The 72,089-nt window shown below is 39.0% G+C and overlaps 2 protein-coding genes across 7 annotated transcripts; one reads left to right on the top strand and one right to left on the bottom strand.

Annotated features, from left to right (window-relative positions):
* The first annotated feature begins 14,530 nt into the window (after window positions 1-14,530).
* On the top strand, window positions 14,531-45,277 carry c1ql4a (complement component 1, q subcomponent-like 4). Of its 2 annotated transcripts, none has more exons than XM_061971926.2 (3): window positions 14,531-14,719; window positions 14,935-16,090; window positions 44,119-45,277. In XM_061971926.2, the coding sequence occupies exons 2-3, from the start codon at window positions 15,545-15,547 to the stop codon at window positions 44,296-44,298; spliced, it is 726 nt and encodes a 241-aa protein (XP_061827910.1). In that variant the 5' UTR covers window positions 14,531-14,719; window positions 14,935-15,544; the 3' UTR covers window positions 44,299-45,277. The 2 variants fall into 2 exon arrangements, with proteins under 2 accessions (XP_061827910.1, XP_061827915.1); XM_061971931.2 differs by lacking the exon at window positions 14,531-14,719 and having other exon boundaries at window positions 15,065-15,104; window positions 15,298-16,090.
* Window positions 45,278-50,248: 4,971 nt separating this feature from the next.
* LOC133623306 (myosin light polypeptide 6) lies at window positions 50,249-69,565 on the bottom strand. Of its 5 annotated transcripts, none has more exons than XM_061986504.2 (7): window positions 69,374-69,565; window positions 64,506-64,533; window positions 56,749-56,892; window positions 56,492-56,665; window positions 56,080-56,157; window positions 51,614-51,673; window positions 50,249-50,741 (listed from the first exon to the last, which is right to left on the bottom strand). In XM_061986504.2, the coding sequence occupies exons 1-6, from the start codon at window positions 69,548-69,550 to the stop codon at window positions 51,645-51,647; spliced, it is 630 nt and encodes a 209-aa protein (XP_061842488.1). In that variant the 5' UTR covers window positions 69,551-69,565; the 3' UTR covers window positions 50,249-50,741; window positions 51,614-51,644. The 5 variants fall into 5 exon arrangements, with proteins under 5 accessions (XP_061842488.1, XP_061842479.1, XP_061842507.1 ...); XM_061986495.2 differs by having other exon boundaries at window positions 51,639-51,673; XM_061986523.2 differs by lacking the exons at window positions 64,506-64,533; window positions 69,374-69,565 and adding exons at window positions 64,730-64,757; window positions 65,136-65,259 and having other exon boundaries at window positions 51,639-51,673.
* Window positions 69,566-72,089: the final 2,524 nt, after the last annotated feature.

Below are 72,089 nucleotides of genomic sequence, written 5' to 3'. Positions count from 1 at the left end.
TTTTATTTATTTTTTTATAAATGTCTAATGATAATGTCGAGGAGGGATTTAATCACTGCTATGTTGAAATTGTTACTAATATTGATACTGTTGTTGATAATATTCATTTTTGTTTCACTACTTTTGGATTGTTCTGTGTCGTGTTTGTGTCTCCCCTCAATTGCTCTGTTTATTGCAGTTCTGAGTGTTGCTGGGTCGGGTTTGGTTTTGGAATTGGATTGCATTGTTATGGTATTGCTGTGTATTGTTTTGTTGGATTGATTAATTGAAAAAAAAATACAATTAAAAATAAAATTTAAAAATTTAAAAAAATCGATTTTTGAAAAATGACAATCGATGCTGAATCGTACAACGTGAGAATCTGAGAATTTGAATTCGAATTGATTTTTCCCCACACCCTTACTAACAATGTAGTTAATGGGAGCTAGCCATTCTGTCTCTAAATCCATTGAAAAAATGCATCCAAAAAAACGCCAAAAATACTTTATTTACGTTCCTTAACCTGTATGATAACCAAGCTGTAGCGATATTGTTATTGTAAGAGAACTCAGTGGCCTAGTGGTTAGAGTGTCCGCCCTGAGATCGGTAGGTTGTGAGTTCAAACCCCGGCCGAGTCATACCAAAGACTATACAAATGGGACCCATTACCTCCCTGCTTGGCACTCAGCATGAAGGGTTGGAATTGGGGGTTAAATCACCAAAATGATTCCCGGGCGCGGCCACCCCTGGGTGAGGGGAGCAAGGGTGATGGGTGAAATGCAGAGAATAATTTCGCCACATCTAGTGTGTGTGTGACAATCATTGGCACTTTAACTTTAACTTTAAACACTGAGGAACTCTTTTCCGAGCGTAGCAACACATTTTATTGTGACAAAATTAGCCATAAACTAACTTCTGCGTCAGCAGCTGAAACGCGTTTGAGTTTGTAATGCACAACACAATGCGATAGGACACCAATCTGTACTGATTGAAAAACATGCACAATCATATATACAGTATCTGTAAAGTATGAGCCCACATTTCATGTTTTATTTGTACATAGCTAGCTCGACAGCATATGTACTGTGATTGTAATAACAAGCACTATATGTTGCATGTACAATATCATGATCAATATTAAAGTGGCTCACCCGATGGACAGTTGTTCTCTTAGTCAAGCTGGCCAGGGAAGTTTTTTCCAGTTGATTTGGGGTAAGCACTCCATTAATGTCAGTATAGCTTGGCTCCAAGCTCCACATTTACACCATCAAAGTTACGCCAACCTGACTCTCTCGGCTTCCAACTGCTCCAACGTCTCACCCTTTCATTGTGCTTGCTTCTGTAAGTAGCAGTTCATCCTCCGTATATTCAGCTTAAAAAAGATAAGGTTGTGAATCATCATTTGTCTAAAAATAGTCGTCTTCGTAGTCTGTTACCAAATCTGTCTTGATTAGAACACACTCACGTTCGTTTCCGGAAGTAGAAACACATATTTGTTGCCGTAGGTCTGATGTGCGTTGCTATGGGAACGGAAATACACTATATTGCATACTCACGGTAACACTCAGCAGTTAATTCCAACACATAGTCACACAACATACATATTTGGATTAGTTCACACTCCATTCCCCTTGTTGATTTATATTATTATTTGTTATGTATACTGTATATAGTATATATATACACAATATTACCAAAATTATTTGGCCACCTGCCTTGACTCACATATGAACTTGAAGTGCCATCCCATTACAAACCCATAGGTTTCATTCAGGTTAAAGCTTCAACTGTTATGGGAAAGCTGTCCACAAGGTTGCGGAGTGTGTTTATAGGAATTTTCGACCATACTTCCAAAAGCGCATAGGTCGAGAAGGCCTGGCTTTCAGTCTGTTAGAATAATTATGTATATATTATCATCATAACTTTATGCTTAAGGGCCATACTATAAAGTATTGTCAATTTGTGCAGAGCTAGCAATCCGAAAGATTGCTAGCCTCTTTATCAGTGTTGTGTGCAGACTCGGCCTGCTAGCAGCCAAGGCCGAATATTTGGTTCCAAGACCAGACAAAGCAGAGACTGGGCGATATCACCAAGTGTCAACATATTTGCATTTTTGTATAACCATATATTGTGTCTTACTGGAGTTGTCGAGATTACCCCCTTCCCTCAGTCACCGTGATGTAATAGGGCCATTTCCTAATAAATGGAGGAGGCGCACAGGCTTTTCTTTAGAACGTAGTTTGGATATGTAACTAGAGTACAGCCCAAAACACGTGTCTCCTCATGAGCTAAATTGAACTCTGTCTCTGATTCATTCCTTGCTTCTTGTCTGATTAGTAGATGTCAACAGTGTTTGCACCTGACATCTCCTTGGTCCTTCGAGCCGGATCCCAATACGTCTGACGATTCCAGCCTGGTGAGTAAAACCAGAAGACCATGGCACCCACATCGCCCATTGAGGAGCTGATTTTTCTGCACCCGGGCTGGATCTGACGACTGACGGGGAACCGAGAACAAGAGGAAGGAACGCAGATTTCAGTGAGTACGTTTTGAATTACAAAGGAAAAATTGCTTGTGACTGAGGGTTACGACGCATAGAAGAAGAAAAAAGCGTGTAACTAAGGGTTACGACGCATCGAAAAAGCGCGTGACTAAGGGTTACGACGCAAAAACAAACCCTGTAAATCCTAGGCTCTAACAGGTAAAAAGGCCTAAGAATCAGAAGGACGTCGGAGTCCGCAAAGAATGAAACTTCCGTAAGATTCAACATTGAAAATAAGCTAAATTAAGGACATCGGAGTCCACGTAAAAACCGACAATTCTAAAACAGAAGAGGCCACAGAAGGACGTCGGAGTCCACAAGTACTGAAACTTCCGTAAAACAAGTGTGAAAGGTATGAACGTGAGAGTGTGTGGGAGTTATCGCCACTAGGCGATCACTCCATACTAAAGTTGTGAGAAGTAATAATGGGTTATTGTGGAGGCATCAGGCAAGACATCTCCACTGGGGGAAAAACCTCCAGTAGAAGTGACGTGTACCACAATAATAAATTAAACCACTATCTTACAACAAAGAAAAAGTAATCCTTATAAGTTCAGCTCTGTAGGGGACGACGGATTACTCCAAATTCTCAAAATGGGAAAAGGGACAAGTAAACCAAAGGTTAGTCCAAAAGACAAGTTAAAATGTAAAGACTGGAAAGCAGTAGAAAAAACAAATCCAGACTTACTAAAATTTCTCGATCTCAAAACATGAATTTACCAGGCGCCTCGAAGTAGGTGATATATTTAAACTGCGTGAATCAATAATACAAAAATGTGGAAATAACAAAAAGAAACTGGCCAGAATGGGGTGGGAACACTTGGAGTGCTGGATGAGGATGGCTCAAAGTGCTAAGGAACAGCAAGAAAGGAAAAAAAAAAAGGAAAAGAGGACAAAGAAAGGGCTAAGAGCGACAGGCCCAGTTAGGAGAAGAAATAGGCAAATTGTAAGGGAAGATAGTGAGGAAAAGTACAGACAGAAGCCGCCACAGCCAGCGCTCTAACAATAACAAAACGTAGATCAGCGTTAAACAATTTTTTTTTTTTAAATCCACCGCCATACAATGAAAGTGTATCGAAACAACCAACAGTAAGATCAAAAAGGGACCCAAAAAAAACGCAGACATGAAATGGAAAAAGATAACGACAACAAAAGCAGTTACACCCTGCTGCATGTTGGTGTTGTGGGAAAGAAGGACATTTCGTCCTGAAAAAAAAGAAAAAACAACGATCAAGGTTACTCAGCATTACTAGGTCAGGAGACATCCAAATCTCCAAAGACCACACCAAAAGACAAAGAAAATGATCAGTGAACATAAGACATACTAAGTTATGAGAACTTAAGTGAAAAAACAGCGAGTAAACCAGAAATAATAATTGAAATAAATGGCTAAGAAATCACATTTCTATGAGACACCGGAGCATGTAGAATTACATGTATAGAATAAAACTAAGTGAAATACAAAATATTGGACACTGGCAGGTGAAAGATTCCAAAAAGACGATAGAGGTGAAAGAAATGTTTAAAAATAGATGAAGAGGAGAAAAATCTCAAAGTGCTAACATGAGATAAAAGTAAAAATAAGATGAACAAATGGGAAGAAATCAAGAAGAATTAAAGCAAAATGGAATAAACTAATGCGAACGAGAGATAATGGGGGATATTGAAATAAGATATGAAGAAAATGTAGATTGAAGATATGCATGTATGTTTGGATGTATAAATAGCGCTTTTATATATGCAAATATATATGTATTTATACATATATAATTAAAATAATGGAACAAATAAAAACCTAGATTAATAACTATAATAAGAGTCGATATGTATAGCATGATAAAATGATATAAAATAAGTTACATGTTTAGAGGCTGAGGAAGAAAAAAAAAAAAAAAAAACGCTCTTCGAGTGTGTTCGCCTTATCTCTTAGAACGTGCACTCACGCACACACACAAACTTGTGTGTGTGTGTGTGTGTGTGTGCGTATGGCGCATCAGGAGTGCAAGTTTGAAAATAAATGTATTTAGTGTAAGTTTTAAGTTGTTTAACTTTAAAGTGTTGTCCAACATTCTTAGGTTAGAATATTTTTTAGACATTTGCAGTACACCATACATCTAGGGTGGTGAGCTACAATAAGATAATGGCATAACATGAAATAAATAAAGAGGCATGGCAATCTCAACAGTTTTCAGTTAGCTATATACTTTTGATAGTATAATGCGAGTAACTATAACCATTACAACTGCTTGTTTTGAATATTGTTGAATAATAATTACAGATAAAACATTAAGAATTGGAAGAATGTCTCTTCTGAGTTGTAAAATTATAGTTAATTCACTTAGACAGTTTTTAGTGGGTTTAAAATGTTATTTAAAATTACATGAAGTAATAGGTATAACATTTGAATTAGGAGTATTGATTTAGTGTTTATTAGGACAATAAATGCTGTAATTTTAAACATCATATGCAGGATTGGACACATTTCACAGTGATTGATATCAGTAATGCATTCTTCTCGATACCAATACATAAAGAAAGTCAATTTTGGTTTGCATTTACTTATAAAGGGAAAAGATACACCTATACAAGACTACCTCAAGGGTATGTGGAAAGTCCGACAATCTATTCACAAGCAATGCATGCAAGCATGTCCAAATTCCAACCTCCAGGAGGAAAACAAAAGTCCTGATTTACGTAGATGGCACATTAGCATCACTGGATAAGGAAACCTGTAGAAAAGATACATTAGTGTTATTAAATCATCTACATTGAGAAGGACACAAAGTAAGCAAAACAAAAGTCCAATTATGCAAAACAAAAGTAAAATATCTAGGACATTCTCTAAACAAAGATGGACACACTATTGTGGGAAGCAGAAAAACAGCAGTACTAAAAGCACCAAAACTACAAACAAAGAAGCAAATGATTTCATTTCTAGGATTAACTAATTACTGTAGAAGTTGGATACCAAATTACGCTGAAATAGTAGCTCCTTTAAGTAAATTAATGTATAAAAAAGATCTAAAATGTCATCACTTGTAGAGTGGGATTTAGAAGCTGAAGCAGCATTCTGTGAAATAAAAATAGAATAGGATATGTGCGATTGTTACAGCAACTGAAGTTTTGAAAGCTATCAAATGACCATCAAATGACTCAATGCAAGCGGCACAACTAGTAACACTAAAGCATGTAAATTAATAAGATCAAAATGTTACAATACACAAAGATAGTCAATATGCATTCTCAACAGTGCACACATTTGCACAACACTGGCAAAATAGAGGTATGATAACGTCAACGAGAAACCTTGTAACACATGGAGAACTATTAAAAGTAATATTAAAAGCGGTACAGTTAGCAGCTAAAATAGCAATGTGCAAATGTGTGGCACACACCAACGGAACGGACGCAATATCTGTCACACGTGGGTTATGCAGCTTGCTGCGGTTCGTTCTTTCAATGCAAAAAGACGGCTCCGTACGAAGGTGTAAAGGTAGGATGGGATTTATTAACATAAATCACTTAACTACCAAAAACACAAACAACATAACAAAAAGAAAGGCGTGCCTAAAACACGTCAAGCTAAGACTAAACAGAAGCTATGGCATGGAACAAGAAACTTACTTGGTACAGGCGTGACACAAACAGTGTGACATAATCAATGAAGCCAGGCCGACTGACTGGCAGAGGTAACTTAAATAATGCCTCTGATTAGTGCTCGGGAAGCAGGTGAGCGGGCGAGCACTAATCAGAGACAGGTGAACAAAATAAGTCGCCATGGTGACAAAAACAAACAAGGAAGCCTATACAGGAACTAAAGAAGTCCAAAATTAACAGAACATAACTAAACAAAACATGATCCGGACCACGGATCATGACAATATCACGTTTGCGGACAAAACAGCAAAACAAACAGCAGAAGAAGAAATACAAGGTTTTAAACTACAAACTAGTGAAATGAATAATGATATACTAAAAGACATGCAACAACAAAGTACTCCAAAAGAAAAAGATAAATGGAAAAATAAACAAAACAAACAAACCAAAAAAAAAAACGGAGCCATGTTGAACAAAGAAGACATCTATGTATGTCCAGACAATAAACTAATTTTACCAAAAATCTGTATAAGTGGGCAGCAGTATTGAGCCATGGTTGTACTCATGTCTCAACAGGAGGGATGGTGACCCTTATACAGAAGTACTATACTCCCTACAGCTTTTATTCTTATTCAAAAAATAAATAAAAATAAACATTTGTAGGTCATGCATGACCTGTGCGAGGCCAATTCCCCAAACCAAAACACCCGTTCCAGCATCTATGCATGGATTTTATTGAACAAAATAGGAGTGAAGGAAAACTGTATTGTTTGGTGATAGTAGATGCATTTTCAAAGTAGGTAGAAATATTTCCTCAAGGAAAAGCAGATGCGCTAACAGTAGCAAAAGCATTATGCAAAGATATAATACCAAGATAGGGTATAACTAAATCTATACAGTGACAATGGACCTCAATTTGTAAATCAATTAATCAAGAATAAGAAGCTATTTAACCAACAGGAAGCAATATGTGAAGATGGGTGAAAATATGTCAACACGGCTAGATATATCCTGTGGTGTACCCCAGGGATCAATACTGGGACCAAGATTGTTTCATATTTATATAAACGACATTTGTAAAGTTACAAAGGACTTAAAGTTAGTTTTATTTGCAGACGACACAACTGCTTTCTGTTCAGGAGAGAACACACAGAAGATAATACAAATAATAACAGAATAAATGAACAAATAAAAAAAAAATGGTTTGATAAAAACAGACTCTTTGAATCTCAGTAAAACTAAAATAATGCTATTTGGTAACGTAGAAAAGAGCATCAAACACGAATACAAATAGACGGAGTAGATATTGAAAGGGTAAAAGAAACAAGATTTTGGGGAGTATTAATAGATAATCAACTGAACTGGAAATCTTATATACAAAACATACAGCATAAGGTGGCAAAAAACATTTCAATAATGAATAAAGCAAAATACGTCATGGGCCAAAAATCACTTCATATTCTCTACTGCTCGCTCGTGTTCCCATATCTGAGTTATTGTGTAGAAATATGGGGAAATAACTACAAATGTGCGCTACATTCGTTAACTGTGTTACAAAAAAAATCAGTTAGAATAATACATAATGTTGGATATAGAGAACATACAAACCCTTTATTTATTGAGTCAAAAATATTAAAGTTTGGTGACATTGCAAACAGCGAAAATGACCTACAAAGCAAATTATAACCTGCTACTAAAGAATGTACAACAATTCTTCTCAACTAAAGAGGAGAAATATAATCTTAGAGGAAAGTCTAATTTAAAACATTTGTATGCACGTACAACACTTAAAACCTTTAGCATATCAGTATGTGGAATTAAATGATGGAATGCATTAAGTAAAGAAGTTAAACATTGTACTAATATGATCCAGTTTAAGAGGTTGTTCAAAATAATAATGCTTACAAAGTGCAAAGAAGAATAATTATGAGAAATACTTTCAACCTTATTGAAAATAAGATATTTCTGCATCTCAGTATGTTAATAATGACTGAATTAATTGATCAGATATTACAAAACTGTTGTGTATACTAATTCACAGATGTTATTTTATTATAAAAAGGTCAGTAAATGATTCTATATATTTGTAAACACTCTGAAGTGGGAAAGGGGTAGGATTAAATAAGCTTTACTTCTTCCTACTCCTTTTCGGACATGATGTAAAGTGAAATGATATGAAACTGTGTGATGTACTATACTGTAAGTGTGTTCATGTTTGAAATAGACTGAAGAAAGAAAGAAAGAATATAGGATCATTATTCCACATTGATCTCAAAAACTACTGTGCTTATCATCCACAAGTACAAGTACAGCCGCATTAAACGACAAACAGGAAAAGCTAAGACAAGAACAACGGACTATGCTGTCTGTTCGATAGATCTGATCCTAAAACACAGGTACAAATATAACAACCTGTGTCCCATAGATAGTCTTGTGGGCCTACAATGACTCATTGATGTTTACGGTAACTCCCAATACCACCTCTACAACACTACTTCCTGTAAGAAACTTAAAAGGATTCCCACCACGTGAACAGGCTGGCCAAATTACTGGTGGTACCTCACAGGACATCCAATACAGGGAAGTGGACACTCTGGTCACTATATATATTATACTGTAGTATAGATTACATTTATTATTCTACTTATTTTGTGTCTGGTTTTGTATTTGTTTTGTATCATCCCGTGAGGTGTATATTATTTTTTGTTATATTTTGATGTATTTGTTTAGTTTGTAAGCTTGTGAATCTGGGCTATCCATTAAGTAAGACTACTTATTATGTTGAAGGGGGCAGGAAATATAAGATTTTCTTCATCCTGTTCCTTCTCAAGCATAGGTGTGTAAATATGTGATTAGTTGCTAAAGTTGAATTGTCTATTGATAATGAATGAATGAATTACTGGCCCCGGGAGATAGTGAAGAAGCTACATTCTTTAAAAGTCAAATAACTCTGAAACATTAAGGCCCAAATCTAGTGTTAACCATATCACTCCCTGATGGACAAAATAGACCACCCAATGTCACACTGTTCAACACATCCAGATGGGGTTTCCAATTATGGGCATGGTCAAGTGGACTAGACCCATATTTCCTGGTGATTGTTTGCATAAATCAAACCATGCGCAACACCGAACAACCCAGAGTGTTCTAAACGCACTGGAAGTCACAGTTGTAAGCGTATCATTTGATGATGTGGATAAATGTTCAAAGTAACAATTGGTGTGTAATAATTGGTTCCTCCTTTGGCTTTTAATTGGTTACTCATGGCAAAAAGGTTTAATTGAAGTAATCAGCGAAACAACTCCTGAATGGAATTGCACTACATGGGACAAAATCTAGCCTGTAACCAAAGAAACAAAGCAGAAACCAATATTTGATAAACATAAGACAAAAGCTAATTACACCTGCATTAACATGCTAGGCTCTGGACAACAGTTAGGAAACTTATCGTCAGACAACTGCTTACACATAGTAAATGTATCAATATTTGTACAAAAATTGTTAACACGTCTGAACAGTTTGATACCTGAACATTGGAAAAGAACTACACGTGATGTAAACTGGCAAAGTGTTGGAGATCCAACTTATATCGATACAATAGGTGTCCCAGAGGTGTACCTGACGAGTACAAATTGGTAAATCAAGTTGCAGCTGGATTCGAATCATCCGTCTGCTGGTGGTGTACGATTAACAAGAATGTTGACAGAATAAACTACGTCCACTACAACGTACAGAGATTAGGAAATTGGACAAAGGCCGGACTTGAAGTCGTCACTGATCAACTCGCCGCAACCTCCCTTAAGGCCTTTCAAAACCGTATGGCGCCAGACATGTTAGCGGAAAAAGGAGATGTGTGCGCAATATTGGGTGAACAGTGTTGTACTTCATACCAAAATACAGTGATGCAGAAGATAGCCTGACCAGAGCACTGGAAGGCCTTTGCACCCTCAACGGTAAAATGGAAGAGCACTCACCTATGTGGGATGGATGGTTGAATGTGTTCGGCAAATACAAGTCCTTGGTATCATCAATTCTAGTATCTATGGCTGTGTTTGCAGCAAAACTGACGTTGTGTGGATGTTGTTGTATTCCCTGTCTGGGTTCTCTGCTTAACCGTCTGATTACCACAGCGATTAGCCCAGCAGATGATAGAACTGTTCAGATGCACCTTCTGGCGGACGACAAGAAAGATGAACCTGATGACGAGGATACCTACCTGGACGGTGTTCCTGATCTGTTTCCAGACCCTGGTGACTATATATATAAAAATATGATGATGTTGAACTCTGAGTGTAAACATAACTTGGCCCTAAAGAAATGAACTATTAACTGAAAATCGCAAGAAGAAGTTATTGGGGATAAGAAGATTCTGGGGAAGTTATGTGATAAACAGGAGGGAAATGTTAGAATAATTATGTATATATTATCATCATAACTTTATGCTTAAGGGCCATACTATAAAGTATTGTCAATTTGTGCAGAGCTAGCAATCCGAAAGATTGCTAGCCTCTTTATCAGTGTTGTGTGCAGACTCGGCCTGCTGGCAGCCAAGGCCGAATATTTGGTTCCAAGACCAGACAAAGCAGAGACTGGGCGATATCACCAAGTGTCAACATATTTGCATTTTTGTATAACCATATATTGTGTCTTACTGGAGTTGTCGAGATTACCCCTTCCCTCAGTCACCGTGATGTAATAGGGCCATTTCCTAATAAATGGAGGAGGCGCACGGGCTTTTCTTTAGAACGTAGTTTGGATCTGTAACTAGAGTACAGCCCAAAACACGTGTCTCCTCATGAGCTAAATTGAACTCTGTCTCTGATTCATTCCTTGCTTCTTGTCTGATTAGTAGATGTCAACAGTGTTTGCACCTGACACAGTCTCCGTTGTAATTTATCCCCAAGGTGTTCTATTGGGTTCAGGTCAGGACTCTGTAAAGGCCAGTCAAGTTCATCCACACCAGACTCTGTCATCCATGTCTTTATGGACCTTGCTTTGTGCACTGGTGCACAGCATGTTGGAAGAGGAAGGGGCCCGCTGCAAACTGTTCCCACAAGGTTGGGAGCATGGACTTGTCCAAAATGCTTTGGTATCCTGGAGCATTTAAAGTTATTTTCACTGGAACTAAGGGGCCAAGCCCAACTCCTAAAAAACAACTCCACATCATAATTCCTCCTCCACCAAATTTCACACTCGGCACAGTGCAATCCGAAATGTACCCTTCTCCTGGCAACCTCCAAACCCAGACTCGTCCATCACATTGCCAGATGGAAAAGCGTGATTCATCACTCCAGAAAACGTGTCGCCACTGCTCTTGAGTCCAGTGGCGACGTGCTTTACATCACTGGATCCCACGCTTTGCATTGGACTTGGTGATGTATGGCTGAGATGCAGCTGCTTGGCCATGGAAACCCATTCCATGAAGCTCTCTGCCTACTGTACATGGGCTAATTGGAATGTCACATGAAGTTTGGAGCTCTGTAGCAACTGTGCAGAAAGTCGGCGACCTCTTTGCACTATGCGCTTCAGCATCCGCTGACGCCTCTCTGTCAGTTTACGTGGCCTACCACTTGGAGGCTGAGGTGCTGTTGTTCCCAAACTCTTCCATCCATCCATCCATCCATTTTCTACCGCTTATTCCCTTTTGGGGTCGCGGGGGGCGCTGGAGCCTATCTCAGCTACAATCGGGCGGAAGGCGGGGTACACCCTGGACAAGTCGCCACCTCATCGCAGGGCCAACACAGATAGACAGACAACATTCACACTCACATTCACACACTAGGGCCAATTTAGTGTTGCCAATCAACCTATCCCCAGGTGCATGTCTTTGGAGGTGGGAGGAAGCCGGAGTACCCGGAGGGAACCCACGCAGTCACGGGGAGAACATGCAAACTCCACACAGAAAGATCCCGAGCCTGGGATTGAACCCAAGACTACTCAGGACCTTCGTATTGTGAGGCAGATGCACTAACCCCTCTGCCACCGTGCTGCCCCGCAAACTCTTCCATTTTCTTACAATAAAGCCGACAGTTGACTTTGGAATATTTAGGAGCGAGGAAATTTCACGACCGGATTTGTTGCACAGGTGGCATCCTATGACAGTTCCACGTCACAAATGTTTGTAGAAACAGTCTCCATGCCTACATGCTTGATTTTATACACCTGTGGCTGGGCCAAGTGATTAGGATACCTGATTCTCAACCAAAACCACACAGGTCTACAGGAACCAGGTTCCAGGAACTTTAAAGTTCCTGAACTTTTGGAGGAAAAAGTGAAGTGAAGTGAATTATATTTATATAGCACTTTTCTCTAGTGACTCAAAGCGCTTTACAAACCCCGTTTCCATATGAGTTGGGAATCTGTGTTAGATGTAAATATAAACAGAATACAATGATTTGCAAATCATTTTCAACCCATTTTCAGTTGAATATGCTACAGAGACAACATATTTGATGTTCAAACTCATAAACATTTTTTTGCAAATGATCATTAACTTTAGAATTTGATGCCAGCAACACGTGACAAAGAAGTTGGGAAAGGTGGCAATAAATACTGATAAAGTTGAGGAATGCTCATCAAACACTTATTTGGAACATCCCACAGGTGAACAGGCAAATTGGGAACAGGTGGGTGCCATGATTGGGTATAAAAGTAGATTCCATGAAATGCTCAGTCATTCACAAACAAGGATGGGGCGAGGGTCACCACTTTGTCAACAAATGCATGAGCAAATTGTTGAACAGTTTAAGATAAACCTTTCTCAACCAGCTATTGCAAGGAATTTAGGGATTTCACCACCTACAGTCCGTAATATCATCAAAGGGTTCAGAGAATCTGGAGAAATCACTGCACGTAAGCAGCTAAGCCCGTGACCTTCAATCCCTCAGGCTGTACTGCATCAACAAATGACATCAGTGTGTAAAGGATATCACCACATGGGCTCAGGAACACTTCAGAAACCCATTGACAGTAACTACAGTTGGTCGCTACATCTGTAAGTGCAAGTTAAAACTCTCCTATGCAAGGCAAAAATCGTTTATCAACAACACCCAGAAACGCTGTCGGCTTCGCTGGGCCTGAGCTCATCTAAGATGGACTGATACAAAGTGGAAAAGTGTTCTGTGGTCTGACGAGTCCATATTTCAAATTGTTTTTGGAAACTGTGGACGTTGTGTCCTCCGGACCAAAGAGGAAAAGAACCATCCGGATTGTTATAGGCGCAAAGTTGAAAAGCCAGCATCTGTGATGGTATGGGGGTGTATTAGTGCCCAAGACATGGGTAACTTACACATCTGTGAAGACGCCATTAATGCTGAAAGGTACATACAGGTTTTGGAGCAACATTTGTTGCCATTCAAGCAACGTTACCATGGACGCCCCTGCTTATTTCAGCAAGACTATGCCAAGCCACGTGTTACATCAACGTGGCTTCATAGTAAAAGAGTGAGGGTAATAGACTAGCCTGCCTGTAGTGCAGACCTGTCTCCCATTGAAAATGTGTGGCGCATTATGAAGCCTAAAATACCACAACGGACACCCCCGTACTGTTGAACAACTTAAGCTGTACATCAAGCAAGAATGGGAAAGAATTCCACCCGAGAGCTTAAAAAATGTGTCTCCTCAGTTCCCAAACGTTTACTGAGTGTTGTTAAAAGGAAAGGCCATGTAACACAGTGGTGAACACGCCCTTTCCCAACTACTTTGGCACATGTTGCAGCCATGAAATTCTAAGTTAATTATTATTTGCAAAAAAAAAAAAAATTTATGAGTTTGAACATCAAATATATTGTCTTTGTAGCGCATTCAATTGAATATGGGTTGAAAATGATTTGCAAATCATTGTATTCTGTTTTTATTTACATCTAACACAATTTCCCAACTCATATGGAAACGGGGTTTGTACATAGTGAAACCCAACATCTAAGTTACTTTTAAACCAGTGTTGCCCAAGGACACAACGGCAGTGACTAGGATGGCGGAAGCTGGAATCGAACCTGGAACCCTCAAGTTGCTGGCATGGCCACTCTACCCTGGGGCGGCATAGCTCGGTCTGGGCCTATTGATGCCAAAAAAATGGTATTACCCGCCTTTTCGACCAGGGTTGTTCTTAATGGCTTCGTAAAAACCCGGAAATTCAAAACAATGTTTGAGGCTTCGAGACTCTGCTCTCAAAAGTGGAGCAAAAGAGTGAGACGATAGATATTTTACAAACTGACATACTGTTACATGATTGAAGATGTAAACTAAATAAAAAAATAAAAAAACGCATAAGATTGTTACTCACCATTGGTCATGTCCGTGCCGCTGAGAGAGGGACAGAGAGAGAGAGAGAGAGGGGGGGGGGGGGGAAAGGGAGAGAGAGCGCGCGCTCTAACAGGTGTGCGGAAACACGGCGGTCTGTCCAGTGGAAGAGTGGACATCCACATCGCGCACATCCCTCTTTCGGACCTACTTTTAAAAGTGCTTTTTCGACCACGCTTCACTCGATATCATGGTCGTTTTATAGTACCTTCCTACCCGGACACACACAAATGAGCATTTTGCGCTAATTGAGAGTCTCGTGCCACACTCTTGTGTCTGTGGAATTTACAACAAGCAAAGGTAAGGAGATTTTCACCTTCTCAGCTAAAAATGTTTGTCATTCATGAAAAATAATATTGTGTAAAACACTTAAATATGACTGTAATGGGTGTTACCAAATTAGTTATTCATATTGAAAACATTTACTTGCATTTTACATTTTAGTGATTTTTTTAATGAATTCTGTATTACATTAGTGCAGGCTTTGATGTTTTTGCCATCTCCCTCCAATCCAGATATAAACCAAAGAGGAGGAATCTAACCATTACTGGACAGAAGAAACAACGATGACGTTGTCAAAGAGAAGATTGCTGGTCAACTTTCGTCACATGTAGTCACACCCTTCATTAGGGCGGCTTTCATGCAAAAGTATTTGTAAACAACATAATCTGCAGCTTCTCATTAAGTGAGTCTGGCAGTGGTACCCACTTTAACTTAATTTCCATGCAAACAACTTGCCAAGTTGTTAAACAGTAAAACAGGACTTCATCAGAATGTATTTGTTGTAGGCCCAAATATTTATGACCTTAACTCCACAGTTTGTAAAAGTTTAAGCTTTGTAATCATTGTTTAGATTTTTATTTTTTTTTAATCTCCAGTGAACATCACCATCATTTTTCTTGGACGCTTTCATCTGCTTGCGTCCCTCTGGCAGTCTGCCATTTGGCCAAGCTCATCTCTCAGTCCACTTTACCCCCCCGTCTTCCTTTCCACAAAAACGGTCCGCTGAGAGGCTTCAACCTGGCGGGCACCATTCCAGTCAAGGGGGAAGAGGACTTCCTGACGCTGGCCGCTTCCCGGCTCAGCCGTAGGAAACGTGTAATTGGAGCGGCCGTAGGCGTAGCCATGGTTCTCATTCTGCTGGTGGCCATTCCCCTGCTGGTCCACACATCCAAAGGAGGGAAATCAGGAAGTGACGGCAGCCATTATGAAATGCTGGGAAGCTGCAGGATGGTTTGTGATCCTTACGCCACCTCACAGCCAGGCCAGGAGTTGACAGCTGTGTCTCCGCCGCCCCAGGATTACTCTGGGAAGAAGATCAAGTCAGGCATACGGGGTCCTCCGGGAATCCCTGGCCCCATAGGAGCGCGTGGGCCCCCTGGGGAGCCAGGCAAGCCAGGGCCGCAAGGTCCGCCAGGTCCAGGTCCTGGTGGCTACTCTCCCTCCCTCTACACTCCCAAAATTGCCTTTTACGCAGGGCTCCGCAAGCAGCACGAGGGCAGTGAGATACTGAAGTTTGACGACGTGGTAACCAACGTAGGCAACTACTACGAGCCCAGTACTGGCAAGTTTACCTGTCCACTGCCTGGCATTTACTTTTTCACCTACCACGTGCTCATGAGAGGTGGGGACGGCACCAGCATGTGGGCGGACCTGAAGAAGAACGGACTGGTTAGTAAAATGTGTGCGTGTGTAGGGATGCAACGATTATAGATTTTGACTATACGATTATAGTCTGACTAATAATCACGGTTTCACGATTATTATGCATTGATGAATTTCACAACAAAAAAACTATAAAATCACACGGACATTATTTAGAGATTTGGATGTGTTATTTTATTTACTAATATTGGAAAAACAGTAATCAAATCATAACATTAAAGAAACAGTACAAAATAATACATATCAACAAGAATATTGACTATTCGATTTAAAAACAATAATTTTTCACAAATTTTTACTAGGGATTGCTGATCAGTCGGCAACTGATCAGTATTGGCCCATTTTTTTGAAAAAGTATGTGATGGCTAATGCCGATTAATGCCTTTTAACGCTGATCCCCTCTGGTTGACAGTATTTATTTTTAGTCTCCTAACTGACAAGCGGCTAGCAGCTCCATACACAGTGTATAGAGTCACTCCCCTGAGCTAATAATATTAACCTCCGTTACGGCAAATAACCTGCAATTCTTAGTATCTTAAATAGCATTGCCATGTAACATTATCACTGGAGGACACACCTAAACATTACACAAGTGCTCAAACATTTTTTTTTGTAATACAAGAGAATAAGGAACTGTTTTAAATATTGTGTTGCTATGTTTACACCGTCAATAGCACTCACCATAAACAAATTGAAAAGTTTGGATGTATTAGAGCCTTTATCCTTTCTTTTGGCAGGTTTGGCAAATGGATGCGTCATTGTCTTTATTGACTCCCTGGTCATATTTTAAGTACCTGAAATGTTCCCACACTGCCGACTGCAGCTTTTGTTCGAGTGGTAAAGGTTTGCTGCTTGTCCTGCTGCCATTTTTTAAGCTAATAGCATACTAGCGTGTCTCTCAATAGGTGCGTATAAGTGCGTGCACCACTGGTGTGACTTTGTTTTCATTCTGTGCAGGTCGTGTCGAAGATAACATACCAGCATAATGTCTGTTTAAACACAGGGTGTAGTGGAGCTTTTGTTATTGAAAAATCGTGACGCTTTTAATCACGGTTAATAGTAAAACTGGTTAATCGTTGCATCCCTATGCGTATGTGGAATGCATGGAAGTTTATGTACAATAATGTTTATCTGTGGATATATGCTCATATACACACTTTGCTCTCTACTACTGACTCACGTTCACCTACAACATTGTGCTCCTCACATTCAGAGCACATTCCACTTAGCAGGTGGCCACATGACAGACGAGAAATGAAAGCACAATCTACCTCCTCATTAAAAGGGGGATTCATACAGTCCACTGTCGCCGGCCACCTATATTTGCATTTGCAGATGTGCTGTGGCTAAATGACAAGTGGCAGAATGCAGTCGCCACCAAAAAGGAAACTGTCTAATTAGCGGGGATCACACACACACATAGCTTGATTATCGCCTAAACAGAAGTGCAAAAGAGCACCGGAGAGACGTCCGTCACTACGTGGACCAGTCAGTTGACACCTCGGCTAAATTAATAATAAATGCAAAATTGACAGTCCACTCATCCACTACTGCATTCTCCAGACACTAATTAAAGACAAAGGGTCTGAAAGGGGGAAGAGGCAGGATAAATCACTGCCGTCTCATCACAGGACTCCAAATTCAGCTTTTTTCACCTCCATGCATTCATCATGCAGGCATATTTACTCAAATATCTAAACATGTGGCAAACCAACGACGATAGAGCGATCATCTATTGCATTATTTTAAGAAATAATAGGAGGTGTTTGAAATCTTTAGTCCTTGGCATCATTTTGCAATAGCATCTAAGCTTAAAATATTCCATCTAATGTCCAATATTGTCATTCAAGTCATCCTTACCTGCTAAATATTTGAAATATTTTAAATCAGATCCCACTATACCTCCCTGTTCTATAAACCCCACACCCTGCTTGTTTATTGATTGTCCATTAACTATATTTTCGGTCAACTCAATTATTCAACTTCACTAAGGTTCATCTGACACACGTCAGGTGGCCTCTTTAAACATTTCCGTTAATAAAGGGCTCGCCTAACAGGGCTCGACAGAAAGCAAGCTGCTGGGCGGGGAAGGAAAAAAAGGGGTTGTGAGGCTGCAGAATACTTGATCATATTTGTAGATATATCAAAGCCCGCAGGCTAGTGGCTAGTCAGCCTGGGGCGGTGGCATGGGTTTAAAAAATGGTGCTATGCTTGACAGGTTGCATTGCTGAATCAAACTGTTTTTTTCATTATTGCCAAAGGTGCTTGGGCTTTATTTGTTGGCCACCTACGCTTAAACACAGGGATCCCCTTTCCTTACATTCTGTTTGGGTTCTAACATCTATAGCTTAACAAACACACAAGACATGCAGAGTGAGTGAGAATGAATGAAAAGCAAGTGGCTTGACATGACAGGGACATGCTGAGATGTCCAGTTGGAGTGTATGAAAGGGAGGGGGCAAGAAGACAAGTGAGTTGATGGCAATATGGGAGTAGGGGGTGAAGCAGAAGAAGATAGATGACTTAATGGAGATTTGGAGACGGTAGGCTGGTAGACGAGGCATCGGGGAGGCTGGCAGTGAAGGCCGGGACCGGCTCAGGCGCGGTGACCAATGGACGTCCACTCAGCACGTCTCGCCATGACAAGTCGTCAAGGTCGACTAGAAGAAGACAACAACACAACTGTGGATGCTGCACAAAAGCCAATGATTCTGGTTCATAGTAGCTCGTATCTTGTCTTCTCACAAGAATGGTACTACAGTACTTCAACTTTCAAATAATTTGAAATACGAGCAGTCTTTTAAGTTTTTGTTATGCTTTAAGTTGCGAGCATACCTAGAGTAACAAGCATTTTCACTGTCGGTTGAAGTAATATGTGTGTCAATTGAGCAATAGAGAGTTAATATATTGTTACCCTTTGCTGCTTCTGTTTTGTGTACACAACAACCATATCTAAGTTTTGATTCGACCATTAACGTTTGTGTTTGAACGCCGCTCAGACATTGACTGAATCCTGCCCTCCAACCATCGGAACCAAGAAAGTTAGTGCAAAGAAGATAACTCGGAAAACCAAATAAGAGAAACAAACCATTAAAAATATGCAGCCTACCTGGCAGGTCTTCCCCGTAGAATTTGTCCACATCACACAAGCTGCAGCCAGCACAAATGTCCAAAGGACAAACATTTATCCATAAAAATATTGACAAGCTGCATTGGCATTAACATTTATATTTTGATTTAACATTTAGGTTTAGATTTAACATTAAGCTTGGATTTAACATTTAGCGCTCACATGTAGATTTAGATTCGAGATTTAGATTTTAATTTAACATTTAGGTTTAGATTAAACATTTAGATTTCTACTTAATATTTAGATTCAATATATAGATTTAGATTCAATATATATTTTTATATTCAAGATTTAGGTTTAGATATAACATTTAGATTCAAGATTTGGATTTATGTTTAACATTTACATATAATATTTAGAGTCGACATTTAATTTAAACTGAAATGTGATGAAAATGAGCTAAATGGGAGAAAGGTGAGTTAGATCTGAGAAATATATCCGCTAGAAAAATATGACTGAACTCTTACATTTGGCACCGCATACGGGGCTGCATTGACGTATGCAGTTCTGAGCGTGGTTGTGGAACACAATGTGCTCGCAAGTTGAGGTATACTGTACTTGCACATATACTACCAGTCAGGCCTTGGTCTACATCTTCTCATTTAATAAAATGGGAAAAGTGTGCCCAAATGTTTGACTTGTACCTTACTATGTTATTTTCAGCAACAAGTGTCACTGTGTCAGCTCAAACCAACCCTGCTGTTATACATCCCACTAACATCTAAAGTTTTTCTGAAATTTCCCCAAATAGTTGAGCAAAATTTTAATTTTAGAGTCCAGATGTCAACACATGTCACAAGAGCCCAGTTCATCAAGTATCTAAGGATTGCATGCACCTTTTTTATTTTGAGGATTATTATTATTATCTTTTCCATTACTTAATTTGTGAAAATTGTTACTTAATCTAAACAAACTGGAGGTTTGTGTTGGACCTTAGAGGTTCTACTAAAATGTAGGGGTGCTCCAGAAAATCGATTCCCGTCTGAATTTTGATTCTTATTTATACCGATTCTAAATTAGTTCATAAGAGAAAAAAAAAAAAAGTATTTTACATTTTTTTTAAGAATCTCTGGGGCGGTATAGCTCGGTTGGTAGAGTGGCCGTGCCAGCAACTTGAGGGTTCCAGGTCCGATCCCCGCTTCCGTCATCCTAGTCACTGCTGTGTCCTTGGGCAAGACACTTTACCCACCTTCTCCCAGTGCCACCCACACTGCTTTAAATGTCCATCCATCCATTTTCTACCGCTTATTCCCTTCGGGGTCGCGGGGGGCGCTGGAGCCTATCTCAGCTACAATCGGGCGGAAGGCGGGGTACACCCTGGACAAGTGGCCACCTCATCGCAGGGCCAACACAGAATAGACAGACAACATTCACACTCACATTCACACACTAGGGCCAATTTAGTGTTGCCAATCAACCTATCCCCAGGTTCATGTCTTTGGAGGTGGGAGGAAGCCGGAGTACCCGGAGGGAACCCACGCAGTCACGGGGAGAACATGCCAACTCCACACAGAAAGATCCCGAGGCCGGGATTGAACTCACGACTACTCACTAACTTAGATATTGGGTTTCACTATGTAAAAGGGCTTTGAGTTACTAGAGAAAAGCGCTATATAAATATAATTAACAATTCACATTATTTTTAGAACAATGTGTTTAGGCCATTTCCACGCTTACTTGCTGCTCGTATACATTACACGTCAGCAGCCAAGAGGAGCTTTTGTAGCCTGTAATCTACTTTGAAAACGTTTTATTATCATTTTGTACCAAATAATACATTGCGAGAATTGGTTTGAATCAAGAATCGTGTTGAATCGAATCAGAATTGAATTGTCACTCCAAGAATCGGAATCAAATCGTGGTTTGCTGTGAAATTCACATTTCTACTCTACTGTACAATATTTTTTCAAGGCTTATTATTATTATTGTTGTCATACTAAATTATACCTAGTATTGTTATAGTCACAAATTGTTAACAGCTATGATCTAGGAGCATTAGAAGTATCTGAAAATGTCCAATTAAATGATCTATCATACATTAAAATTTCAATCTGAAGACACAAATACTACTTGATATTAGGGATGTCCCGATCCAGGTTTTTGCACTTCCGATCCGATACCGATATTGTTTTTGCATTTCTGATCCGATACCGATACTGACCGATACTGGCCTATCCGAGCATGTATTAAAGTTATTTAGCCTACTTAGTTGTCAGAATCATGTTGAAAAGGGTTTTAGTACTCTTGATAACAACTAGCCAGCTGAATTAGGGGAGTTTGAATAATACACAATGGTTGGTAACAAGAAACTGACATGTTTATTCAAGGATAAACACAAAATAGACAAAATTATACATGACAAACAGAAATGGCATCATTGAACTAGGGCTGGGCGATATGGCCTTTTTTTAATATTCCGATATTTTAAGGCCATATTGCGATACACAATATATATCTCGATATTTTGCCTTAGCCTTGAATGAACACTTGATGCATATAATCACAGCAGTATGATGATTCTATGTGTTTTGATTGATTGATTGAGACTTTTATTAGTAGGTTGCACAGTGAAGTACATATTCCGTACAATTGACCACTAAATGGTAACACCCGAATAAGTTTTTCAACTTGTTTAAGTCGGGGTCCACTTAAATTGATTCATGATACAGATATATACTATCATCATAATACAGTCATCACACAAGATAATCACATTGAATTATTTACATTATTTATAATCCAGGGTGTGGAGGGGGGGCGCCGGATGTAAGTGTCAAAAAGACAGCCAAAAGAGTTTGATATGAGAATAAATCTAAAGTTAAAATATAGGGTAGAAATGCACCCATTTGCAGGAAATGTAGTCTTGATTTTCAAAATTTTCTTTCAAGGCTTGCATGTCTACATTAGAACATTCTTCTTCATACTGCATTAATATATGCTACTTTTAAACTTTCATGCAGAGATTTTTTTTAAATGTCTCAAAAAAAAAATCAGTGTTGACAGCTAGATTTTTGTGGACATGTTACATAAATATTGATGTTAAAGATTTATTTATTTGTGAATAAATGTTTGGAATTAAGTTCATGAATCCAGATGGATCTCTATGACAATCCCCAAAGAAGGCACTTTAAGTTGATGATTACTTCTATGTGTAGAAATCTTTATTTATAATTGAATCACTTGTTTATTTTTCAACAAGTTTTTAGTTATGTTTATATCTTTTTTTCCAAATAGTTCAAGAAAGACCACAACAAATTAGCAATATTTTACACTGTTATACAATACATGGTGTTTACGTGACGTCACACATCCGGGTTATCCCGGGTCATCCGCCATCTTGGGAGGCAAACAAAACACACCTGGCCTAGTTGACACGCTTCACGACACATTCTTTTCAAGGAATTCGCCGCGTTTATCGATAGTTAGTCGCCTTCTGCGCGCACATTAAGCATGGATGTATCGTTAGCACCCACTGCGTCCGGGCTTTGGCGGCGAGGCGCACAACTACGGGCGGAAATTTGCCATCCTTGTTAGCGTGGGTTAGCTTGTAGCCGAAGCTATCCCTTAGCATATGCTAGTCGTCGTAGCATCTTTGCAAAAAAAGGAAACACGGCACATGAAAACATGAACAAACATGGCATCCAAGTGTTTCATATATAAACAACTTTACCTGGGCGGGTTCGGGCGATCACCCATCATCCCAGGCGAAAATACACAGGCAGTGCTAATGCTGCTAGCGAGAGCCGACAGACTGACCGGGCGATGGGCTGGACACGCACCGTCCCACAGTCCCGCTCCAATGGAGGTACTTTACCTTGATCCTCTGCTGGTCGCAACGGAGACGGCGGTTAGGAGTTATCCTATGTTTGGGGAGCTAAGTGCGGGGGGGGGGGCTACCTCCAGCTCGGTGCGAGCAGCGGCGCAATGTCGGCCTCCGGCAGCCAAGTCAGCTCCCGCGTCCCTCAAAGTCCCATCAACAACAACACGCTGCTGTGTAGAAGCGATGGCGTGTGGCGATATGACATTCCACCATTAGGTCCTGGATGCTGCTTCCTCTCAGGTGTAATTGACGAGGTAGTTCAAAATGTCTATGTACGTTATGGCCGGGAGGCATTTGTGGTCATACGTGAAACTTTGTTTCGGCACTTCGTACGGGTCAACGCCTATGCATTGTGTCTTCTGGTTGTATCTTTCCAACGTCTGGTTGTCCAAGCCTTCTTTATACTTCTTTTTTGCTGGTTTCTCGGCCATTATGCATACGTTTGTGAACGGGTTCGTATATATGAATTTGCTGATGTTGTACCGGTGCGCTTGCCTTTCAAAATGGCGGATCGCGCGGAGCATCATGGGAAATCAGTCGGGCGTGAAAACTATGTATTTAATAAATCAGAAACTGATGACATAGTGCTGTATTTGACTTCTTTATCTCTTTTTTTCAACCAAAAATGCTTTGTTCTGATTAGGGGGTACTTGAATTAAAAAAAATTTCACAAAGGGTACATCACTGAAAAAAGGTTGAGAACCACTGCCTTAGAGGGAGCGTTGCTCGCACGGCTGCGCTAGCATGACAGCTAACGTTAGCCATGCTGCTACCTCTCTGCTCGGGGAGGACGTATACGTATGTGACGTATGACGTGACAGTATGTGACGTGTGTAAGAAGGTGCGCTTGCTGTCTGTGAGAAGCACAGACACAGGAAAGAGTGAGAAGAGCCTGTCGTGTAATGCCAGCAGCTAAAAGCAACTGCGTAAGAATTCACAGACCTGTGGATGTGTTGAAGGTGTGCTGGAAAATGCGGAACGGAAATTACGGAGCAGCAGAAAAGTGGAATGTATTATTTAAATCAGTGCGTTGGAAAACACGGACCAGAGTTTTTTTTAAACTGGATCTGGATCGGCATTTTCCCATGCCTTGCCGATACGCAATTTTTGGCAAATATCGGCAGCCGATCCGATCCAAATATCGGATCGGGACATCCCTACTTGATATAATCATTTGTTGCCATTTAAATTTAATATAAATATAGCTTCTGACCAAGCATAAAGTGTGATATTGTCTACTGAGAGGTTTTCAAATTTGAATTAGTTAAGCTATCCTCAATGTGCCCCCCAAATTGTACAAAAATAGGAACAACTCAAGCAAAAATTGTAGAATAAATGCATTGCATTTTTCTTTGTCCAAAATGCTGCTATAAGGTCTCGTGAGAACACAACGTGTGTGTAACGAGTAGTTAGTAATGTGATGCCAGCGTCTAAGGAGGATGTGCTGACCGCGGTAGGGCTTCCATGGGATTCCCATAGATCCAATACCTATTACATTCCCTAAATCCCCACTCTGTGAAGCTGACATGCTCACACCTCAATCTAACTTTCACAAATCATTGCAGCCTGACAGGGCTTCAGAGTCTGGGGATTTGTGATTGAAGAGCACACGTCTCACTTCAGTTGCTTCCATGTTGGTGACAAGATACAATCAAATAACATGGCATTGCAGTGTAAATGTTAACATTGCTAAAGACTATCCTTACTGTAACCGCAATTTGCTTTGCTTTTTGTACAGTTTAATTAGGTCTTCATAATAAATACTTTGCATAAAACACCAGATATTTACTTAAAGAGTCCACTAAGGTGGCTTAGTTGTGTTGTATACCTTTCACATTAATTTCCAATACATTTGAATTAGGAAGAATCGTCATGTTTCTTTCTTTCTTGTGTCTGAATTGTGGTATTCTGTCATGTAGTAGACACAACTCTCACAATGGCTGTGGGGCATTTGGCTACAGTTTTTTTTTTTAACAATTGGAATTGTAGGTATTTTTGTTGCCGTTGATATGGAAATCTATTTGGGAGTGGCTTGTTTCCAAAGAGGAAGAACCTACAGAGACTCATCTCTGACAGATTTAATTAAACATCGTTTGTTGGTACCTGGAATCTGGTGCAACATATTAAAACGTTCCTTTCTGTTATGACCAACCCCTCCTTCTCCCTGAAAGAAAACAAAAATTTTATGAGCACAATTTCCATAAGTGAAGTCATTATTGAAATGTTTCTCTTATGGCTATTTTGATATTATTATCGGGGACAGAAATCTGACAACTTACAATTTGATTCCGATTGTTAAGGTGACAATTCGATTCAGAATCACTTTTCTCGATTCAACACGATTCTCATTTCAGACCAATAGACAGCGATGTGCTCTGCGCCCTTCAACAAACTATTTTGGTTATTTTGATATGAATATTGGGGATAGGAATCTTAAATCAACTTACGATTCTCATTTCAAACCAATTCCAGCAATAAATTATTTGGTATATAAAGATATATAAAAATCGATCAAAAATATGTATGTACTGTATATATATATATATATATATATATATATATATATATATATATATATATATATATATATATATACATTATATTGCCAAAAGTATTTGGCTACCTGCCTTGACTCACATATGAACTTGAAGTGCCATCCCATTCCTAACCCATAGGGTTTAATGTGATGTCGGTCCACCTTTTGCAGCTATTACAGCTTCAACTTTTCTGGGAAGGCTGTTTACAAGGTTGCGGAGTGTGTTTATAGGAGTTTTCGACCATTCTTCCAAAAGTGTATTGGTTAGGTCACACACTGATGTTGGTCAAGAAGGCCTGGCTCTCAGTGTCCGTTCTGATTCATTCCAAAGGTGTTCTATCGGGTTCAGGTCAGGACTCTGTGCAGGCCAGTCAAGTTCATCCACACCAGACTCTGTCATCCATGTCTTTATGTACCTTGCTTTGTGCACTGGTGCACAGTCGTGTTGGAAGAGGAAGGGGCCACAAGGTTGGGAGCATGAAATTTTCCAAAATGTTTTGGTATCCTGTAGCATTCAAAGTTCATTTCACTGGAACTAAAGGGCCAAGCCCAACTCCTGAAAAACAACCCCACACCATTATTCCTCCTCCACCAAATTTCACACTCGGCACAATGCAGTCCGAAATGTAACGTTCTCCTGGCAACCTCCAAACCCAGACTCGTCCATCAGCTTGCCAGATAGAAATGCGTGATTCATCAGTCCAGAGAACGCGTCTCCACTTCTCTAGAGTCTAGTGGAGACGTGCTTTACACCACTGTATCCGACACTTTGCATTAGACTTGGTAATGTATGTCTTAGATTCAGCTGCTCGGCCATGGAAACCCATTCCATGAAGCTCTCTGCGTACTGTACGTGGGCTAATTTGAAGATCACATGAAGTTTGGAGCTCTGTAGCAACTGAATGTGCAGAAAGTCGGCGACCTCTTTGCACTAAGCGCTTCAGCATCCGCTGACCCCTCTCTGTCAGTTTACGTGGCCTCCCACTTTGTGGCTGAGTCGCTGTTGTTCCCATACTCTTCCATTTTCTTATAATAAAGGCGACAGTTGACTTTGGAATATTTAGGAGCGAGGAAATTTCACGACTAAATTTGTTGCACAGGTGGCATCCTATGACAGTTCTACGCTGGTTATCACTGAGCTCCTGAGAGCGGCCCATTCTTTCACAAATGTTTGTAGAAACAATCTCCATGCCTAAGTGCTTGATTTTATACACCTGTGGCCGGGCCAACTGATTAGGACACCTGATTTTGGCAATATAGTGTGTGTATATCAAATATCTTGTCTTTCATTCAACTGAATATGGGTTGAAAAGGATTTGCAAATCATTGTATTCCGTTTATATTTACATCTAGCACAATTTCCCAACTCATATGGAAACGGGGTTTGTATATATATATATATATATATATTTTTTTTTTATTTAATATATATATATATATATATATATATATATATATTTATATACATATATATATATATATATATATATATATATATATATATATATATATATATATATATATATATATATATATATATATACATATACACAAACCCCATTTAAGAAACTCCGCCCGGACAGCTCCGCAAAAGAGGACATGTCCGTATATATATATATATATATATATATATATATATATATATATATATATATATAAATATTGTGTATATATATATATATATATATATATATATATATATATACATACATACATATTGTATATATATATATATATATATATATATATATACATATTGTATATATATATGTATATATATATATATATATATATATATATATATATATATATATATATACTGTATGTATATATACATACTGTATATATATATATATATACATATTGTGTATATATATATATATATATATATATATATATTGTGTATATATATATATATATATATATATATATATATATATATACTGTATGTATATATACATACTGTATATATAGATATATATACTGTATGTATATATATATATATATATATATATATATATATATATATATATTGTATATATATACACAAACCCCATTTGAGGCATTTAAGAAACTCCGCCCGGACAGCTCCGCAAAAGAGGACATGTCCGGTGAAAAGAGGACTTATGGTCAGTCTATCGTAGCCCGGTCGCTGCTAGCATGCTAGCAAAAGAGGACATGTCCGGTGAAACTGATCGCAGCTAGCATGCTAGGATCTGCTTTTTATCGATAGATTTATACATTTCCATCCATCCATTTTCTACCGCTTATTCCCTTTTGGGGTCGCGGGGGGCGCTGGAGCCTATCTCAGCTACAATTGGGCGGAAGGCGGGGTACACCCTGGACAAGTCGCCACCTCATCGCAGGGCCAACACAGATAGACAGACAACATTCACACTCACATCCACACACTAAGGCCAATTTAGTGTTGCCAATCAACCTATCCCCAGGTGCATGTCTTTGGAGGTGGGAGGAAGCCGGAGTACCCGGAGGGAACCCACGCAGTCACGGGGAGAACATGCAAACTCCACACAGAAAGATCCCGAGCCCGGGATAGAACCCAGGACTACTCAGGACCTTCGTATTGTGAGGCAGATGCACTAACCCCTTTCCCACCGTGCTGCCCCGATTTATAAATTTGATTAATAAATCTTATTTATAGATTTTATTTATACATTTTTTATTATCTATAGCTGGGGTGTCAAAAGTGTGCCCCGGAGGCCATTTGCGGCCCACAGCTAATGTTTTAAAGGCCCACGGCACATTCTAAAAATACTATTAAAATAAACAAAAACATAACAAAAGTGAAATAAAAAAGCTTAAAGGTTAAATGTAATTTAGAAAAAGTTGCAATGTTGACTAATAAAACAAAGCTGTTTTTTTTTCTTTCAAACTGTCATTGCTCAAAACATAATATTGAATCAAAATCAATGGTATTATGAATTATTGACCTATCCAAGGTTCCGATTACTTCACATCAAATATTCCACTAAGAAAAATATTTTTGGTGGAAGATTTTGCAAATTTGGTAAATAAATAACCAAAACATTTATATTTTGTTGTTTTCTTACTGTACCAAAAATAAACCGAACCGTGACCTCTAAACCGAGGTACGTACCGAACCGAAAATGTGTGTACCGTTACACCCCTAATATATATATTATATATATATATATATATATATATATATATATATATATATATATATATAAATGGTAAATGGGTTATACTTGTGTAGCTCTTTTCTACCTTCTAGGTACTCAAAGCGCTTTGACACTATTTCCACATTCACCCATTCACACACTGATGACGGGAGCTGCCATGCAAGACCCATCAGGCGCAAGGGTGAAGTGTCTTGCTCAAGGACACAATATACTGTATATATATGTATTTATAAAAAAGTCAAAACGTTTGGTCACCCATGGTCTACTTCATGCTCTTTAACTGAAGAAATAATAGATAAAAACTATGCAGTGTTTATAAAGTACTAAATTTAGCCTAAATAGATATTGAACATCTTAAAGTGCTTTTTTTCGCAGTTGGAAAAATTAGGTCGGAGGTTGTCTTTTCGTCTATTGTTATCACGTGATCACGACGGCATTGTCATTCCTTCGTCCAGGTTGATGGGCTCATATCGCCAATCCGATTTTGAAACTGAAATATTCCCACAACAGGACATTTGGCTTTCTAATTTTATTTTCTTCCAGCAGCACTTCTCAACGGCAAGTCGCTAGGCTCTCTGTACTGTGAGTGTGCTGGCAGCGGCGCCCCGCTTGGTCGAGACAAAGACTGTTAATGACTGAAAAGAGGGGTCACTCTATTCAGTTAATTCCACTGTTAAATAAATATTTCTGTTTGAAGTGACACCTTTCTCTAACCTTCAGGTTATGTACGGCCTGAACATGTTTCATCATGCTTGTTGTACTTCCCCCCTTACATGAGAGCGAAGCCTGGCAATAATTGCAGATAGCCGTTTCCTCGTCGTATTTTTTTGTAAAATGAAGCCATGCCGTGGGGCGTTTTTTCCGGTCCATTGTTGTTGCTGCTTCTGTATCTGCCGCCTAATGACTGAGCTACGTAATTTCCTGGGACGTGCCACAGGGCATTTCCTGTGGGACGGGATTCGTTCCCAGGGAATCGAATAAAGAACCAACTCTTTTTCTTTACTATAGTGGCCTCGATAACGGGAACCGGTTCTCAAAAAAGGATTTGAGTCCACGGAATCGGTTCTTTTGTTATCGAACGGTTCTTTTCTTATCGAACAACGGGGAGAACTGGTTTCGAACATCATCCCTAATGTTTACTTATGTAAACACAGGGTGTGACATAATTCCATTCACATTAGACCTTTTTAATAGTCCCATACTTATTTGAGTAATTTGAACGACTACATAAAAAGATCAGATTTAACAAAATATCCAAATTAGGCATCATACACTGCAGTGTGAACGTAGCCGGGGTGCCTTTTAATACAGGCCAGTGGTATTCTGGCTCACCATGTATCCCATTTAATCCATGCTTATATTATGGTCAGGAAGAAATCAGTTAGTCTAATAATACATTTTTCAATAGAGTGGAACTGATCATAGAGTAATCAGATCTACTATGGATTGATTCAGGCTAAACTTGTTGCAAGAACAACTTCATGTCAGCTATTGGAAATTAAGCTAAGGTGCCATTTCTGGGCAGCATTATTTCACTGAGTAAGGACCGCCCCTGACTAAAGCGGGGCTCTAAGCAGAAATGTATTTGGAGGCCCGCCAACCCCAATACATCATTTTTTGGGACAATTGTATACGTATTTAAAGTTATTCTTATACTTTTTTAATCACCTTGAATTAAATGTGATGCATGTTTTAAAATAAAACTAATAAATGAGAAATATAGTAGCGCAAAATAACGAATTTAACATAAATTTGCAATCATACCTGAGACAACTCCGACCCGGTATAATTACTTTACAAGACCAGCACTAACACAGCGTATCACAGTTAACATTTTAGGGGTACTTTGCCATTATATTCCTGTCAGTGACAGACCAGAAATAGGCTAGGAAAGCATGTGGTGTAAAATGTCATATGAAGCGCCCTGTCATTAATTAATCAACATTTTACCTGAGCTTCTTCACGCAAAAACGGTGCCCCCCACAGATCACGGATCCCTATGCACAGCGTGTGGTCTGCGTGTAGAGAGGGGCGGCCCTACACTCGGTACTTAATTTCTGCCATTCAAAGTGAATATAGAATAATACAAATCTACCCTATGATTGACTGGTGATCAATTTAGGATGTTTACCAAGAGTCAGGGGAGATACGATCCATCTTGGCCGCAACCATGAACCGTATAAGCAGTTGAAAATAAATGATATATTAATTGATTGAATTTTCCTCAAATTTGATCAAGGATACAATGTTCTTAATGCAATGAGCTCTCTAGACTTTTTAGTCTTTGCCAATTTGTTTCACTTGTAATGTGCTCTTTTAATAGCCCAGTTAAAGGTCAGGTTATTTCACACCTTAGTGTTAAAATGTCATCATTTGCTGGTGCAGGTATGAACTTTCCCAAAGTTGAGATCTTGATATGCTACAAGTGAAATCTAATTAGCCTTCAAGCAGATCTCGTCATTTGAGAGGAAAAAAGTCAAGCTTGTCGCAAACAAACTGTAAATTACACAATCGGATGACAAGTGAAATATTCACTGTAGATGTGTGTATTAGTTTGACCTAGAAGACCTTCCCGCCATCCATTATAAATCCTAACACTGAGTGGCAGGTAAAAGCAATCTGGGATACGGTTCAATGCTATGGACACTTGTCCTAATCCCTGTGCTCCCAACGGAGAAGGACGATCTATTCAATAAATATTCTATTTCCACCCCCAGCGAGGTACTAGCCCTACACACACACACACACACACACACACACACACACACACACACACACACACACACACACACACACACACACACACACACACACACACACACACACACACACACACACACACACTCCAGTCCTTTCCCTAACCATCTTCCTATGTGCTGTGGTCCCCTAGGTAAGTTTAACAGCTACGTTTCTATTGTCTCCGCTCTAAGAGGTCAGTATATCACAGTGAATGAATCCTGTCACTTTTATTACCCGTGGAGCAGAGCGCCACAGATGAAAACAACACTTCATATAGTGCCACATCTCTCTGGTCTCACAAAATAGCCTTGCTTGATCAGTTTGGTACTCTGGACACCCCCGCCCCTCTCCTCAACATATTTTTTCTCTTTTTGACTATCTTAGACTCTGCTTGTGTACAAAATGACAACGCAACTACAACCCTGGCCTCAACTGCACCCAGGTGTGTCTATAGAAGGCCCTATAATGAATAGGCTAGACCAGGGGTGTCAAACTCGTTTTCATTAATGGCCACGTCACAATTTTGGCTGCTCTCGGAGGGCCACGTTAAAGGGGAACATTATCACAATTTCAGAAGGGTTAAAACCATTAAAAATCAGTTCCCAGTGGCTTATTTTATTTTTCGACGTTTTTTTTCACAATTTTACCCATCACGCAATATCCCTAAAAAAAGCTTCAAAGTGCCTGATTTTAACCATCGTTATATACACCCGTCCATTTTCCTGTGACGTCACACAGTGATGCCAATACAAACAAACATGGCGCATAGAACAGCAAGTTTATAGCGACATTAGCTCAGATTCAGACTCGGATTTCAGCGGCTTAAGCGATTCAACAGATTACGCATGTATTGAAACGGATGGTTGTAGTGTGGAGGCAGGTAGCGAAAATGAAATTGAAGAAGAAACTGAAGCTATTGAGCCATATCGGTTTGAACCGTATGCAAGCGAAACCGACACGACAGCCAGCGACACGGTAGAAAGCGAGGACAAATTCGGCGATCGCCTTCTAACCAACAATTGCTATGTGTTTGTTTGGCATTAAAGGAAACTAACAACTATGAACTAGGTTTACAGCATATGAAATACATTTGGCAACAACATGCACTTTGAGAGTGCAGACAGCCCAGTTTTCATCAATTAATATATTCTGTAGACAAACCCTCATCCGCTCTCTTTTCCTGAAAGCTGATCTGTCCAGTCCAGTTGGAAATGCATCTGCTTTGAGTGTCGCAGGATATCCACACATTCTTGCCATCTCTGTCGTAGCATAGCTTTCGTCGGTAAAGTGTGCAGAACAAACGTCCAATTTCTTGCCACTTTCGCATCTTTGGGCCACTGGTGCAACTTGAATCCGTCCCTGTTCGTGTTGTTACACCCTCCGACAACACACCGACGAGGCATGATGTCTCCAAGGTACAGAAAACAGTCGAAAAAACGGAAAATAACAGAGCTGATTTGACTCGGTGTTTGTAATGTGTTTGAGAAAATGGCGGATTGCTTCCCGATGTGACGTCACGTTATTCCAAGAGCGAATAATAGAAAGGCGTTTAATTCGTCGAAATTCACCCATTTAGAGTTCGGAAATCGGTTAAAAAATATATTTGGTCTTTTTTCTGCAACATCAAGGTATATATTGACGCTTACATAGGTCTGGTGATAATGTTCCCCTTTAACTGATGTGGTGGACCACATGAAATTATGTGGGCAGACCATATTCAAGGACATGGCGGGCCACAATAATTACGTAACGGACTACAATAAATTAATTGGCAGACCACATTGAAGGACATGGCGGGCCACAATGATTAGTTGATGGACTACAATAAATGATGTGACACACCACGTTAAATGACATGACGGGCCACAATATTGAGGTGACGGATCACCTTAAATGATGTGGCACACTACATTGAGTAACATTACAGGCCATGTATGGCCTCCGGGCCTTAAGTTTGACGCATTTGGGCTAGGCGAAGATGGAGACTGCCATAGGCGAGCCCAAGGGTATGTGCCTCAAGGCTTGCACCCCAACCTGTACTGTAGCTCAGGGATCAGCGTGTATCCTTCATCCATAGCAAAGTTCTCTGTTGGCTTCCTGTCCTAAACCCACCATGGCTCTCTCACGCCTTCCTGTCTGGTGTATTAATCGACGACTTGTGCTGCGGCACCATCAATTCATTTGTTGCATATTGGCCAAAATATCTCAACACTGAGCAGCGAAGGGTATTTTCCTGTCAGAGTGGACGCACATTAGGATGACTAGAATCTGCCATGGTCTGGATGTGGGTGAAAGGATGTTCGTTTCGCCTGCCATTTGGCCAAAAATAATGAGCAGGATGACATATGCACGGTGTCGATAGGGAGTCACAAAAACAGTGTCACTGTCAGAAGCGGCCAAAGATGCAAATGTGATATCGGCTGTCACTTAACATGTCAAGCACAACATCACTCTAACCTTTACAGATGACCGAGTGAATAGCTTGGTGCAAATGCTGGAAATATTTGTAGCACAATTAACCACATTTGGCAAGAAACAGATGACAGAATGTGAGTGAGAAAAAACAACAACGTTGCCTCAAAAGAACATAATTGGGGAAGTAAGCAGTATATAACACATTTTATTGCTACATCTCGCCACAATATTATTTATTATTTAAAGGGGCAAAGTCAATTTTAATATTTACATATTGTCCCTCGTTTATGGCTGTTAATTGCTTCTGGACATGATCATGATGAATTAATTTTCGCCAAGTAGTAATCATTAGGGATGTCCGATAATGGCTTTTTGCCGATATCTGATATTCCGATATTGTCCAACTCTTTAATTACCGATACCGATATCAACCAATACCGATATCAACCGATATATACAGTTGTGGAATTAACACATTATTATGCCTAATTTGGACAACCAGGTATGGTGAAGATAAGGTACTTTAAAAAAATAAAAATAAAATAAAATAAGATAAATAAATTAAAAACATTTTCTTGAATAAAAAAGAAAGTAAAACAATATAAAAACAGTTACATAGAAACTAGTAATTAATGAAAATTAGTAAAATTAACTGTTAAAGGTTAGTACTATTAGTGGACCAGCAGCACACACAATCAAGTGTGCTTACGGATTGTATCCCTTGCAGACTATATTGATATATATTGATATATAATGTAGGAATCAGAATATTAATAACAGAAAGAAACAACCCTTTTGTGTGAATGAGTGTAAATGGGGAAGGAAGGTTTTTGGGGTTGGTGCACTAATTGTAAGTGTATCTTGTGTTTTTTATGTTGATTTAATTAAAAATAATAATAATTTTTTTTAAAAACTAAAAAAAAAAAAACGATACAGATTATAAAAAAAAATGATACCGATAATTTCCGATATTACATTTTAACGCATTTAAATTGAATCGGACATCTCTAGTAATCATTTATTATGATTCTATATTATAATAGCTAGAGTGTAAAAAGCAGTTTAACCTTGTAAATATGTTTTTCAACATCATGAGAGCCCTTTTTGACATTGAATAATACTCTTTATTCACATGAACACTATTTTAGTCCAATATATTAATGCTGCCTGAGGCTGAGCCGATCAGTGGCCATCCATCTATCTTCTACCGCTTGTCCCTCTTGGGGTCGCGGCCATGATACTGAAGAGTGAGCTCTGATTGGTCTGATCTCCCTTAGTGGCCAATACACTATTGTAGTATCGTATTTTTGGACTACGAGGTGCACTTAAAGTCCTTTAATTTTCTTAAAAATCGACAGTGAAGCGCTAAGTGTATGTATTAATTTGGGTTGTGCTTACCGACCTTGAAGCAATTTTATTTGGTGTAATGACAAGTGTCACCAGTAGATGGCAGTTACACATAAGAGAATGTGTGAGCTGCAAGTTGACGCCTGTTCAATAAATGACACTAGCAATCAAGTTAGTGTAAGAAAGCAACACCAAAACTTCGCATTTTCATTGAGAATATAGAACATTAAAAAGGGCGCTGAAAAATCCGTCAAAATGATACTTATTATACAGAATACGCGTCATCTAGTGGTATGCCAAAGAATCACCTATTTAAATATTTAATCACAGTGTTACTGTTCAATTTGTGTGCAATGTTACAGTGGCCAAAATATTAAATAAAACCTCTACCTTGTTTTAATGAATACTTGGGCCAACTACACTACTGTATTTTAATGTTGGTCAATATGGTGCTACTTGCAGAGCCAAGTGAATTCTGAGGTGGTACTTGGTGAAAAAAGTTTAATAACCACTGCAGTATACAGTAAAAAAAAAAATTACCAGCATCCATCCAATTAGCAGGTGCTTCCAAATTAACACCCGGGAAATCCCTTCTTTTTTTCTCGACCCCGTCGTCCCCCCGGATTTTGGTCGCCGCAAAAAAAAACGTATCATTATTGCTGCTAATGCGGCGATCGGGTCTGCTCGACAAGCCTCGGCAACACTCGGAGGCGCGCATGCAGTGCGGCGAGTTGCATGTTACGTAATTCAAATTTACAAAGCTCGATAGTTTGCTGGACATGAAGACGATGGAAAGACATCTCTGCCAAAAATGATCTTCCAAAAATCCCAACTTTGTCTAAATAGTAGCTTTTTCTTGAACTCCAGAAGAGCAGGCAGCAGCTCACACTTCCCATACTTTCTGTAACATTAAAAAGGGGGAAATGATATGAGCCAGCTTGAAAAAAAAATCTCAACTATAAGCGCTGTGAAGGAGCCCCGAATTGTTTCTATTTTCATCTATGCAATATTACAAAGTTCCTCACAAGGAAGCCTCATATTAAAGTGGACAACTAGAACGCATAACTGTCAGAGTTGACGGTGCAATGGTTAGAGACGGTGTATTGTGGACAAGGTGTCATACAGTAGTTTGAAATCCACTATAACACAAGTAGGTAGAATTTTTTTTTTTTTTTTTTTAAACTATTTTTTCTGGGAAATGTCCCATATTGTGAAATGCAAATGTTGCCAGGTATGCCCAACAATAATTACATAATTTATGGGATAGGTTGATTGGCAACACTAAATTGGCCCTAGTGAGTGAATGTGAGTGTGAATGTTGTCTGTCTATCTTGTTGGCCCTGCGATGAGGTAGCGACTTGTCCAGGGTGTGCCCTGCCTTCCGCCCGAATGCAGCTGAAATAGGCTCCAGCACCTCCTTTGCGACCCGCGAGGGACAAACAGTAGAAAATGGATAGAGGGATGGTATCTACAGTACATTATGGTCTAGTACAAGTAGACTGCATGCGTTGAGCTGTGAGGCCCAGAGGCTGACTTCACTGCTACTACTACATACTCTCCAATATTCTATTTGTTAAATTTACTATATTATATGTTATATTATTATATTTAAAGGAATGTCCAATCAATGGAACACAACTTGTTGGATGATACATGGAAAATACTGCATTTGGATGAGAACAAAATGGACTAGTGCGAGGAGAGGGGGGATAATATTGTTTTTTAGTTACAATGGTCCTCGATTGACTGTTTTCAAATTGATACGCGCTCATTGGGGAGAACGGCTCCAAATGATGGGTGTGACATGGCGGTAGTTTAGCTGAGGATCATATTCTGCAGCTGTCATGGAGATGTGCACAGCTTGTCTGCATGGTGGCAGAGATTGAGTGCTCCCACTGTATCAGACACTGAGCCAGACACAAGGCCACTGATGGCTGACATATGTCCAATGACAGGAGCTGCTACACCAGAATTATTGGAGTGCAGGATTTAATACAACATATATTTATGCTGGCTGGAATCTGAAAGGGTTGTGAAAGTGTAGGCAAAAACACACAAGTTTATTTTCAATCTGTGTACAGATAGGGGTGGGTGTAAGGACTTGTTTTTGAGCATAGGACAGGAAAAAGTTAGGAGGCAGCCCAAGCTTTGCGCCTTAAGCAAGGCTGAATGAAGAATTTCCCCTCGGGGATCAATACAGTGCCATAGAGAATGTCACTCATTAAAGCACAGACCTGTGCCATGGCTGAAAACTACTTAACATGTCAACCTGACTCTTTTGAATGAAAAACCATGGTGGATCCGGAAATACTATTCCCCTCCACAACAGTAGGTGGCAGTAGTGTATATTGCAAAGTGGCAACTGCCCCCTCTGAGCAAGTATTTTTTTAAACAATTTTTAATTTTTTAATTTACCTTCCAATTGGTTGTGCTGTACTAAATGGTAAGTGAGCCATCGTTACACCCTATTCAAAGTTTCGAGGATATCAGTTATGCAGTTTTTGTGAAATCCTGCCAAATAGGGTGGCGCGATGTAGACAATATAAATAATATAAGTTTGGCCGACAGTAAGAGCTTTTAATACTATTGTTGAATTGTGATAATGCACGTCGACCATGGTGGGTAGTAACCGTCTACAATAACTCTGTTACATTTATTTAAATAACCTTTTGAAAAAATTGTACTGATCAGAGTAGTTTTAATGTACAAATCCCGTTTCCATATGAGTTGGGAAATTGTGTTAGATGTAAATATAAACGGAATACAATGATTTTCAAATCATTTTCAACCCATATTCAGTTCAATATACTACAAAGTCAACATATTTGATGTTCAAACTGATAAACAATTTTTTTTGCAAATAATCATTAACTTTAGAATTTGATGCCAGCAACACGTGACAAAGAAGTTGGGAAAGGTGGCAATAAATACTGATAAAGTTGAGAAATGGTCATCAAACACTTATTTGGAACATCCCACAGGTGAACAGGCAAATTGGGAACAGGTGGGTGCCATGATTGGGTATAAAAGTAGATTCCATGAAATGCTCAGTCATTCACAAACAAGGATGGGGCGAGTGTCACCACTTTGTCAACAAATACGTGAGCAAATTGTTGAACAGTTTAAGAAAAACCTTTCTCAACCAGCTATTGCAAAGAATTTAGGGATTTCACCATCTACGGTCCGTAATATCATCAAAGGGTTCAGAGAATCTGTAGAAATCACTGCACGTAAGCAGCTAAGCCCGTGACCTTCGATCTCTCAGGCTGTACTGCATTAACAAGCGACATCAGTGTGTAAAGGATATCACCACATGGGCTCAGGAACACTTCAGAAACCCACTGTCAGTAACTACAGTTGGTCACTACATCTGTAAGTGCAAGTTAAAACTCTCCTATGCAAGGCGAAAACCGTTTATCAACAACACCCAGAAACGCCGTCGGCTTCGCTGGGCCTGAGCTCATCTAAGCTGGACTGATACAAAGTGGAAAAGTGTTCTGTGGTCTGAAGAGTCCACATTTCAAATTGTTTTTGGAAACTGTGGACGTTGTGTCCTCCGGACCAAAGAGGAAACATTGTTATAGACGCAAAGTTGAAAAGCCGGCATCTGTGATGGTATGGGGGTGTATTACTGCCCAAAACATGGGTAACTTACACATCTGTGAAGGCGCCATTAATGCTGAAAGGTATATACAGGTTTTGGAGCAACATATGTTGCCATCCAAGCAACGTTACCATCGACGCCCCTGCTTATTTCAGCAAAACAATGCCAAGCCACGTGTTACATCAACGTGGCTTCATAGTAAGAGTGCGGGTACTAGACTGGCCTGCCTCTTATCCAGACCTGTCTCCCATTGAAAATGTGTGGCGCATTAACTTAAGCTGTACATCAAGCAAGAATGGGAAAAAATTCCACCTGAGAAGCTTAAAAAATGTGTCTCCTCAGTTCCCAAACGTTTACTGAGTGTTGTTAAAAGGAAAGGCCATGTAACACAGTGGTGAACATGCCCTTTCCCAACTACTTTGGCACGTGTTGCAGCCATGAAATTCTAAGTTAATTATTATTTGCAAAAAAAAAAAAAAAAAGTTTATGAGTTTGAACATCAAATATCTTGTCTTTGTAGTGCATTCAATTGAATATGGGTTGAAAAGGATTTGCAAATCATTGTATTCTGTTTATATTTACATCTAACACAATTTCCCAACTCATATGGAAACGGGGTTTGTAGCATACTTTTTACTTTTACTTAAATACTTTTGTGAAGGAGACACACTTTTATTCCGTTGTTTGAGTTTCAATCCGATTCTTATTATTTATTTATATCACAATTATTTATAATCTATTGATTAAGACTTGCAAAGACAAATTCATTTTGTCAGCAAGGTTTCTCCCAGCAGGGACTGTCACATGACTGTTTCGCCAATCCAACGTAAGCTTTCGTGACATTGGACTCCATTTCACCTATCAAACAGAGCTTAGCAGTCACATGATTCTGTTTCGCCAATTCAACGTAAGCTTTAGTGACGTTTGACTCCATTTCACAAATCAAATGGAGCCTGGCATTCTTCCCTGCTAGGAATAACAATCCGGTGCCAGTGTTAATTTTGTTGACTAAAAATGTTCGTCTGAGTTATCGTCAATTACCTATTTACAGTATCCCTGACTGTAATAGGATGATAACGAATAACAACAAATGCACGTTGATGAAAACTATAACGAAATTGACAATTTAGTCAACGAAAATAAAAATGATAATCTAGTCACGGGCCACAGGTGGCTAATGTGCCCTGCTGTAGAAACTAACTGTCTATGGACACTATAGTCTTAGTACGGTAGTATATGTGGTCTGGTCACATATGGGACGCGGGTCACATGGTTTTCTTATGTCAGCACAGGTCAGGGTTGAAGAGTTTTTCCTGAAGATACATCCAACTATCATAAGTAATGTCCCAATCCCGATATTTGCCTTTTTTAACTGATCTGCAAATGGCTGATGCGCTGCTGAGCCCAGCTGATCTTTACCTCAGCTGTGTCCCAATGTTTACATGGTCTTTGAATGTACTCATGTGAAAGATTCCTTCAAAAGGGATGCACGCTCAGGGAGACACAATTGCATTTCTTGTAACACAAATGCAAGAGTTGCATGAATTACAGGAGGGGGCCTGTCTTGCCAGAACACCAGGGTTGTAACGCAGGCTTAGCTGGGCTGAAGCCGAAAGGCCCCTCCCTATCAGGGGTGCCCGATTTTGACGGTGGAATGCAATGATTGGCGTACATGTCAGTCACAAACAGCTTAGCTTCATCTAGCGATTGTGTACTTTCTCTCGGCTGCGTTGTTTTTTTCCTACTTGGCTCGAACCCACATCGCCTGTGTTAGAGACCAGCGTACTACCACTGGACCACCAACACTTTATCTGTAATTGACTGGCTTCTATTACACTCGCAGAGACGTGCATCCGCCCGTCGTGAAGGAGATGTGTTCATGAACAAAATTATATTTAAAATGGGTGATATTTTTGCATTGTTACTGTTCTGTTAAATAAAAACATGATTTTTTCCCCCCAAAATGTGTCTTCGGGCGGGGGTTGGAAGTTTAGGGGGACACTTCCTAATTGATATATATTTTTCTTTTAACTTTTTTAAATAATACCAATATAATATGTTCATTACACTGTTTCAACCTTTCGCCTCAGAAAGTTGTTCTGTCGGCGAAGCTTGCTGCGCTGTCACTTCCGCGGAGTCCTTTGCGGCTTAAAGTTGTGTTGCAGCTTTATATCGTTGTGTTGTGGCGTTTGTCTTTGTTGTGGCCTTTGCGATCGTGCTGTAGCTGAAAGTTGTTGTGTTGTAATTTATGATATTGTCTTGTGGCATTTGCATTTGTTGTGACCCTTCTAGACCACCGTAGCTATCTGTCATTCTTGTTTTGATGACTGATGGCGTCAGGCAGACAGACTTGAGTAACGTTTAACGTCCTTATCAGTAAACGTGCTAAATTTGATATAAAGTCCTGTCCTTAACTCTAATGAGTTTCTTTTTTGCATTATCGAAATAATCAATTGGTTTCCTTTTAAAACCATAGTGAATACCTATCTTCACGACAGCCAACTTACTACTCACTACCTACTCAGTGGCCTAGTGGTTAGAGTGTCCGCCCTGAGATCGGTAGGTTGTGAGTTCAAACCGAGTCATACCAAAGACTATAAAAATGGGACCCATTACTTCCCTGCTTGGCACTCAGCATCAAGGGTTGGAATTGGGGGTTAAATCACCAAAAATGATTCCCGGGCGCGGCACCGCTGCTGCCCACTGCTCCCCTCACCTCCCAGGGGGTGAACAAGGGGACCCAACAGCCTCAAGTCTTTTTGAATATGATGCCACAAGTGTGGCACACCTATCTTTGGGAAGTTTGGCCCATTCCCCTTTGCAGCACCTCTCAAGCTCCATCAGGTTGGATGGGAAGTGTTGGTTTTCAAATAAATGAGCTTGTCCCTGAATCGTATCGTTAACCACAAATATTGAATCAAATCAATGTTAAAAACGAATCGTTACACCCCTATTATCTATTGTCAAAGTATCAAATTGGGACTTGTAATCGGATTGGATGTGAGGCCCCCCCAAAAAACGGATCATGATCAGAGAGCAAAACCGTTGATCGGGACATCCCTAAATATAACTTCTCACGTATTTACTCAAGAACTTCCCTAATGGCTTTATTAGAACAGTATTTATGTCATTAACAAGATGGCATATAATATAGACATCCTGTTCTGCCCTCAATTTAGGCATGTGTACTTAAACATCAAGAAAGAATAAACCCAATTAAATGTGTTAAGTAAAGATCCACTGGCACAACATGAAATATAAACTCTTGCCTCTGCACAAGTTAAAATAAAACTGGCTAGTGTACATAGCATTTTTGTTTTCTGTTTTGTGAACTTTTGAAATTGCCTGGGGGAGCCTTTTGATCATGGCCATGTTTGCACCAGAGACCACACCAGAGTCCGCGTGGAGAAACCGGAGGAGATACGGACGAAGACACGGGGCTGCGTAGCTAGCGTTGCCCGTCAGGATGAGCGAGCGTCACAGAGTTGAATGAGCATGTATCGTAGTGTTTCTTAACCATAGGGCCAAGGTCCATTGTTGGGCCGCGAGCGTCCCCTTGAGGGCCGCCGAAAATATCTGTTTCTCAGCTGTGGTCTGTATGGGCCGCAGTGGTACTCAGTTGTAATACACTTTTCCACCACTTGTGGCAGTAATGACAATATCAAACAAACAGCAGAAGATAGATAGATAGATAGATGGATAGATGGATAGATGGATGGATGGATGGATGGATGGATGGATGGATGGATGGATGCTTTATTAATTCCTTCAGGAGAGTTCCCTCAGGAAAATTACGATCCCAGCAGCAGTACAGATTTGAGATAAAATTTAATAAGTAAAAAGTAAATAATGGGGGTATAAATTGAAATAAAATAGAAAATATTACAATAAAAATAAAAAGCAACAATAAGAACAAAAATAACAGTAAAAATAAGAATATAACAAGAGAAACTAGGCAGTAGTGACCATGTTATGAAAATGTATTGCATAAGTCTGGAACTAAATTCATAGAGAAGTTTCTTAAGTGCAAACAATATGACTTAAGTGCTGAAGCTGTATTTTCATTTGCAATTTAATTTTATTGACAGTTTATTTAAAGATAATCATTATTAATTTGGTTTATTGTAGCACAACAATTGTATTTAAATGTTCAGTCACTGCATAAGAGTCCCTTCTTATGAAAGATATTAGTACTTATTTTTCTAATCAGCCTGACCTAAACCTGAGGTTTGTGTTAAATAAATAATAATGGTAACACTTTAGTATGGGGAACACATATTCACCATTAATTAGTTGCTTGTTAACATGCAAAATAGTAACATATTGGCTCTTAATTAGTCATTATTAAGTACTTATTAATGCCTTATTCTGCATGGCCCTAACCCTAACCCTTACCAAATAACTCTAAATTAAGTCTTTGTTACTTACAATATGTTCCCCTAGTGTCCAAATAACTCTTAATTCAATATTTGTTACTTAGAATATGTTCCCCATACTAAAGTGTTACCATAATAATAATATTTGTGATTAACACATGGTTTCGGATTGAATGTGAAGCCAAAAAAACGGATCGGGATCAGAGAGCAAAAATGTTGATCGGGACATCCCTAAATATAACTTCTCACTTATTTACTCAACAACTTCCCTAATGGCTTTCTTACAACAGTATTTATGTCGCTAACATGATGGCATATAATATAGACATCCTGTTCTGCCCTCAATTTAGGCATGTGTACTTAAACATCAAGAAAGAATAAACCCAATTAAATGTGTTAACAAGTAAAGATCCACTGCCTTCGGGTCAATAAACCCCATCTCGCTCACGGCATGCAAACGCGAAGCTGTCTGGCTTTGGCATCGCCACTCGATATCGTTCATATTGAGCTGGACGAGGATCAGAAGCAACAGGTCAATAGCCGCTGAGCAAAGTGATGCTGTTGCTTATCTCCACAACCCAATCACACCGCCATCCCTGAGCCCCTACCACAGCTGATCGATACAAGGAAGAGTGGCTGTGTTCTCAGTCCACCTTTGGGGTCACGGGTCACCGGGCTATCCATCCGTTTACCCGCCACGGCTGTCGATCCCAGAAGGAAAACACGGTCATAGTCCTGATGAGCATTTATTCCGAGAGTCGTTAATAATTAAACGCGGCCAAGCCTGGGGGAGGGCACAGAGGATTAATGGACGCTTCATTAAAAACAAAGTGATGATTACATTTGCAAGTGTGTTCAGTTACAACTAATTGTTAACCGGTGTGTCTCCTTGTGCGGCGACAGGTAAGAGCCAGCGCCATCGCTCAGGACGCGGATCAGAATTACGACTACGCCTCCAACAGTGTGATCCTGCACTTGGACGTGGGCGACGAGGTGTGCGTGCAGCTGGACGGCGGCAAGGTCCACGGAGGCAACACAAACAAGTACAGCACCTTCTCCGGCTTCCTCATCTACCCAGACTGAGAGCGAGCGAGCATCACAAATACACACGCCCATGCAGACCTCAACACGTGATCTACACACATGCATGCAAACACACACACACACACATCAAAAGGGAAACTAACAATTAGTGGATTTATATGAGCGACATTTAACCTCCTTTGTGTGTACCTTGTGGCTCTGAAATCTCCAAAAATATTGCAATGTGATCCATATGAACTTAAATGATTTGTTATGCAATAATTGTGTTGGCATTAATCACGAGAAACGCTGCATTCGGTTTGTTTGAACAGTTCTGCTTTTTAATATCGATCACCTGATCAAATGAGTTACCTGACCTCAAAATTAGGTACACCTCCATAACCCAATAAGATTACCGTATTTTTCGGAGTATAAATCGCACTGGAGTATAAGTCGCACCTGCCGAAAATGCATAATAAAGAAGGAAAAAAACATGTATAAATCGCACTGGAGCCCGGTCAAACAATGAAATAAACTGCGACTTATAGTCCGAAAAATACGGTAAATATGAGAGCTGTAATAAAAATGCACAACAATGACATTAATGCTCACTTTGTGAAAGACTCAGATGTAACTTCAGGTTGTTTGCAGTGGAGTATAATGCGATTTGAAAATATTAGGAACATGTGTTCAATTTGCATCTCCTTCACTGTGCAAAGTTCAAATCTTGCAGTGGACCTTATTGGACTGTACAGGTGTACCTAAAGCTGGGATTTGTTATGCTTTTGTTTTTTTACAAAACAATCCCCAACTTGTTCATTTGGGCCATTTTAAAAACCAAAAATAAATCGACTTTCTTCTCTTTTATAATTCCAGTCGTGTGATGAATGCATTGTTTACAAAATGTTTGTGTATGAGTGGGTGAAGTACGTTTGTATATACGTGATTTAAGGACCGACCCATAATAAATGTTGTACAGTACATTACGCTGACATGTTATTTTTGAGGGATTTCATCATGTTTTATATATATATATATATATATATATATATATATATATATTTATATATATATATATATATATATACACGGTATAAAAAGGCTCAGCTGTCTGCTACGTTGAACAGGTTGGGTAAACAATTGCTAATAAATGATCTATGCCTACATCATGTATGTTGCGCCTCATTGTTTCAGGGTCATAAACACACACCGTCCATGTTTACCTGCCAACACAACCGCCCGGGTCGATATACGGCATGCCACTGTGGACTTACAAGCGGAGATCGAAATACTAGTGGCTGACCGGAGCAGGCATGGATTTCCAATACGTCTTCCGACACTGTCCAAGGCACAAACATTAATACCACTACTGGATATTGATCTCAACTTACAACAGATCCAGGATCCACAAACATGCAGCCGACGTATACCTTTTAAGATGAAACAATATCGCACGCAATTGTGCAAACAAACTCAATTGGTTCTGAGAATTGAGCGGACATTGTTGATCATGGGTTTAAAGTCAGATCATTGGTTGCACATCTTGTCAGTAACAAGAACTCCAGTCGAGAATTGACCAGTTTTTCATTAGTGATATTTGTTAATATCCCCATACGATCTCTGGTTGCTTGGAAGGCTCTTCCTCTCTACACTGCACTTCATTATCGGCAAGATGTGATCAATCAGACAAGGACCGCACCAACATGTCATTGACAGCCACTTGTCTGTCACCATTAGGCCGTCACATCTCTCGTGTTGTCTATGCAATCCAAATTCTGATGTTAGAACCATTTACAGGGTTCGTACACCTTTTCCATGGCCAAATTCAAGGGACTTTCAAGACCAATTTTCCAGTACACTTCAAAAGGCGAAAACCAGTGTGAATCAATCCATAGCCTTGTTGTTTGAGGTCACCATTGATTGATTGATTGAAACTTTTATTAGTAGATTGCACAGTTCAGTACATATTCCGTACAATTGACCACTAAATGGGAACACCCGAATAAGTTTTTCAACTTGTTTGAGTCGGGGTCCACGTGAATCAATTCATGGTACCAAATGTATGCTGTCTGTAGGAAAAATACAGAAAATCTGCTACAACCTAACATTGAACCAGCAGTTATCATTAACTGAATGGGGCATAGAAAATGAATGATGTTTCTGTAGACTATTCAATGTCATTGGTGTTTGCAAACCTGTCTCCATTTCTGTTGTTTTTCTAATTTCTTGTTCTCACTCAACGACATCGAACAGCACCAATTGATTCACACCGTATTTGTGCTTGTAAACTGCATAATGTGATGTAAATACACACGCCCTCAAAATGTCAATTTCACTCATTTATTAACAAAATTGTTCCACATTAATATAAGGATAATAAAATAAAGGAAAATATTTTGTTGGTTTCACAACACCTCAGTCACCTTTCATTAAGCATATCTAGCCTTGTGACCTTTCAAAACCGCAATAAAAGTACACCTCCAGGCAACTTCAACCCTAAACTAACACCCTCCCCGGATTGTTGTTAATAATCAAATGTAAACAATCAAATGCAGATATTTTTCTTATGCCTTCTGATCTCTCTCTCTCTCTCTCTATGTCCACTACTTGCTGTACATATCCTACCAAGTCAGACCTACACTGTTTCAATATCCATTTTTCTGTTCTCAATTGTTGATGACTGATGATAACAACCAAACCTAACCCCCCCCTCTCTACACCCCGAATTGTAAATAATGTAAATAATTCAATGTATACACCCAGATGATTATCTTGTGGGATGACTGTATTATGATGATAGTATATATGATAGTATATATCTGTATCATGAATCAATTTAAGTGGACCCCGACTTAAACAAGTTGAAAAACTTAGTTGGGTGTTACCATTTAGTGGTCAATTGTACAGAATATGTACTTCACTGTGCAACCTACTAATAAAAGTCTCAATCAATCAATCAATCAATCAATCATTAAGCATATTTAGCCTTATAACTGTGGCTATGATAACAAAGAGGGAAGTTCTTAACATTATAATTTATCATTGACAAACGCTCGCTTTTTTCCTTTCATAGCTCGTAATAACTGTCCGTAATTAACATGTATTCTAGCGCTGATTTCACAGTTTAGGTCTAGCATGTACCAAAAGGTTAGAAAACAAAACTTTAGCTAACTTGTAGGGCTAATAATCTCTGTGGCTTACCTTTCATATGACGAGAGAGAGCAGACTCTCCCATTGCGAAAAGCTGGATTTCCTTTTTGCATACTTTGCAGCAGGCTACACGTGGATTTGGTCCGAGTTTTATCCAAAGTTTTTAATTGTCATTTTTCATCCAATGTTCATTAAAACGACAACCTCCCGGCATGATGGACCGATGCACCACTGTCCTCTTAGGGGTGACACAGAGCCGTATATACATGACAACAACCTAATGTAAGGGCTCGTGCAAAGCCAACAGATCAAGCGTGTAGCTTTTATTTTTGAGGAAACTTTTATTTTTTTTCCATTTTATAATTAGCCTATTGAGTCAGACTTCCGAGAAATATGATGAACATTTTCAAGCATTTACAAGCACCTCACCCAAAATTCAAGCATTTTTCAAACCTTGAAAACACAACATTAAAATCCAAGCATTTTCAAGGTTTTTAAGCAGCCGTACGAACCCTGCATTTACAAATATTAAGAGAATACATTAATATTAGTGTAGGGAAACAAAATGGGGAAATAATCAATTAATCAGTTAATCAAATCCATCCATCCATTTTCTACCGCTTGTCCCTTTTGGGATTGCGGGGGTTGCTGGAGCCTATCTCAGCTGCATTCGGGCGGAAGGCGGGGTACACCCTGGACAAGTCGCCACCTCATCGCAGGATAAATAGAAATTAGATCATTTTGCCCACATCGATAAATTGCCATGCCTGTGTTTGTTTTATATGTCTCCTTCTAATCAGGGCGCAAGAGTGTTCACTCTGTACATCGTTCTAAGCACCTGAGTGTGTTTATTCGATAGCAGAATTAAATGAACGGAGTGAATCCTCTTGTCAGTCATATACAATTTGCGGGGCTGCGAGCTTACACACACAGGATGCACGAACCGAGCCTCGCTAGTCGCTATACTACCCATCAACACACCAACCACAAAGTGATGGCAGCAAAAAATGACGACAATACAAACCCAGTTAAGATTAAGTCAATTTTATTTACTTATTTAGGATAATCAAAAGTTGCTGACCTTCCAAATACATTATTGAAATATAGTAATTATTTATTTTACTGTTGATTGCAGGAAAAATACGAAAAACTAGTGAAATTACCTATTACTTGAGACATCCTAAATTAAGATTTGGATATCTACAAATCAGAAGAACTTAAGTTATAAATAAGTATTTTATCCTGATAACAAGGATTATTCATTTCTTAAATGAAGCATCCTCAGAATGTTGCAGAATTTTTAAACACAATTGTCTATGTAGGGAAAACAAAATATCGTATTTGAATAGATATTTTCTCAAGTTTAAATTTTGTTTTAAACCAGAATAGACAAAGTGTAATTATTCATGCTAAAATTAAGACTGATGTAAAGTCAATTTAAATGTCTGGAAATAAAAATGGCAAGTAAATTGCAGTATTCTGATCACAATAGTGCTTAATTCAGTGTCAAAATAAAATAAAACATTATCTTTCATCAGCAATAATTTTCGTGATAAGTCAGGCAAAAGTATTATCGGCCCAGGCCTACTGTATAGTACTTACCACGTGTAATACTTTAATGTGTTATTGTGTAGTTAAATTAACCACAATATTAAGAGTGTATTTCAGTATTGTGTCTCAAACACTAACCAGTAAGTATGTAACATATTATTCAATGTTTTACATTGTACGATTGGACTTGTTGGTGAACGACTATCATTATAAAAGTTGAGTATATGTCAAAAGGGACCATATCCATGTTTGAGGAGTATGAGTGAGATTATCAAATGGCAAATATAGCATCTTATAATATGCAAGACATGTGATGGCATCCTGGACTTTTAAAGTACTGTACATGTTGCCCCTGTGAGCAGTAAGATGTGAGCATAGCATGTCTTGGCCGCCGGACCCCCTCAGTCTGTGCTGGCAGAGTCCAGTTAAAAGTTAATTGGAGCGGCAGAGAGGTCTGAGACGGCCTGCGTTGTGGCCCATTAGTGATTCCCCTGTCCAGTGCAGGAGCCACCAGGATCACACACTCACAAATAGGAGGATTAAAATAATCAATAGCCCTGACTAACATCGACCACACACACACACGCACACGTAATTAGTGGGCAACCTATTCAGCAGTGGACTCAGACCCCCTCCCAAAGCAGATACACCGAACACACACACAAGCCAAAAGGCTGCTTGGTGTCTAATGAGAAGAAATAGTTGTGCCTGCCTGAGCACAGAAATAAACATAAAGGTCACGCAAGCCACAAAATGGCATTTTTTACTGCTGATATCTTGTGTTTAGTCACCACAGCATGGTTGCACTGGAAACCCTCATATTACTATTTATAATGACATCATTTGATGTCAAATAATAACCCACTTTACCAACAATTCACCATAAATACCTTAGCTACTTTTGTTAAACATATATTTTCCTTGAAATAAATTACATTTACATACAACTACTGTAATTAGATTTTAAACTGAATAATCTTATTGTAGTAAATGATACTGGAGGCCTGATGACATTTTGGTAACATTGTGTGCAGCTTGCATAGGCTCCAGCACACCCAAAATGGAGGGATGTTATTAACACAAGTTATCTGCTAATTGGTTTAGAGCTTTTGTACACGACAGTTATAAAATGTTTATGAACTAAACAATTACACATGAAAACTGGAATGACAGCTTTAACTAAGCCGTGTCTAAGGCAGCACATTCGTGCAGCATCACTGCCCTCTGGTGGTCATATATGTCACTTAATTGTTGCACACATTTGAGAGGACTTTGCTTGTTGAAAAAAAAAATGAATTCATATTCAAGGTAACATTTCAGGAGATACATTTATTGATATGCAAAAGAGAAGGGGGATTTAAAACCACGGGAAACATTTGAAATTTAATCCACTTTTGGAAGCCTTACTTTTCTGCTTTGCTAGGATTTCAAAGGGCAATGGTCTTAGAACAAAGTGAGTCTTTGCCACCCTTCCAGTAGATCAGATACAACACCAGTGTATATAAATACCCAAGTCCCATCCAAAACTGACACACCAGTAGCATCATTGGCCAATTTTGATAAGTCTGAAGTGATGCATGTTGGAATGTGAATACAAACTAGGAAAGTGTTAAACTCCTGAATGTGTGTGTGTGTGTCATGTACAATAAGTGATCAGCAGATGTCATATCTTGTCTTTAGACAAACCCATGAAAAGAGCGTGTGGGATGTACCAAGCCAATTGCAAAAAGAGGGAATGGGTAAAGAGAAAACAAGATGGGATTCTTCTTGTCTTCAGCCGTTCATGACCATCCTGACCAGTTCTGTGAGGAGAGATGAGACAGAGAAGACGTGTCAGAAGTGCATGTGAGCACAAATCACCCATATTTTGCCCACTTACAAAGGAAGGAAGGGTTCAAGAGGAAACAGAGAAGGAGGTGAGGTAATAATCGTATCTAACTCCTATTTAGCCAAGCATTGGCCGTGTCTATAATCCAACAAAAGCCGGTAAGAAAAGCAAACTGCCCTGAGTGTTTTCCTCTAGCGGAGATGCAGAGAGAAGGGAGAAGATCGAAGGAGCGGCCAGGTACAAATTCGGCTTTCGTCAGCACAGAGGAGAGAACAATCAGCATAAGTGCAACTTCTCTGGTTAGTAGAAAAGCAGGTACTGGTCCATTCTCCCAGAAGGACAAGTTCATGGGAAAGCTAACTGCCTATTTTAGAGTTTCTAACACCGAAAGAATAAACATATTTTCATGGCACCGCTTGCATGCAAATAAGGCGCTGCTATGCGATCTCCAGCCCCACCAGCTGCAGTGTTGTGACAGTGGGCACCAGGCTCCACCTGAATAACACTTGTCACTACTGTGTCCACCACATCCCCTTATTAACCTGAGGGGGGGCCCTGACACATGCAGAGGGGCATGCTGCGGCCAAGGGCCATAACAGACGGCTGCAGGGGGAACAGAATAGCAGGAGGCTACAATCGCATCAGAACCTCAGAACTAAACACAGAGAAGGACCACAAGGCTTTCCCAAAAGGCACCAGCGGGTTCGGTCTACTTTGAAACGGCACATTTGTACACCATTTACCAATGAGACGACTGCAAACCACATAAATATAAGTGTTAGGGAGGCCTATGGTGAGTGGATTATTATCAAAAAGCTAGGAAGGAGGAAAGCCTGGTCGTGCCACCTCGTGGTGTACCCAATGCCCGTACCGGCCCTCAGCCTGACATGATGTGGCGCACAAACACTGTGAAGGAAGAACAGTTAAACACACTGAGTTGAATGGATTTTAAGGCCCTTTAAAAGCAGTCAAGTCAGCATGTCTTTGAAAACATACATAGTGCATCCACCTGGCGACAGGCCTATTAATGATAGTTGCAGTACTTCAAATTATGGATTTATTTCTATTGTTGTCTATATTAACACTATGGCTTAATTATTTTCAAATGATTTAACGATTAATCACCATTTGCAACTATGTATCATGATTATTTATTATTTGCAATTGCGTCTAAAATTCGGCAATTTTCACTGTATTGCAAAAAAACAGGCCCATTATATTTAATATACTGGAATGTTTATTTCCAGCTTCAAATGAAATTAAATCTGGCTAAAACATAATACAAACCATACTATAATTCAAGTTTGGATTTACAGTCTTGTTTACTATTGTACCATTTCCTGCCAGGACTCTTAAATTGAATTTTCCATTGCCTGTTTTGGATTGTTGGGCTTTGTGCTAAGAGCGCAGATGTTTGACAATAGTACTCAGCAATATTTAAATTAGCGTTTGCTAATTCTAATTAACTCGCTGGAATAAAAAAAGACAATATAACATGCATCCATAAACGTGGACACATGTGGAAAAAGTGCAATATATTTATCTGTACAGTAATCTATTTATATATATTTATTTTATATGTATATATATATATATATATATATATATTATATATATTTATTTATTTATATATGCACCTTATTGCTTTTTTATCCTGCACTATCATGAGCTTATGTAACGAAATGTTGTTCTTATCTGTAATGTAAAGTTCAAATTTGAATGACAATAAAAAGGAAGTCTAAGTCTAATCACTGGATTATTGCATGTGTTTTCTGTTACGCGCCATGTGTTTTGGACCGTGTAATCAATGCTGCTCTGGATTGTTTTGACTAAATTTGCTTTACGCTTCCTGTTGCATACCGATACGTTTGATACTTTTTTTTTTTACATCTCAATGTCTACAAGGCGCCAGCCTACCTTCTTGTTTTATTTCATATTTTTTTAATTTGCAAATCTATTATGTACCGCAAATTGCGGACCAGAAGCTGCTACTTTTTTCTACACTTTGAACCCTGCGGCTTATAAAATGGTGCAACTAATTCTTGGATTTTTCTTCGCTAACGGCCATAATGTTTTGTGTTCAATAGTTTTCCTTAAACACAAGCAGAAACACTGAAAATGTGTGTTATTGTCTGTGCTAAGGTGCCATCTTTTGGACGGGTTCGCTCATTGCAGGTGCTACGGGGTGAGTGTCTACAATAATTTCCTTTGTTTAGTGCTTTGAGTGCTGGAAGTACAGGAGTTGTTCCGTCTTCTAGTCCTCCACAGCGCTTCTACTCATACGGATTCTACATTCATCACTCCAAGCAGCGTTTGTAATTTTTATAATATATCAAACTATTCCTACTTACTAAACTGTCCAGTGTGATGTCTGTAAGAGTGTTTTCATGAATATTCCTACATGCTATCGTAATGTAATGAAGCTAGCGTCTTAGTATTAGCTAATATGCCTGTGTTAGTATTATAAAATTACAATGGCATTCTTTTTGTATTGTTTCAGTTTCACAAATTCCTCAGTAAATTCACCAAAACACTGAACACTTATTGATTCTGTTTAGCTGATTGTAGAGCTCGCTTCCGCAGCTTGTAGATCCATGACGATGACTTCTGTTTTGTTTGATCATCCATTTTACTGCAGTGTTACGGACACCATTTGGAAACAAGATATGTAAATTGATATTTACAAAACCTTTCTATGTATATGACTCATTTCACAACATATACTGTATATCTGCAGCATATAATATATGGGAAAACATTTTTTCTTTCAAAGTGCGGCTCATATACACAGCTGCGCTCTAGAGTCCGGAAAAAACGGTATATGTATCTTTACTATACAAAATAGTTGTGTCTTCTGACTGCACCTGCAAAGATGTCATCGCATTATGGGGCAACACCACCACTTTACTGCTCAAGGTTACTCTTAACATTGGCATGGTACTTACAACTTCAGCGAAACTGAAACTCCTTTGTGCAAATCACTTTTTGTTTGACTGTTCCATCATTCTGTTCTTTTTGTAATAAATATTTATCTACTGCTGGGTTGCAACCACATGACCGCCTCCCTGCACTTCTAGTTTTTACACGGAAGGCATGCATTCAACATGGCCAGTTTGGCTTCTATTTATTCACCTCTAACAGCAGAGATTTCAGAATATTAAAACGTTTCAGCGCTGACTATTAAATCACATATCATACAAAAAAAAGATTAATGTGATGGAGGGGATTCATACACTTCTAAGAAATACTTTTTAGAAGATTTTAAAAAATGGCCAAAGTAAACTTCTCAAGCTATCTGGTTGCCCACACTTCCTTTTAAACTCATAAGGTGTGTTACAAAAATATGGAGGCACTTATTTCTTTTAAGGGTGGGTCCACAAATTTAACTTATGAAAGACAATGTTAGACATATTTGTGTATTTGATGGGCGTTAACAAATGCTGCGCGATCATGCATTGGTGTCATTTTCTGTGTTTTCAAGCAATTCCCCTGGAACCTACCGGTGTATATACATTTAGTTTTTGCGTTGATCTCTAATTACGAGCCACATTTTTGTTGTCATCTATAATTTGGCACATGCAGTTGCTTTACTGGTGTGAAGTTAATATTTTGTCTATATTTTTGTAAACATTTTTAGTCCTAGATTTCGCTACCTCGCTGTTGTCCAGCAATGTTTCAATTTTAAAAGTTTTTAGCACTATCTACATACAGTACTTTTTAAGTAAATGGAGAATAAGAAAAGTAAATAAACAAACAGGCTTTCAGATTTTATTTTAAGTTCACACAAACATCGACAAAGAGCTCACTGTAAACGTGCGCTGTTGACTCGACAACTTGTTTCCTTTTGTGATGGACAATTTTAGGAACTCTAAAATTACTTTTGCCAAAATCCCTATTGGAACTACTGCTCAAAAAATTAAAGGAACACTTTGAAAACACATCAGATTTCAATGGTGAAAAAAAAAAGTGGGATATCTATACTGATAGGGACAGTTTAATGTCTCAGGAACAAAAGGATGCCACATCTTTTGATGGAAATAAAAGTTTTCAGCCTACAGAGGGCTCAGTATATAGACACCCCAAAAATCAAAGTGAAAAAATGATGTGGCAGGCTCGTCCATTTTGCCTAAATTCAATTTCTGCAACTCAAAATTATTTTCAATATCTTGTGTGGCCCCCACGTGCTTGTATGCATGCTTGACAACGTCGCGGCATGCTCCTAATGAGCTCCACGGTTCTGAGCAGTGAGCACAGGGCACACTACAGGACGTCGTGCCCTGAGGCCACCCTCGTGAAGTCTGTTTCTGACTGTTTGGGCAGAGACATTCACACCAGTAGCCTGCTGGAGGTCATTCTGTAGGGCTCGAGCAGTGCTCAACCTGTTCGTCCTTGCACAAAGCAGCAGATATAGCGGTCCTGCTGATGGGATGAGGACCGTCTACGGCCCTGTCCAGCTCTCCTAGAGTAACTGCCTGTCTCCTGGAATCTCCTCCATGCTCTGGAGATTGTACTGGGAGACACATCAAATCTTGCAACAGCACGCATGGATGTGCCATCCTGGAGGAGTAGGACAATCTGTGCAACTTCAGGAGGGTTAAGAAATTGCCTCATGCTCCCAGTCGAGATAATGACTCTAGCTAAAGCCAATACTTGTGGAAAAACAGTTAAAAAAGATCAAGAGGGAGGAACTTGAAATGGCCTCCACCTGCAAAACCAATCCTGTTTTGGGGGCCATCTCGTTGTTGCCCCTCTAGTGCAACTGTTGTTAATTCCATCAACACCAATGCAGCTGAAACTGATTAACAACTCCCTCTGCCACGTACCTGACCAAAACCTTATCAGAAAAGTGCAATTGAATTCATGCCATACCCTGATAAAAAACTGTTCCTTTAATTTTTTTGAGCAGTGTATTTCCACAGGCCAGAACATTGCACATAAGCAGAATTTTCGCTATGCTTTTGATTGACTTCTTGGTAGGAATAGGCTTGTTGGCCCATCATTTGCTTGAGACGAGGCGACAGCAACCAGTCACCTGCAACCGAGCAATGAGGCTACACCTCTCATCTTGTATGTCTGCTAGCTTTCATTAGCATCATAACAGACTGTGTGGCTTGTCGATTAAAATAATTTGTGCTGTTAACTTGTTTTTAATGACAGCCCTAAATAACATTATTTCTTGGTTTCATACTATCCTCTTGTCAACCCAAAATGTAATGAGTGCATATAGATAGAGGATTCCATTAGTGCTTTGCCAATATCAGCTAGTATGGCTAAAACGAGGTATAGCCTACATTTTAACCCCCCAGGCTCACCTTCGTAATTGATGCAGCCATTTGCATCTTCATGTCCTGCCAGGAGTGTCTCCACTTCTTCCTCTGTCATTTTCTCACCTGAAATTCAACATAAAAGTATATTTCTAAGCTGACAAAAAAAAATATCAGACATACGTAATGTGTTTTTGCTCTACAGCTCTGCTTATAGGGTGATATACTTTGTGGTAAATATGTTTTGATGCCAGACTTCTCTACAGTAAGAAGTCATTCTACAATCACTATGATTTTAAAGCTACATTTTAGGCTCAACTTTGTAAAAGGTAGTCTAAAGAAAATCATTGTACACATTTTGAGCCTTAATAAAATTAAATTCTAGGTACCAGTAGTTCTGTCCAAAGTTCCCTTGTGAGATTTTGATTGTGGCCAAGATAAATACACAAGCGTGCTTTACCTAGTGTGGTGAGGACATGACGCAGCTCTGCGCCCATAACTGTGCCGTTGCCTTCCTTGTCGAAGACACGAAGCCCCTCTACGAAGTCTTCCATGGAGCCCTGATCTTTGTTCTTAGCGATGGTCTGGAGCATTGGCAGGAACCTCTCAAAGTCGAGCATTTTTGTGTTCATTTCTAAAAACAAATAACACAACATAGTAAGAATGACATTTGGTCATGACCCTTCTATTTGAAATGTAGTTATATGTAAGCCTCACCCTCAGCTTTGGGGTTCCCCAAGACCTTGAGGACATCAGCGGTAACAGGGTTTTGTCCAAGGGACCTCATAACATCCCCACACTGAGTGTAACATATCATCCCATCACCTGTTCTGTCGAACAGCAAGAACGCCTCCTTAAATTCTGGGAGACACACAACACAAAACCACATTACAAGAAGGGACAGTCATTTGTGCCAAAATAAATATCTGAGCAGAATCATCCACGTGCAGGGTCGAAAAAAGATGGGTGAATGAGGAATGAAAATGGTTGAAAAAGTAAGCACACAAAAATAAAGCAGCCGGCCAAAATCACTCCAGAACTGTCTAATATGTAACTATAACCAAAATGAGCTGGCAGTGCTCCATTTGGCACTGACATATCACTTTAAAAGAAACATAGTTCTGGCCATTCATCAGTAACTGAGCACTTCAGGCAACCTTAAACTTGAGTTAGGCAGGTAATGTAAACTCAGAAATAATAAGTACCGTATTTTTCGGAGTATAAGTCGCACCGGAGTATAAGTCACACCTGCCGAAAATGCATAATAAAGAAGGAAAAAAACATAAGTTGCCCTGGAGCCCGGCCAAACTATGAAAAAAACTGCGACTTATAGTCCGAAAAATACGGTACAAAGTACGTAAGTATAATTAGTTCAAGCTGCCTGTTGAATGACACAAATCTTACAAAACAGCTCAATGGAGATTAGAGACCACAAAACAACACTCCACTTCCTCATTAAAACAAAAGCTATATTTTGATAGCATTTTATGTACATAACATTGCATTGTACTATTGTTACTACACTAGGGAGGACTGGGCCGATAAAACATCACGATAGACACGTAATCAAAAATGCTTTGGAGATTTTTTTTGCATATATTATTTTTTTTAATTTACATATTGGGTTGGAAGAAACTGAAAATAATTAAGCATGGTTGGTTGCATGAACAAAGGGACACGCAGTCTGGTAACCTAGCAAAACAGGAAGTGGTCAGTGAGCAATGGAAGAGACACGCTAAAACAGGAAAATTCACCTCAATTGTATGGCAGTTTTATGGATTTTGTCCAAACATAACAGTGGTTCGCTGCACTCATCTTCTCTTTTAAAACCTTGTCTGTTCTCAATTCAGATGTACGGAAACAACAGGTAGGAACTAAAATGCAGAACTGTATAAATACATAAAAAATATGATAAATCTGCTACTTTAAAATAATAATTTGCTACAATATTTAAATAAAATATTGCATAAAATATATCCATTTCCATACATAAATAAGAATAACAGACCAAATTAAAATGTCACAGACCACCTTATTCATGTCAGTGAATCTGAAAAAATATTGTTCTCTTCATGTTTTTGTTTACATTTTCACACTGTATTATTTTGTTAAACTTTATTTAGCCTCTTACATATTCCTTATGTGTGCAGCTTATTTTAAGAGGTTATTGTGAAGTGTTTATTGTGATTTTAGAATTTTGTTTACATTGATTGTTTTCTATTGTTGTGTTGACATTTCCTTTCTGCCTTGATAGCGAAGGGGATTGTAATCAGAGGACGGTTACATTTGAAATAAAATGTTAGCAGATTTTTCTCCTGGCCCATGTTTTCCTTTGGTCATAAAAAATAATAATTAATCAATATCGACCAATATAAAAATTATACCGTGATACAGTTTTCAGCCATTTCCCCCATACCTACATTTAACGACAAACGGTAATAATGATAACCATGGTAAAACTCTCGATCGTTAGATTTACTGTATTAAATTAAAATTATGGAAAAAAATGTTTTATAACCACACCGCTAAAACTCATGGAATGACTAGAGTTAGCTTGCTAGCTAGCTTAAAAGGTAACATGAACACAAAAGACTTTAATAGCTTTCCCAATTAAGAAACATCAAACCTCAATCTAAACTTGCAAAAACACATTACAGTCTGAATAAGATATTTACATTGAATTAAAAAGCCATGCGCTCTTAGACACAGTGATGAATCTACACTTGACAGTGTTGAGTCGACACTGACTGAAGAGTCTTCAACAGGACGTGACCTCACCCAACACCCATTCTTAAATGTTTATACATTTAATTGGAATAAAATAAATATATTTAAACAATATGAAAACTTCATATCATGGTTATCATTATCGCAATATTGTTGAATGTGCTCAGAATGCATTTATACACATACTGAAATCTTAAACAAATAACTAACAAAATATACTTTCTTGGGAAAAAAAACAACATTAAATGTGGATTCTTTGTCTTTTTTCTGGATTTTTCTTTGAGTGTTTAAATGCTTATTTTGTTTTCATTTTAATTTGTAAAAGTTTTAAGAATTTTTTTTTTTACTGATAAATGGAAATTAAGTGTTCACTTTGCTTCATATCAGGTTTATGTGACATAGCGCAAGTTCACATTTTGTTGTCGACAGCTTTGTCTTTGTTAATGAAGATTGTTTTCAAAAATGTACTCTGTGTACAGATCGATCACCCTGTGTTATCAGAGCACAGCTTGTAGGTTCAATGTACGCAATTGAATACCTTAGTTTGCTCAGACCGCAACATGTTTATATAAGTTTAGCTTGTAGTATGTATTTTCTTAACGGGGAAAGATGTTAATGTCTCTTGTATTCATGTTAACATTTAGGCTAGCGCTAGTCGGTCCGTGAGTTTATCAAAGTGCAGTTATAAATCATTTTTTTGACAATGTTATTTTAAAACGGTAATACTAACCGTCACAAGTTTCACCACAGTTATTAATACGGTTTATCGTTACATCCCTAAAACACTCAGATAAAAATATGTTTTATGAAGCCAGAAGAGCCAATGTTTTTTCTGCCAAGTCTATTGTGTCTATTTATTTATTTAATAAAACTTGGTTAAAAGCTTTCAGTGTGTACAGAACTACTTTTTTTTAGCATATTCAACAATACTGCTATTATGAAAACCTTAATATATTCAGTCACAACTGTGATATGAAATTTTTATATCGTTAAATCCCTATTTGACACCAAACAGTGCTATAGTCTGAACATGCAAAAACGCACACATGCACTATATATAAGCAGTACGAAAGCAGAGAGACAAAAGGAGAAACCGGGTATTCTGTTGCAATGAAAAGAATGGTAAGTGGCCATTAAAAACTGTACAGACCAACAAGCTAATTCAAAGACTACAAGACAACTATAAACAGACGCCTGCACATACAAACATTTCTCAATTTAATTGTAATCTAAAAAATTAATTCTCTAAATATTCAAAAACAGCATGAATTATATATATATATATATATATATATATATATATATATATATATATATATATATATATATATATAGATAGATAGATAGATAGATAGATAGATAGATAGATAGATAGATAGATAGATAGATAGATAGATAGATAGATAGATAGATAGAGATAGAGATAGAGAGAGAGAGAGAAAGAGAGAGAGAGAGAGACATGTACAATTTGTCCGATGCCACAGAAAGACGTGTTTTATGCCATTCCTTCTTTGTCTCATTTTGTCCACCAAACGTTTTATACTGTGCGTGAATGCACAGATGTGTGCTTTGTTGACGTTATGGACTTGTTGGAGTGCTAATCAGGCATATTTGATCAATCCATGACCGCAAGCTAATCGATTCTAGCATGCTATTTAGGCAACTTGTATGTACATATTGCATCATTATGCCTCATTTGTAGGTATATTTGAGCTCAATTAATTTCCTTTACTTATGTCCTTTGTCTCATGACACATTATCTGTATGTAATATTGGCTGCATTTCTCATAGTTGTTTGTGTGCCATGTTGTTCCAGACCACAGAAAACGTTACCCAGCTAGCAAAGATTGTAATAAATCCATTAGAAGACAGCCGGCCGTTTCCTTTAACTTGGACACACATCTATACCTTTGGCCATTCTGAGTCAGTCATTACCAGAAGTTATCTCATGCTGCCAGAAGCCTCCAATTTACTTTTTTTTTTTTCAATGTTGCAAAAATGTGAAGAATAAAAGTTAAAATACAACATTTCTGTCAACGAAGATTTGCGTCAGCCTTGGATAGTAGGCTAATATAGCTAATATAGACACTTACATCATGTGTTGCCTTCATTATAAGGCTTTTAATTTTTTGCGGCTCCACACAGATGTTTTTTTGTATTTTTAATCCAATATGGCTTTTTCAGCATTTTGGGTTGCCGACCCCTGACCTAGAAATAAAATCTCAGGATTTTTTCACAAAAACTTTGAGTTGTGATTTTTTATTTGATTAAAAACTAGTTGTTGTGCATTTAATTTTTAGCAAAATTCTAATATGAATGATGTTGTTCTTTTTAGACCAGATTCTAATTTTAATGCAATCATTTTTAAAGAACTAAATTAAGACCTTCCTCCGGGAAGCAATACTTCTGTAAACAAAAATGTAGCATTGTACATTGTATGCCAATAAATAATCTGCATCATTCAGATTAATAAAGTGCAAACTAAAAACGTATTTCTTGAAAATGTTTAAAAAGAAAAAATAATTAAATAGTAAAAAAAAAATCAAAAAATCAATCAGATCAATAAAGTGCAAACATAACACTTCTGTCTTAAATTTAAACAATTCTGTAAATAAAAATGTATTATTGTATGCAAATAAAAAAAAAAGTGTACCGTATTTTTCGGACTATAAGTCGCAGGTTTTTTTCATAGTTTGGCCGGGGTGCGATTTATACTCAGGAGTGACTTATGTGTGAAATTATTAACACATTACCGTAAAATATCAAATAATATTATTTAGCTCATTCACGTAAGAGACTAGACATATAAGATTTCATGGGATTTAGCGATTAGGAGTGACAGATTGTTTGGTAAACGTATAGTATGTTCTATATGTTATAGTTATTTGAATGACTCTTACCATAATATGTTACATTAACATACCAGGCACGTTCTCAGTTGGTTATTTATGCGTCATATAACGTACACGTATTCAGCCTGTTGTTCACTATTATTTCCATCCATCCATCCATCTTCTTCCGCTTATCCGAGGGCGCAGCAGCCTAAGCAGGGAAGCCCAGACTTTCCTCTCCCCAGTCACTTTCACTATTATTTATTTTAAATTGCCTTTCAAATGTCTATTCTTGGTGTTGGGTTTTATCAAATAAATGTCCCCGAAAAATGCGACTTATACGCCAGTGCGACTTATGTTTTTTTTTCTTCTTTATTATGCATTTTCGGCCAGTGCGACTTATACTCCGGAGCGACTTATACTCCGAAAAATACGGTATATAGTTTTAGTAGGTAAATAAAAGCAAGCTTTTCCATGAAGTATACTGAGCTTTTTGTTAGTGTGTACTAATGTTAAAGACAATCTACACTTCATTGCACATGTAAGATATCACTATATTGATGATTAAATGTGTTATAAATCGCAGCACACGCGCGCAGCTCTCCGGTTTGGACGGACTGCTTTAGTGATCGCTCGGTGCATTATTCTCCTTTCTCATCATACATGGAACTTTGTCTAAATGATTTCACAACAGAAAGCAGCTTCTAAGCTTCAGTTTGTTGTTGCTGCGGTCTTTTTTTACTTCATAAACAGTTGCATTTCTCCTTCTTGGCTCTATGTTGTTTTAAATGATGGAATAAGTTTGTTGTGCTGATGTCTTTTTTAAAGACACTGGAGCGTACAGTCACTTGTTTGATGCAACTCTTAACGCACTGACTACACTTTTCTTTTCTTTGGAAGAAACGTATCGTATATTTAGCATTAGCATTAGTCATGTTTCGCTAGACTTGTGAATCTCCGCTAACTCTGTTTTCTTGCCCCCATGAGCTACGGAAGCTCATGGGGGCAAAAAGTATGCTGGAGAAAGAGAACAAAAACATTGTCTGCAACAAAAAACTCGAATTTACTGATCAAATCGATTTATTGCCCAGGTCTAATCTCCGCAACGCTTCCACAGTTTGATTTCAAATTTTCAGGACTTATAGAGATCCCAAATACACAAAAACAGGTACCAATAGGTAAATTAAAAAAAAAGTTGTTTTGGCATAATAGTGGGATCTGAGCCGAGGATGTCGTTGTGGCTTGCGCAGCCCTTTGAGACACTTGTGATTACGGGATATAAATAAATAGATATATAAATAAACTGATTGATTGAATAGGCCCCCTTTGATTGATTGAGACTTTTATTAGTAGGTTGCACAGTGAAGTACATATTCCGAACAATTGACCACTAAATGGTAACACCCGAATAAGTTTTTCAACTTGTTTAAGTCGGGGTCCACTTAAATTGATTCATGATACAGATATATACTATCATATATACTATCATCATAATACAGTAATCACACAAGATAATCATCAGGGTGTATACATTGAATTATTTACAATTCGGGGTGTGGAGGCGGGGGGTTAGGTTTGGTTGTTATCATCAGTCATCAACAATTGAGAACAGAGAAATGGATATTGGAACAGTGTAGGTCTGAATTGGTAGGATATGTACAGCAAGTAGTGGACATAGAGAGAGAGATCAGAAGGCATAAGAAAAGTATCTACATTTGATTGTTTACATTTGATTATTAACAATCCGGGGAGGGTGTGAGTTTAGGGTTGAAGTTGCCTGGAGGTGTACTTTTATTGCGGTTTTGAAGGAGGATAGAGATGCCCTTTCTTTTATACCTGTTGGGAGCGCATTCCACATTGATGTGGCATAGAAAGAGAATGAGTTAAGACCTTTGTTAGATCAGAATCTGGGTTTAACGTGGTTAGTGGAGCTCCCCCTGGTGTTGTGGTTATGGCCAATGATTATATTCCTGTTTTCTGACGTATGCATATTGTTAAGGTGTTGGATATATTTGTGTTAAACAATGTGAATGCGTTAAGGAAGTAGTTTGACATGTACTTCGATATCAGGGAGGTGTAGCGGATTTTATAGACTAGGCTCAGTGCAAGTTGTTTTACTCTTTCCTCCACCCTGAGCCAGCCCACTTTTAAACTTAAATTACATTAAGTCATCACTATTGCTGTTATCAGTAAATTACAGTGCTTGAGCTATAGGTAAGTACTATTTAAGTGTTATGAGGCAGAGGATACAAATGTATTGGACGTGGTTTGTGCTGGTTAAACTAGTAATTGGGCAATCGAGTCAGTGTGAGTAAATAAATATGTGTCAAATACGATGTGGCAAGACGCTGCCCCACCAAGAAATGCAGCCCTAGCAGCTAAGGCAGTGTTGTGTTTTTTTTTCCTGTTCAAAAGGAATGCGTCTCTTCCCTTCTGGCAAGAGCAAACTTTTCCCCAACACCATATTTGGTAATGGAGGAAAGGAGGAGGAGTCTGCAAGGAACATGGCCTATTATGTTCACAGTGATAAAACATACATCATTGTGTGCCGCACCAAAAAAGGGGAAGCTTGTGAGAGTGAGTGTCTTGGAATTGACAAGGCGAAGTTTACCGTAACCTGACACAAACCAGAGATGATCACAGTTAATCAACAAAAGGACTGTGCATGATGACTATGTTAGGCATTACAGATGCATGACTGAACACATTGCACTGCAACACAGCCTGAGCTAGCACGTTTGTAATGGTATATTGTGGTCATGTGGACGGGTTTAAACGTACCAACACCGCTCAAAGCAACCGATTAACATTTACAACACACTTGCTTTAATTCATCATGCAATCCTCAACACTCCAAGATAGCCAGCAGTTTTTTGTTTTTTTTCCTAAGGCGGTACCCCCATTTTACCGACTTACCATGAATCTGTTCCAGGTTAAACTCAATCTGTGAAAAACAAGCAGTTGCAAGTGGGAAAGTAATGAAACAGTGTGAAATAAAAAGGGAAATTAAAAGCGCTACTACTGTGACAGTAGGCGGCCACACAAGCAAGGTGAGACAAGGAGGGGGCAAAGAGTAATCGGAATCAAGGCAGAATGACAGCGTGCACAAGGAAGGTGGCATGGAAACTGTGGAAACTCACCCTGGATCTGATCGTCCGTGAAGTCTGACTGTTAAAAGACACATTTAGCTGGGTCAACATTGGTTCTGTAGCAAAGCCGGCTCCGATTAACTACCGCGTTAAAACGTGCCGTTTGCATCGTCTTTATAACATACGTTACACACTTGATTAGTTTTACACAACACAGCTTTACAAACCGCCACGAAAGGAACGGTGTGATCGTTACTTTCATATTTCAAACCGTGCAGGCTAACGCTAGCGTCAAAAAAAAAAAGTTGCACTTCCGCTAGCAAGCAGCGACATTTTGAAACGTAAGTAAACGTCTTTCAAATTCGACCACACTTTCCCGAAACAACTATATTAATCAATGAAAGGCATGTAAATCGACAAAAAATGTTAGCTCGGGCGAGTAGAGAGGTAAACTCACCATATCTGAGGCGGGTAAGGTGTGACCGGGATGTTTGCGAGGCAAAGAATGTTTGACGGCGAGACGGGATGGGCGGGGTGACAAGAAGCCCTCCAGCGTTACGGGATGACGTCACTGTGTGACGTCGGCTCATGCTGCGTTGCCAGACCCCACAGTGATTACCGTTTTGGTACGATAGTGTGTACAATATACGATTAATAACATACTTCCAACACCTCTGCTGTACTTTGTCTTTGGCACTGCTCTCCAAGTGGCAGCTTTTTATTCCCAACAAAGCTGTTAGTTTATTAATTGGTAAAACTGCATTAAAACACGACTATTTCTGGTGAACTCTGATAATGTTTTTTGTTTTTTGTACTGTTGCTATAGCAGGTGACTCTGAACGACATACAAAATCGGTTTGTATGATAACTTACCTTAAAATACGATACTTTTAAGCTTCTGGTACAATAATTTGTCATTTCCTTGCATCTGGCAACGCCGCTCTTTTTGGCAGGAAGTCAACACTTTTGGCAAGAATTGTATTTTCCTTTCACTTAACAAATACATTATATTTTAATAAGAGGGGCCAATTATTATATTCCTGTTTTCTGAGTATGTATATTGTTAAGGTGTTGGATATATTTGTGTTAAACAATGTGAACGCGTCAAATCATCCATCTATCCATCCACCCATTTTCTACCGCTTGTCCCTTTCGGGGTCGCGCGGCGTGCTGCAGCCTATCTCAGCTGCATTCGGGCACCCTGGGCAAGTCGCCACCTCGTCGCAGGGCCAGATAGACAGACAACATTCACACTCACATTCACACACTAGGGCCAATTTAGTATTGCCAATCAACCTATCCCCAGGTGCATGTCTTTGGAGGTGGGAGGAAATTGGAGTACCCAGAGGGAACCCACGCAGTCACGGAGAGAACATGCAAACTCCACACAGAAAGATCCCGAATCAATGGTTCTCATATATTTTTTTTTACCAAGTGCCACCTCGGAAAAAACTTGGCTTTCCAAGTACAACCATAATAACCAACATTAAAATACAGTCGCGTAATAGGCCCGAGTATTCATTAAAAACAAGGCAGAGGTTTTATTTAACAAGTATATTTACCATTTTTGGCCACTGTAACATTACATAGTTTGAACAGTACTGTGTTTAAATATTTATTTAAGGGATTCTTTGACATACCACTCGATGGAGCCCGCGTACAATTCCACAGTTTGAGAATCACTAAGGGTCATGCATCTGTGCAAAGCACATTCTGTAACATTAATACAGTAGCCCAAGTGCATACTTGCCAACCTTGAGACCTCGGAATTCGGGAGATTGGGAGCATGGGGGGTGGGCGGGGTAGGGGGTGGGGGGCGGAGTCAAGGGGGAGGAGTATATTTATAGCTAGAATTCACTGAAATTAAAGTATTTCTTATATATATATATATATATATATACTACAGTACACAGTAATGAAAACACAGTTGTTCTACTAACTGTACTGTACTTGCTGCTTACTTTAAAAAAAAAAAAAACACTTACCTTTCACTATTTAAGTAGCCTTTGTTCTGCCATTTGAGTACTGGCGAGCGATCTCTGAATCCGGGAACATATCCTTCACGGATTTGTTGAAAACATCCGCAAATGAGAACGGGATGTTGCTTGCAAGGTGGCCCATAATACTGCATTGCCGCCGCCTTGTGCTTCTCTGACCATTCATGAGTGACTATATCCATTCGGCCACCGTGTTATGGGTTATAGATAAACCTATGGATAACGGAGACATATATAATAGTCTCCTTTTCAGGTGAGAGGACGCTAAAGGCAGTGCCTTTAAGGCATGCCCCAATATTGTTTGTCCGGCTGGAAATTTTGGACATTACTACTTGCCGTCGTTTTGAAGCAATGCATGATAGGAATCCGGATGTTGTGTGTCAGTGTATTAAAATATATATAAACACACACTGAGAAATAGCTCCGTGCCTGCCTACTTTGTGGGTTATAGATAAACCTATGGATAACGGAGACATATATAATAGTCTCCTTTTCAGGTGAGAGACGACGTTAAAGGCAGTGCCTTTAAGGCAGTGGTCCCCAACCACCGGGCCGCGGCCTGGTACCGGTCCGTGGATCGATTGGTACCGGGCCGCACAAGAAATTAAAAAATAAATAAATATATTTTTTTTTTTTATTAAATCAACATAAAAAACACAAGATACACTTACAATTAGTGCACCAACCCAAAAAAACTCCCTCCCCCATTTACACTCATTCGCACAAAAGGGTTGGTTCTTTCTGTTATTAATATTCTGGTTCCTACATTATATATCAATATAGATCAATACAGTCAGCAGGGATACAGTCCGTAAGTACACATGATTGTATTTTTTTATGACAAAAAAAAAAAAAAAAAAAAAAAAAATGCACTAAGTTGTTTAACCCCTTAAACAAATAATTATTTAGCCTAAGCCCAGTTTCAGCCACACGAAATCAGCATTTAAGGTCCCCCTCCTCTGACAAATTTTTACACGACTAAGTGCGGCGTGTATTTCTTGAATCTCCGGCACTTAGCTTTGGTATGGACTCTTTGATCGTCAAACTGAGTTGGGAGAGGAAGTGAAGTCAGAAAGACCACGCTCCACACAGGAAGTGACATCAGAAAGAACACGCCACAGCTAGCTTCATAATAAAGCGGTTTCGTAACTCGGCACTAACCACTGGAAATATGGAGGCGAGTCATCCAGACATGCCCGTGTTTCTCATTCTTCTACATGTACAGACACTTGTGGAAATCATACATGAATACCTTAAGATAAAGCGATTGCAGCTATTTGGGATACAACACTTCTCAGACGGCAAGAGAACTTTCCAATGTCCAGGTCAGCTGTGATTCTACTCAGCGAAAGACTTCATCCGAAGAGGAGACAACGAGAATGCGTGCTCCCGTGGATGTGATAAAAAAGGTAGTTTGTATTACCTGCCCATCGAGGGAGGACTATCTACGGAAAACGGCGAATGCTTTTGGACTGGCAAAGCAGACTGTATCAGTTATTGTCCGCCATGTATGTCGCGGACTCAACGTCTAGGTCCAGACTATATAAAGTCACCAAAACCGAATGGACAATGAAGGTGAAGGCAAAAGAGTGAGGAGTGTCCTGACCAGATATCTAGATCCCGATATTGATTGATGTAAAATGTTCTTTATCACATTGTTTACATGTCCAATAAAGATTTGATTAATTTATGATGTCTCATGTGTGATTCACTACAATAGGGCCCCACAGCCCTCTGCATTCCAGTTAATTGAAATACCACAACACTGGATATTGTTCAGATAAGTTACATTTAAGAACTTGCATACAAAGCAACATTGGATGTGACTAAGACGTGCGTATTTTCCGCGTTGTGCCGGCGGACGGAGGGGGGCATTGTTGTGTGTGGACACAGATAAGGTTAGGTGTGATTTACCCTGGATAACCCTATCCGGCTTTGTGTAAACGGGGCCTAACACTCAATGTAGATTGTCACGATCACGCCTTTGATTAGCAAAGATGCTTGGTAATCTCACCTGTGATATTTCTATAATAAAGGACTGGAGGCTCCTACGCGGGGTGACACGTATTGTGTACCATTTGTCTTACAGAAATTACTGATTTGACTTTGAACTTTGACTTCACATGAATTTGTAATATGGATGCTGGCCATGCGGTAAGGATGGATGTAAGTTGCCATGGAGTAATGTACAGTATTACACTTGCCATGCAGGAGCACCATCAGCAGCAAGTGTAGATATCACAGCGTGACAAACATGCACACACATTCTTATAAAATACACAGAGCGAAAGTGAGCATAATTCAATTACGTCATGCGCTGCACACAAAATTCACAATATCAAAATTATACTGGGATCACATTTGAATGTGTGTGTTGTGTTGCATGGGCATCATAATTCTAGAATCATTTCTCAACAAAGTGCAAGCCAATAAAGTAAAAACATGTGTTAGTCTATCAAAAACATTATAATTCCCTTTTTGACTCAAATACATTTGGATAAAAAACCCAAAAAACAACTATTTCTGCCTAAGTAGAAAGAATGACAGCATCATTCCTAATGACCTATTTCTTTATTTAGTAGCGATCACTCAAGCTGGTGCTGCCATTTTTATCTAGTGAGCTACAATACAAATGATTCACTGAGACAAACCCACATTAGCTTTGTCAAAGGATAACTTACTTTTTCCCCCCACTCACCTCCAAAGTACTGGGGTCAAATGGTGAATCTGATGCTCGCAACATCCTTGGTTTCTGCTCTGGGACTGCTTTTGGTGCTGGAGGAGCTGCAGGCAGGCAGGGGAAAGGGGGACCCAAGCTGGTCTGGGTCAACGGTGAAGTCGAGTTCTTCATAGATGGTTCTCTTTTAGGAGCCATTCTTAACCCGCTCAAAACTGTCTAACAGTGTAATATTCTCCCACTGGTTGATGCTACAGCTGCTGGTGGAAGCTCCTACTATAAGTGAACTAAAATGTGTCAGTTCAATGATGGCGTGGGTTCAGGGAAAACGAGTGGGTGATGATGCTTATGACGCTCAGGGACTGCAGGGGAGGATGCATGGAGCTGCATGAGAAGGGAGGGAGTGAGGTAATAGGAGGACGTTTGGAATTAGGAGCAGGTTGGAAATAGAATGTACCAGGCCTATAGCTGCATCAAAATATATTCCCAAAAACAGCGTCACTCAGTGGCGGTATTTGGTATGTGCAGGTAATACCTATTACAGTTTTTTCAAATTGTTTACATGCTAAATTTTAAATTTTCACACAGTTAACAAAGTCTACACAGTAAACAAAACCACTGTGCAGATTTGCCTAATATTAGGCATAGACTCTGCTTCACAGTTTTTGCGAAATATTACACACAATGCTTTACACACACCTTCGGGCGCCGAAAAGGGGGGGGGGGTAAAGGAGACAGATTCTAGGGGCCCATGATGGAGGGGGGCCCAGAGAGGCCCCTAATGATGATGAAATTATAATACAGAAAAAATAATGACACTGTGTTGGGGGCCCTGTAAAGATTCTTTTCATGGGGCCCAAAATCCCTAGCGGTGCCCCTGCATCTTACACATGTGTTGTGGATGAGATACTATGGCCTGATCCAGCTAGACGAGCAGGCGATGATTAGAATCAGTAACTGAGGTTTTTGAGTACGTTCTTTCATAGAGTTGCTGTTGTCTAAGTCTGCACATGTAGCCTATACTATATAATGTCATTTTTATTTATCTCCAGATTTTTTTTTCAAACCTTTTTATTTGTCTCAGATTTTAATTTGTACTGCATGTCATTGTTGACTACTGTGGTATGTTACTTTACCTGACTGTGGTAAAAATAACTATTTTCAGTTTGCAGCATCATTGTTGAGCACTTCTTGAAAAGATTACAGGATTTTTTAACTTTCTCTTTAGGTCCTTACATATAGGCCCACTTCAAAGTAAACAATGACGATTGCTATGGATTTGCCAATATATTTTGTCAAGTTACAGTAATCATTCATCACATATTTTAAAGTTAAAGTACCCATGATTGTCACACACACACTAGGTGTGGCGAAATTATTCTCTGCATTTGACCCATCACCCTGGGAGGTGAGGGGAGCAGTGAGCAGCAGCGGTGGCTGCGCCCGGGAATCATTTATGGTGATTTAACCCCCAATTCCAACCCTTGATGCTGAGTGTCAAGCATGCTAAAAAGGTCGGGCAAAATTCCCCAAACATGTGATTTCTTATAGTAAAATAGGGTTTTTCACAAATGTGTTTTGTATTTATCACTGTTCTGGGTAACTCACTCCAATAGTGTCTTATCATTTGAAGTCTGTGTGAGTGAGATGACAATAAAACTGCATTTTTACTAATGCTTGCTTTATTTTGATGAATGGGCATATGTTTTGACCCAAGTGTGTCATTTTGCAAATAATCTAGGAATTAAGAAAATTTAATGTCGTGTTTGGAAAAGTATGTAAATCATTTTGAAAAAAAGACACCCAGTCAGTAAAATTGTGTGTAAGCAAATGGGAAAAACTGTAATCCACTTTCCTGGTTTGTGTCAGTGTAACACTGAAGTCCCCATATTAACACAACACACGCCAACTCCTCATATTCTTTGATTCACTTTCACAAGTTAAATCAACATATAATACAATATACATGTCAAAATTATCTCTGATCTATTTTAGCTCGAAAAATAAACTTTAATTTTCACCAAAAAAAAACACTATCTTTTTTGCAAAACATAAATGTCACTTGGGCACAGGTAAGGTAACGCTGCACTGGAAAAAACAAAGTATGAGTGTAGTTTTAAGCTTGACCACTAGATGTCAGTGTTGTCCGGGTTATCAAGCTACTATATTGGCTGCTGTACTGCTAAATTTGACCGTATCTATATATATATATATATATATCTGTGTTGTCGATCTATGTATTCATCCAATGCTAGAGAGGGGGGAACAACAAATCGCCCACGCTGGAGAGCGTCACTCGTCTGATAATCATCAAGTCAGCACAATCCATCGCGCATTCAATGGGCCTTGAAATCACCTTATTTATGTGTGTTGAAGCTCAAACAATAGCGACACGAGAGTCACGCTGCGAGACTAACGGCACTTGTGACCTCCCTTGCTCGTAGATCGAATATGCAAAACAAGGAAAACAATTAGCATGATCTCTATTCGTGCACCGACCATGAAATAACACACACTCACTAACAGCAAACTCAAAATAACAAAAGTGGAGCTGCTGACAGAAGCAACATGTATATGTTTTATATCATTTCATAGTTGGTTAGAATAAATAAATACAATGCATACATAAATAAAGTTCATCTTGTATAGATGATGTGATTAAAAAGGTATTTCCTTGGGTTAATTCATGCAAATGTATGTTAACTTTATTTTTGTTACAAAACCCATGTAAATTGGA

This window comes from Nerophis lumbriciformis, linkage group LG01, assembly GCF_033978685.3.
Source record: "Nerophis lumbriciformis linkage group LG01, RoL_Nlum_v2.1, whole genome shotgun sequence".
Classification (NCBI taxonomy): domain Eukaryota; kingdom Metazoa; phylum Chordata; class Actinopteri; order Syngnathiformes; family Syngnathidae; genus Nerophis; species Nerophis lumbriciformis.
This window is presented reverse-complemented; position numbering and strand designations above follow the sequence as displayed.

What these genes read in the sequence shown, in the direction of transcription:
- c1ql4a (XM_061971926.2), top strand. Translation starts at nt 15,545, where the DNA reads ATGGTTCTCATTCTGCTGGTGGCCATTCCCCTGCTGGTCCACACATCC. An exon ending in ACCTGAAGAAGAACGGACTG is followed by an intron (nt 16,091 to 44,118) that starts GTTAGTAAAATG and finishes GTGCGGCGACAG; the next exon opens with GTAAGAGCCAGCGCCATCGC.
- LOC133623306 (XM_061986504.2), bottom strand. Translation starts at nt 69,550, where the DNA reads ATGGCTCCTAAAAGAGAACCATCTATGAAGAACTCGACTTCACCGTTG. An exon ending in TCATGTCCTCACCACACTAG is followed by an intron (nt 56,158 to 56,491) that starts GTAAAGCACGCT and finishes GTTGAATTTCAG; the next exon opens with GTGAGAAAATGACAGAGGAA. An exon ending in TGGCTGCATCAATTACGAAG is followed by an intron (nt 51,674 to 56,079) that starts GTGAGCCTGGGG and finishes CTTCCTTCACAG; the next exon opens with TGTTTGTGCGCCACATCATG.